We start from the raw sequence: 71,316 nt of genomic DNA on the forward strand, positions 1-71,316 counted from the left end.
CTACCTGTGCCTGCATCTTCCAGGTCAAGCCTTGTTCATCCCTCCTATCTTAGCTCAGAGGCTTTCTGATGGCCCAGGCAGAGCCACCCTTCTTGGCACTCATCTCACCCTGGGCACCTCTGTTCCACATCTTGCATCTGCAAATGTGTGTGATCTACTGTCTATGTTCATTGTCCATGTCACATCAATGTCTCCTGCACACAGAGGGGGCTCAGTCATGTTTATTCAACAGAAGGCTGGAAGGATGCTGTGTTTCCTTGGTCCCTACTTCTTAGACCATGAGATGGAAGCATTACGCCCCAAAGCAGCAGGTGCCTTTCTGCCTTGAAGTCCTGAGCTCCAAGTCCCCAGCATTCTTCTGGGACCCCTTGGGCTCCCTGCCATTCTGACTACCTGCCACTCTGGACTCAGGCATCACTTTTTTTTTCCTCTGACACATCCAACTGTTTGCATTTTCTAAAGAACCTAAACAAAGAAATGGAGGTAAAATAGACACCTTAATAAGTCCAAAGACAAAGGCTCAGGTGGGATGTAGTATGGGGCTGAGGATTCAGCCAGAGGCCTGCAGGCCCCATGGGACATCAGGTGGTACCTTCTCTCACATAGAGCTAAGAGCACAAAGGGCTGGCATCCAACACTTGGAGCCCCCTGTACATTCTCATAGGTCTGTGACTTCCAGCCTAGAGGGCTGCTCAGGACACCTCCAGGGCTTTGTGAATTGAGCTCCAGAACATACCCTTGAGATTTTGATTGAAGAGGTCTGGAATGGGACCCTGTATCTGGACTTCCCAAATCCTTCAGGTGATTCTGATGAGAACCCCTCACAGCCCACTTGACATGAGGCTTCCCAAATTCTACTCTGGTGGAGGACAAGGGCACCTTCTTCACACTGCCTAAATCATATGTGTCCCCCTCTATCTTGGTTCCCACAACTCATGCTGCCTTTTTCCTCAGGGAGATTCTGGGGGCCCCCTGGTCTGCAAGCTGAACAGTAGTACTTGGTTTCTGATGGGGCTGTCTAGCTGGAGTCTGGCCTGCCACTACCCCATAAGCCCCAGCGTCTTCACCAGGCTCACCTACTTCTCCAACTGGATTAGTGAGAAGCGGAGCACCTCGCCCAATCCCGATCCTTCTTTTGCTCCTCCTCAGGAAAAACCTCCTATTTTGAGTGACTTCACTTCTCTGGGCATGGTCCACAAGCCCAGCACCTGCATAACCCTTGTGTCCTCACAGACCTTCCTCCTGCTGCTGATTTCCCTAAGGACTCTGTGACAGACCCCATGGTGCCCCTCCTGCCCCCCCCCACAAGCTTGTCTGTGTTAGTGCCCACAGGCTCTGCATTCTTCTTAATTGTGTCCATCTCTGAGCTCTCTTGTCCATCTGAGGCCTGCTCCAGGCCTGACCAAATAAAAATAATTAAAGAAGCTTCCTGCTCCTGTTTCGGACCTGCTGAGCTACCTTCCACCCCCACGCTACTGTCCTTCAAGCTCCTCAGCACAGGAAGACCTCCCTCCTCCCTGGCTTAGGGTGGGGAAGGGCCGGGACACTCAGGGGTTTGCTGACCATCCAGAGCTGAGCCACTAGCCTTGGGGAGTCTTCCAGAAGAACTATCATGGCTTAGGGGCCAGGGTCTCACCCCATGTAGGAAGTAGCATGCCCTAGGTCCCACAGAGAACTAATGGCCTGTGCAATGGGGGTGGGTTCTCCTAGAGGTGGATAATTTGCCAGGAGTTGGGCATGAAGGATATTCCAGGCCCACAGGTCACATAGGCTCTGTTGGAAAGACTCTATATGAAGTAGACTGTGAAAGTCTAAATTCTCAAGTAAGCTGCCCTCAGTGCTCCACTCTAACCCTGAGAGGTTAGCTGTCAGTCTAAGTCTCCTTGTACCCACAGCTCTGTCTTTCCCCAGTCTCTCAAGGCCCAGCCCACCATCTCCTAGGGACTTGACATAGCTTGTGCTTTGGCTGATCCTGGACCTGCTGGGCCAGCACTGAGCTCAAAGCCATGTCCTGAGCTGCCCCCTACGAACATGTCTGGGTCACAGAAACTTATTAACTAGTTAGCAGAATGCTCAGAAGGGTCTCACAACCACAGGCCCCCAACCTGAATACTTGCTGATCAGGGAGTAGCCCCTAACCATTGCATGCCCGCTGCATCCAAAGTGCCAGCAGGTGTTCTGTGCAAAATCTTTCCACTCTTGTCCCTCAAACAGCCTAGTCTCTCACCAGCAGGTGGGAACAGGTCAAGTCACATGCACATGGTCACCAGTATCTTGCTGGTTTTAAGCCCTCTGCTACTCATGCAGAGGTTTCCTTCCCAGCTCAGCAGGATCTGAAAGTGAGCACAAACACCATTCCCTCCTGTTAGTAGACTCCACTATGAGGTTCCATGTCTGGGTTGCTGGGCCCTGATGTGGGGGTCAGCACTTGGTTCAGATTTGGAGCACTAGCTACCTGCTTGCTGCCCCTGGAACTGCCACTTTCCTCAACTCATGGTGACTGTATTGGGCTTCTCTCAAACAGAGACTCCTGTTTCATCCGTCAATAGCTATGTTTCTGTGTGAAGCATGGAATGGTGTGACTGCTTGCTCCTCCATGAAGTGTCTTGGCCCCAACTCATAGATGCAAATTCATTTCCAGTCCACTCTGCGGATCTGCTACACCACAGCTCTCCCACAGCCTGCTTCCCTGTTACCCACAGCCAGCTTCAACACTCAGTGTTATTATCCAGGGTTGATCTCTTTTTATAGATCCGGGCCTGAGACTTAGCACAGTCAAGCAACTTGTCTGAGGTCATGTGAACAGTAAAGAGTGGAACAGAAATTCCAACCCAGATCTCTTCAAGGAGCTCAGAGATATTCCCTCTAATGCAGGCCATTCTCAGGCACCTCAAGGCCCTGTGTGACTTCCTTTCTCAGGATCCCTGTGAGAAGTATGATAAGAAGCTTGGGCTGACCGTCCCAAATGTGGCCCTGGTCAATGGCAAGAAAAGATGCCAAGTAACAAGACTGATGTCAGGGTGCAGAGCAGGTTTGCAGGGTCAGTGAGTCTGCAGCTGGGGGACAGGCTGAGAGTGCCACTGCAGTAGGTTTCACCAGGCCTGCCTTTAGGAGCTCTCAAAGGGCTGCTGGCTCACATCCCCAAAGAAACCGTGGGTGAGCAGGGGAGGTAAGAAGAAAATGTGGAATCAATGAGAAAACTTGGAAAAATAAAAGGTGATCCTGAAGTGGCTTGTAGCTGGGGGAAGAGGGTAGGGCGATGAGAGAATGGGCTTGAAGAAGGCTTTTTTCATGTTCTGCTCTTTACCTATCCCATACCCTGTGACAAATGCTGCCTAATATTTCTCAGGTGCCAGTGTGTTGCAGGGTGGCCATGTCAACTAGTGTGTAGGTCCAGACAGCTAGCTTGAGTACACGCCCTCCATGCCTCTACTTCTGTGCCCCCCCCCCAACTTCGCAGGGGGAGCACTACCCGGGGAGACTTAGTCCTTCCATTGTAATTTCTTCTAAGGACTTTAAAATTGAAACCCTGGTTGTAGGAGTTGCCTGGCAGGTGGCAGTACGAAGGAGAGGCTAAGAGTGGCTTTTTGATGTCTGGGGTCACCCTCCCTTCCCCTTGAATTCGTCAGGACTTCTGTCTTTCTCCAGTGCAGAGTACCAAACAGTGACAGAGTTAGCTGCTAACCCATGGGGAATATGAGAACACATGTGAAAATAACTGTACATCTCTGATTTATGGTTGCCACATAAGAAATACAACAGATTGAAGATTACATATTATTTGAAATAGAATTATTGGAAAAGACAGACTCCAGAAAATTAATAAACACAATAAATATCCTTCTGAATTTAGGAAAATATCATTAGCAATAAGACCCAAGACAACCACAGGAAAGAACCTAGTCAAAATATTGCATATGAAAAAATATAATGGTTGAATTAGAGGGCACAGTAGATTGGATAAATAACAGGATAAACACAGATCAAGGAGGCGTGCAATTGCTACTTTCTGTGGATATTTTGAACTATGGACTCTGGAGTTGGCAGACTTATGGTAGGATAATTTGTGGAGATTCTTTACCAAGGAACTAATTGCCAAGGTGTGGTTGGGGTATATGGAGAAGCGGAGGCTGGTGCAGGAGCCTGGCATAAGGAGCAGCAACAGAGCTTTTGTTAGACACACACCCTGCCCTTTTCACCCCCCACCCCCAGCACTGTCCCCACCACTGCCAGCCTTTAGGGACAGGAGAGGGAGAATTAGAGCAGGGACCAGCAGCTGAGGGATACAACTAAGTGTGGAAACCTCACAAATACGGTTTTCATGGAAATAAACCATGTGACCACTTTAGTCCCTTCCTCAGATCTTTAGCTGAGGCTCCCCACTGGCTGAACCCATGCAGCCAGAGAGCACAGGAGCCTGTCAGGCCTTTCTACTTCCCTCTTCCACCCCACAGAAGGGGTGGGATGGGTTTGCCTTGAGGGACCGACAGGAGGTAACTGCTATAGGGGGTCTAGATCACTAGATCCCACTCTAATGCTTAAAAAAAGAAATTAAAAGTTTTCATTAATTAATTAAGAAAATCTTCATGGGACACCTGGCTGGCTCAGTCAGTGGAGTATAAAACACTTTTTTAAACATTTTTTTAACTTAAATTAAATTAATGAACATATAATGTATTATTGGTTTTAGTATTGGTAGAGAACTGTGATTCATCAGTCTTGTATATTACTCACTGCTCATAACATCACATGCACTCCTTAATGTCCATCACCAGTTACTTCATCCCTTCATACCCCTCCCCTCCAGTAACTGTCAGTTAGTTTCCTATGATTAAGAGACTATTATGGTTTGTCTCTCTCTCTGGTTTCATCTTATTTATGTTTTCCTCTTTCCCCATAATCCTCCATTTTGTTTCTTAAATTCCACATATCAGTGAGATCATATGATGCTTGTCTTTCTCTGACTGACTTATTTCACTTAGCATAATACCCTCTAGTTCCATCCATGTCATTGCAAATGGCAAGATTTCAATTTTTTGAAGGCTGCGTAATATTCCATTGTATGTGTATATATAGACACACACACACACACACACACACACACACACACACACACACGTATCTATATACCACAATGTCATTATCCATTCATCTGCTGATGGACATCCAGACTCTTTCCATAGTTTGGCTATCGTGGATATTGTTGTTATAAACAGTGGGGTTCAGGTGCCCCTTCAGATCACTCATTTTTATCTGCTGTAAATATCCAGTAGCGGAATTGCTGGGCTCTATTTTCAACTTTTTGAGGGACCTCCACACTGTTTTCCAGAGTGGCTGCACCAGCTTGCATTCCTACCAACAGTGTAAGAGCATTCCCCTTTCTCCACATCCTCGGCAACATCTGTCATTTCCTGTCTTGTTAATTTTAGCCATTCTGACTGGTGTGAGGTGGTATCTCTCTGTGGTTTTGATTTGTATTTCTCTGATGCCGAGTGATGTTGAGCATTTTTTCATGTGTCTATTGGTCATTTGTATGTCTTCTTGGGAGAAATGTCTGTTCATGTCTTCAGCCCATTTCTTGATTGGATTATTTTTTCTTTGGGTGTTGAGTTTGATAAGTTCTTTATAGATTTTGGATACTAGCCCTTTATCTGATAAGGCATTTGTAAATATCTTCTCCCATTCTGTCAATTGTCTTTTGGTTTTGTCAACTGTTTCCTTTGCTCTGTAAAAGATTTTTATCTTGATGAAGTCCAGTTATTTCATTTTTGCCTTTGTTTCCCTTGCCTTTGGAGATGTGTCTAGCAAGAAGTTGCTGTGGCCAAGGTCAAAGAGGTTGCTGCCTATGTTCTCCTCTATAATTTTGATGGATTCCTGTCTCACATTGAGGTCTTTCATCCATTTGGAGTTTATCTTTGTGTATGGTGTGAGAGAGTGGTCAAGTTTCATTCTTTTGCATATAGCTGTCCAATTTTCCCAGCACCATTTATTGAAGAGACTGTCTTATTTCCATTGGATATTCTTTCCTTCTTTGTCCAAGATTAGTTGACCATAGACTTGAGGGTCCATTTCTGGGTTTTCTATTCTGTTCCATTGGTCTATGTGTCTGTTTTTTGCTAGTACCATAGTGTCTTGATGATTACAGCTTTGTAATAGAGCTTGAAGTCCGGAATTGTGATGCCACCAGTTTCGATTTTCTTTTTCAACATTCCTTTGGCTATTTGGGGTCTTTTCTGGTTCCATACAAATTTTAGGATTATTTGTTCCAGCTCTGTGAAAAAAATTGATGGTGTTTTGATAGGGATTGCATTGAATGTGTAGATTGCTCTGGGTAGCATAGACATTTTAACAGTATTTGTTCTTCCAATCCATGAACATGGAATGTTTTTCAATTTCTTTGTGTCTTCCTCAATTTCTTTCATAGGTGTTCTATAGTTTTCTGAGTACAGATCCTTTGTCTCTCTCATCAGGCTCATTCCTAGGTATCTTATGGTTTTGGGTGTAATTGTAAATGGGATTGATTCCTTCATTTCTCTTTTTTCTGTCACATTGTTAGTGTATAGGAATGCAACTAATTTCTGTGCATTGATTTTATATGCTGCCACTTTGCTGAATTCCTGTTGAGTTCTAGCAATTTTGGGGTGGAGTCTTTTGGGTTTTCCACATAGAGTATCATGTCACCTGCAAAGAGTTAGAGTTTGACTTCTTTGCTGATTCAGGTGCCTTTTATTTCTTTTTGTTGTCTGATTGCAGAGGCTACAACTTCTAGTACTATGTAGAACAACAGTGGTGATAGTGGACATCCCTGCCGTGTTCCTTACCTCAGTGGAAAAGCTCTCAGTTTTTCCCCAATGCGAATGATATTTGCTGTGGACTTCATATATGGCTTTTATGATATTGAGGTATATTCCTTCTATCCCTACACTGTGAAGAGTTTTAATTGAGAAAGAATGCTGTACTTTGTCAAATGTTTTTTCTGCCTTTATTGAGAGGATCTTATTGTTCTTGTCCTTTCTTTTATTTATGTAATGTATCACATTGATTGATCTGCAGATGTTAAAGCACCCTTGCAGCCCAGGAAAAAATCCCATTTGGTTGTGGTGAATAATCCATTTAATGTAGTTTTGGATCCTATTGGCTAGTATTTTGGTTAGAAGTTTTGCATCCATGTTCATCAGGGATGTTAGTCTATAGTTTTCCTTTTTGGTGGGGTCTTTGTCTGGTTTTGGGATCAAGGTAATGCTGGGCACAGGGGTGCCTGGGTGGCTTTGTCAGTTAACCATCTGCCTTTGGCTCAGGTCATGATCCTGGAGTCACAGGATCGAGTCCTGTATCAGGTTCCCTGCTCAGCAGGGAGTTTGCTTCTCCCTCTGACCCTCCCCCATCTTGTGCTCTCTCTCTCTTTCATTCTCTTTCTCTCAAATAAATAAATAAAATCTTTTTTTAAAAAAAGGTAATGCTGGCCACATAGGAAGAGTTTGGAAGTTTTCCTTCCATTTTTATTTTTTGAAACAGCTTCAGAAGATTAGGTATTATTTCTTCTTTAAATGTTAGGTAGAATTCCCCTGGGAAGCCATCAGGCCCTGGACTCTTGTTTGTTGGGAGATTTTTGATTACTGCTTCAATTTCCTTGCTGGTTCTGGGTCTGTTCAGGTTTTCTATTTCTTCCTGGTTCAGTTTTGGTAGCTCATGCATCTCTGGGAATGCATGCATTTCTTCCAGATTGCCTAATTTGTTGGCATATAGTTGCTCATAATATATTCTTATAATTGTTTGTATTTCTTCAGTGTTGGTTATGATCTCTACTTCTTCATTCACGATTTTATTTATTTGGGTCCTTTCTCTTTTCTTTTTGGTGAGTCTGGCCAGGGGTTTATCAGTCTTATTAATTCTTTCAAAGAATGAGCTCTGGTTTCGTTGATCTGTTCTACTGTTCTTTTGGTTTCTATTTCATTGATTTCTACTCTACTCTTTACTATTTCTCTACTTCTCCTGGGTGTAGGCTTTATTTGCTGTTCTTTCTCCAGTTCCTTTAGGTGTAAGACTAGGTTGTGTATTTGAGACTTTTCTTGTTTCTTGAGAAAGGCTTGTATTGTGATATACTTCCTGCTTAGGACCACCTTTGCTGCATCCCAAAGATTTTGAACAGTTGTGTTTTCATTTTCATTTGTTTCCATGAATTTTTTAAATTCTTCTTTAATTTCCCGGTTGACCCATTCATTCATTAGTAGGATGCTCTTTAGCCTCCATGTATTTGTGCTTTTTCCAAATTTCTTTTTGTGATTGAGTTCCAGTTTCAAAGTGTTGTGGTCAAATATACAGGGACTGATCCCAGTCTTTTGGTACCGGTTCAGACCTGATTTGTGACCCAGAATGTGATCTTTTCTGGAGAACGTTCCATGTGCACTCTAGAAGAATGTCTATTCTGTTGCTTTAGGGTGGAATGTTCTGAATATATCCTTGAAGTCCATCTGGTCCATTGTGTCATTCAAAGCCCTTATTTCCTTGTTGATCTTCTGCTTAGATGATTTGTCTATTGCAGTGAGGGGGGTGTTTGTGTCCTTTGATTGGGGCATTTAGCACATTTACATTCAGAGTAACTATTTGAGAGATATGAATTTAGTGCCATTGTATTGCCTGTAAAGTGACTGTTACTCTATATTGTCTCTGTTCCTTTCTGGTCTGTGTTACTTTTGGGCTCTCTCTTTGCTTAGTGGATCCCTTTTAATATTTCTTGTAGGTCTAGTTTGGTGATCACAAATTCTTTAAGTTTCTGTTTGTCCTGGAAGCTTTTTATCACTTCTTCTATTTTGAATGACATACTAGCTGGATAAAGTATTTTTGGCTTCACATTTTTCTCATTTAACACCCTGAATATATCATGCCAGTCCTTTCTGGCCTGCCAGGTCTCTGTTGATAGGTCTGCTGGAATCTAATGTTTCTACCTTTGTAGGCTACCAACCTCTTGTTCCAAGCTGCTTTTATGATTTTCTCTTTGTCTCTGAGATTTTTAAGTTTCACTATCATATGTCGGGGCATTGACCTATTTTTATTGATATTGAGGGGGTTCTCTGTGCTTCGGATTTTGATGCCTGTTTCCTCCCCCAAATTAGGGAAGTTCTCCACTATAATTTTTTCCAATACACCTTCTGCCCCCCCTTTCCTCTTCTTCTGGTATCCCAATTATTCTAATATTGTTTCATTTTACGGTATCACTTATCCCTCAAATTCTCCCCCTCATGATCCAGTAGTTGTTTATTTTTCTTCTTCTCAGCTTCTTTATCTCCATCATTTGGTCTTCCATATCACTAATTCTCTCTTCTGTCTTATTAATCCTAGCAGTTAGAGCCTGCATTTTTTATTGCATCTCATTAATAGCCTTTTTGATTTCTACTTGGTTAGATTTTAGTTCTTTTATTTCTCCAGAAATGGATTTGCTAGTGTCTTCTGTGCTTTTTTCAAGCCCAGCTAGTATCTTTATAATCATTATTCTGAATTCTGGTTCCAACATCTTACTTATGTCTAAACAGATTAGGTCTCTGGCAGTCAGTACTGCCTCTTTTACAGGTGAGCTTTTCCATCCTGTCGTTCTGTCCAGAGAAGAATAGATGAATGAGAACAAAATACTAAAATGGCGACAACGACCCCAGAGAAATATACACTAAACAAATGAGAGGAGACCCAAAACCGGGGAAAAGAAAAAAAAAAGAGAGACTATAATCAGACAAGTGAGCAGAACAGAGCAATACACTGGATTCTGTGTGTATAAAACTAGATCCCAAAATTGTAAAGAAAGAAAAACTTATGTACGTATAAAAATTAAGTTAAATACAATGAAAGGATAGAATATAACTGTAAAAATGGAAATTAATTAAGACAAGAAAAAACAAAAAATAAAACAACAACAACAACAACAAAAGGGATATAAACAGGTGAACAGAACAGAGGAATACACTATCTCCTGAGTGTATTTTGGTCAGTTTGTTAGAAGAAACTATATCTCGAAATTGTAAAGAAAGAAAAACTTATATATACAAAAATAAAATTAAATAATTGAAGGGATAAAATGTAACTGTATAGATGAACATTAAAAAAGACTTTAACAAAACAAACAAAACCCCCCCAAAAAAAGGAAAAAAAAGGGAAGAAGAAAAAGAAAAAAAAGTAAAACAACAACAAAAAAGAAAATATGATCAGACATGTGACTAGAACAGAGCCATACACTAGATCTTGGGTGTATTTTGGTCTGCATCCCAAGATGCAGGATGAAGAAACTACATCCCAAAATTGTAAAGAAAGAAAAACTTTATACACACACACACACACACACACACACACACACACACACAAGATTAAATACAATGAAGGGATAGAGTGTAACTGTAAAAATGAAAATTAAAAAAGATTTTAAGAAGGTGTTAATAAGGGCAACCCTTTCAGGTCCCCACACTTTTTGGGAGTTTTGTACTATCACTTTGCTTTCACTCAATAAAGCTGGCTTTGCTGCCCACCAAAAAAAAAAAAAAGTTGATAAAATGAGAAATTGGTTGAAAAAGGAAAGAAATTAAGAAAAAATTAAAGTTGAAAGACTAAGGAACTATGAGAAAGAAGCCATGAATTCTCTGTGTTGTATTACCCTAGCGCTGGAGTTTTGCAGTTCTCAATCATCAATAAACTTGTTCTTGGGGGGATGTTCTTGCTGATCTTCTGGGAGAGGGGCCTGTTGCATTGATTCTCAAGTGTCTTTGCCCCAGGGGGAATTGTACCACTCTTGCCAGGGGGCCAGGCTAAGTAATCTGCTCCAGTTTGCTCTGTGGGGCTTTTGTTCCTGAAGGCTTTCCACTCAGCTTTATAAAATGAGAATGAAAATGGCGCCCTCCCAATCTCCAGCCCCAGAGCCAAACCTTGGGGCCCCACTCCTCAGTGAGCCTTCAGAGAAAAGCAGTCAGTCACTCCTATCTTCCTGGTCTCCAGCTGGTCTCAGTGCTCACCAGCCTGAGACCAAGTTTCTATCTCAGGCACACGACCGGATTCCAAGTCTCCAAACCCTACAGACTCTTGTGGTGCCCTCCTGCACTGCTCCTCCCAGGGAAGAAAGGGAGGACTTGCCAGTTCTGCTGCTTGTTCGGCACTGGCCCGACTGTGCAGCAGTATGCGATTTATGGCAACCCCAAGGTGAGAGCCCACTCCTGGGTTCACATTTGCAGCCAGGTTTTCCACTCCAATCTTTGGGATCTCTGCCCTACTGAGGCACCCCTGGTCTCCCTGTGACCCCAAGGATACTGAGACCACACTGTCCTAACTAGGGTTCTGCCCCCAATTAGCAGCCTGAGTGAAATCCTTCACCAGGGCAGACTCTTCAAAGTTTGGATTTTGTGCTCCACTGCTATAATTTCTTACTGATAACCATCTGACGGAGGCTTCGTCCTCCCTGTGGTCTATCTTCCCCTATATCGCCTCGGATTTACTCCTCCACACCTCCTACCTTGCAGAAAGTGGTCACTTTTCTATTCATAAAATTGCAGCTATTCATTTCTTAGATCTCTGGTTAAGTTCACAGGTGTTCAAATGATTAGATAGCTATCTAGCTGAATTCCTGGGACCAGAAGAAATTAAGGTCTCCTGCCACTCCCCCATCTCGGACACTCCTTTCAGTATACAACGCTTGATCTTGGGATTGTGAATTTGAGCCCCACATGAGGTGTACAGTTTACTTAAAAAAATAAAATCTTATATAGAGAGGCAATCCTAGAAGCCAATGCTCAATTATAGAGGACAAACAAAATTACAGAGAACAAACCATTATAGATGGTTATCAGAGGGGAGGTGGGTCATGGGTTCAATAGATGATAGGGATTAAAGATGGCACTTATTGTGATAAGCACAGGGTGTGGTATTGAAGTGTTGAATCATTATATTGTACACCTGAAACTAATATTGCACTGTATGTTAACTAACTAGAATTTCAATAAAAACACACAAAAAAGAAAAAATAAAATAAAGTCTTAAAAAAATCTTCATTAAGACATTTTAGAGGTAAAAAGAGAGAGTAGGGATCTGCCAGGCCAAATTCTGAGAGAAAGCATGCAACTGGATTGTAATCAGAATATCTGATTCCCAAAGTTGTTTTTGCTGCAAGGATATTCTTAAAGCTCATTAACTGGGCTTCAGGAGACCACAGAAAAGAAGCCGTATTACTCAGAGTTATCCAGAAAACCAATTGGATATCCATATGTGTATATATAGGATCTATATCTATATAGCTTCAGAGAGAATGAGAGACAGAGAGAGATTGATTTTAGGAATTGGCTGATGATTATGGAAAGTAGCAATCCAAAATCTACAGGGCGGGCTGTCAGACTCAGACCCTGGAAGAGCTGATATTACAATTCAAGGCTATAGTAATCATATTTTTCATTTTCTGTATTTTATGGTGACTAGACATCTTAGTGGAGGTTGGCCAAGGAGAGGCTGTTCTATTTTTGGAGATAATAATCAACGGGTAACATACCTTTCACATGCAAACCAACCAATCCCTAGACCTTGCACCAATACCTCCTTTATCTCACTCTCACACGCTAAACCAATAGTTTTCCAATTCTAAATCACTGCAAAGACAGATAACTAGAAACCACCCTTTATAGCCTAGAGCCAGTTGACATTATTCAAACTGGCCAATCCTAAGCTATTTCCCCCCTCTCTGCCTTACTTCGTTCATGGAAACCGCAGTAAGGGCTCTGGACTATGCTTTTACCTCACTCCTGCTTGTCTCCTGACCAAACTGGTATTTCATCACGTAGCCCTGTGTGTAGTAGTATAACCCCTCTTCTTGGGAAGTGTAAGTAAAAAAATTCCTCAATGCCATTGCATCTTTGTGTCATCACACAGTCACCTCCATAAGTTAAAATCCCACAGGTCTTTTAACACAATGTCCAGAGGTTATTATGCTGGAGACCCAGGAAGAGAGAATATTTCAGTTCAACTTTGGAGTGGTCTGCTGGCATAATAACCTTCTTCCTCTGGGACAGTTAGTCTTTTGTTCTAGTTAGGCCTTTGCCTGTTGAGGTGAGGCCCACCCACATTATGGAAAGACATATGTTTTACTCAAAGTCCACTGATTTAAGTATTAATCACACCCAAAAAACACTCTCTCACAGAAATATCTAGGATAATGCTGGACCAAATGTCTGGACACTGTGAGACAAACCAAGTCGATCCATAAAATTAGCCATCCCAAGAATTTTATGAGAAATTCTCTCTGTATTACACTGGGACCCCAAGGAGCCTAACAAGATAAGACACACTGACTCCTCAAGCCCAGGAACCTGCAGGGAAGGCCCCGTTGGCACTGAGTTGAAAGGAGAAAGCAAAGGAACAGATAGATGTGCCCTTGCAGTTTGACTAGCTAGGGGTCTATCAACCAACACCAAGCTATGAATGTGGTTTGAGGTGGCCTATGACTGATGGGGCTCCAGCCTCCTGGCAGAAGCAAATGCTGAGCTGCTCTAAGGGAGGGACATTCATTCTTGGTATAAGGAAATCACAATAATCAGTTTTTTCCAAGAATAAAAACCAGCATATGGTCAAACAGAACCAACCATGAAAGGAAACAAAGCTCATTAAATAAGAACCAGAAGATATAAGAAAAAGCTGAAAGGGACAAAGATTTCAGGCTTCGCTAATGTCAAACATTACATATACCTCTACTCACTTCCTTGTGGCTGTTAGCTTTTAAATATCTCTACTCATTGCCATTGTACCTATTATCATTTACTGAATAACCAATGACCTCAAAACTACCAAGTTAGGGTGTGATTTTCAGCATGGCTCTCTGGACCAAGACTCCAGTGAAAGTGGTGAAGATTATTTATAAAAATGAACAGGTCCAGAAATGTTCCTATGGACATATAGCCAATGAAGAAAAATTTATTCAAGAAAACCTACAAAAACTTACTAAGAATTGTAAGAGTCTGTGACACTTGAACCATGACCTACTTCCTCCCTTCACCATTCCCAGCTCAGCATGAGACCAAGGCCACTCCAGATGGCTGCGGCCAAGGACACAGGGCTCCTTTCCCCCAGTTCGAAGGTTGCAGCATCCTCTCAGGAGAGTCAGTATGCCAATCTTCCTCATCCTGACCCCAGCTACCTGTTGTCAAGGGGACGTTCCTGGCAAGTGTGGCCAAGAGATTGGGCACTGTCTACCGCCCAGCCCCTACTCTGGAGAAGCTCTCCCTTGCGTGTGGGGCACTGAAAATACTAGAACCCCACCTGTCCTTGCCCTGGCCTGCAATGCAAAGTATCTAATGCTCAGATGGGCAAGACAAGATGGTTGAGACTGCCACCTTCTTTCCCCGTATCATGGGGCATCTACCTCCTAATGCAGGGTGACAGAGGAGTATGCTTCTCCCCGCCCTCAGCTCCAGCTCTGGCTCAGAGATTGTGCCCAGAGAGAGAAGCAGGTCATACAACAAAGAGATCTGAAGCTTTTCCCAAAGGAACTGACTTTATTTGCAATGGAATGTAGGAAAATTCAAACTGAAGGGCTTCATCAAAAGTCATGGATTTTGTGGCAAAAAGCAATTGAAAAGACAGGCAGATTAATTAGAGATAGAAGTTACACTGCAGGCCAGCTGGTTTACTGGAAAGAACCAGGGCAAGAAACAGCTAAGAAAAGCCCTCCTGGAGTCAGATCAAATCACAAACATTGACTTCAAAAACCAATCCCCAAAAGGAGCTTGAATTGAATTGGATCAGGGCAACTGCTATATTGCACACTTCCCATGGCCTGCTGTGCCCACACGTCTGAGCCCCCAGGTGTGTGTGCCCACCTGGAGCACCTCCTCTCCTGTCCTTGTGCACACACTCTGCTATAAAACACAAGTTCAAAGATAAAAAATTCCTCGATGGAAGGAGCCGAGATGCCCTTCAACAGATGACTGGATTAAGAATATGTGGTCCATATATACAATGGAATATTACTCAGCTATCAGAAAGAACGAGTTCTCAACATTTGCTGCAACATGGACGGAGGAGGGTGGGGGAATGGGATAGGCTGGTGATGGGTAGTAAGGAGGGCATGTATTGCATGGTGCACTGGGTGTTATACGCGACTAATGAATCATGGAACTTTACATCAAAAACCAGGGATGTACTGTATGGTGACTAACATAATATAATAAAAAATATTATTATAATAAAAAAAAGAATTCTAGGGGCATCAGGTGGCTCTGTTGGTTAAGCATCCAACTCTTGATTTTGGCTCAGGTCATAATCTCAGGGTTGTGGGACTGAGCCCCACGTGGGGCTCCATGTTCAGCATGGAGTCGGCTTGAGATGCTCTCCCTCCCCCTCTGCCCCTCCTCCTGCTTGCATCTGCACAAGCCCTCTAATAACTAACTAACTAAATAAATAAAATCTTTTAAAAAATAATTCTATATGAAGTTTTAAGCCAATGGTGGCAGCTTTCCCAGTTCCATCTGCACTACCAGCCACGCAGAGGTTGAAATAGTTGAAATATACATACATATATATATATATATATATATATATTTCTATAAATATATAGAAAAAGTCTGACTGATCCCAATCGCTATTGCTAGGCACTTTGATGCCACAAGATACCTAATGATTAGTTGGGTCTGAGGTGGAAAAAAAAGACAATTCTGCTAGAAATTTTTAATAGTAATTTTTTGTTTGCTCTTTTTTTTAAACTACTTTTTCAAAATACAAGAATAATAAATGTTGGCTATAAAAGAAAAAAAAAGCAAAGATAAAAATTCCTGTGCACATGCGCATGAAGCTGGGCCTGCCCACCTGTCTGTCCTACTTGCTGCTTTCCTTGATGATTGGGGAAAGACCCGGATCCCATAGTCAACGGGCTGCGCATTTGATAGCCTTCTGTACCATAGCCCTTCTCTTGCCACTTCACGCGACTCCGCCTGGGTGGAAATGTGGCTGTCATCACTCCTCCCCTGACGCATGCCACCCAATGCCATGGTTACAAATCCCCTCTTATCTCTTCTCCTCCATTCTCTCTACACAGAGAAGTCAAGGATTTGAAATTCTTGTCTCTGGTTCTGCCTACCCATGGGGCAATCAAGGCCTCTGCCCACCCCAGAGGGGCGTGCAGAACACGCCCATTGCTTAATGATGTGAGTTCCCACTAGCCTGGAAGTGACTTAGACCAAAGGTTTTTACCCGTGAGCCCTGCCTAGGCCCAGAGAAGAGAAAAATACACTCACAGTTGCCCATGGGACACAGTCACCCTGACCCAGTGCTCATCCACGTGTCACATACTCTGTCATCCGTGAATCGAGGCAAACTTTACTGGAAGCTTCTGGGGCAGGACTTCTGTGTGATCAAGGTTTGAAGGGGCCTTGGGTGATGAGCTCTCATCCTTTAGTGAAGAGAGATGTCTCGAGAAGGCATTTCAGAGGCAGCTGTGGCCCTGGTTCCAGACTTCCAGCACTGGCAGTGAGCAGCAGAACACCCCGGGGCACGTCAGTCTGTGAGCGTATTTCTGAACTTCAGAAACACGAGCTCATTCATACTTACGGGACCCACATTTTTGTCTGCGGGCCACATAATCCTACTTTGCATGTCTGTTTTCAAGATGCTGAGTATTTAGACTTATGGCACACTGTGGCTGACGTGGTTTTTATGTGCACTTACAGGGTAAAACATAAAAAAACGGAAGAAGTAAAAGGGTTCTTTCTTTTCCGGGATTATTTCCAAAACAATACTTTTTGATGCTGTATGGACTAGTGTTTAAGATAATACTTGTTGGCTCTGTGACATACACAGGATCCGACGGGCTTGCCTAGAGCCTGTGCCGATAGTCGCCAAAGCCATTGCTGATGACGCACTTGATTCTGAACTTACGTGACTAGGAATCTAAGAGCACTAGAATCAAATAACAGCCACTTAAGCACTAAAAACAAATTGCTGTAATAAGAACCATTTCCTTCTGAAAATAGCCAAATCTAAAACAAATAAAATGATAACATTCAGACTTTGCACATGCGTCAAATGTCCTTCCCTTTCTTCTCTTTTGGAGAACCCCTGGCTGCCCCTTACATGAAATCTTCATCAGCTTCCGCAGGAAGTGTCATCTCCAGAGAACTCCATACTTTTTAACAACACTTTTGACATCGTAGCATATAAAGGTTTGCCTAAGACCGTAAGCTTCTTTGAGCTGGGATCGTTATCTGTTTTTTCTTCCCCAAAAACCTAGCAGAGAAGATTTTATTTGTTAAATAATTTAATCTAGTCTACTTTTTAAAATAAAAGAAATGAAATGAAAATTGACAAATCTAAAATCAAAAGACTCAAATATAAGTAACAAAAATCAAAGAAAATCCATGACTAAAATAAATAAAATACTAAAAATTAGTAAGTATAAGAATAAAGTGTTTATTTAAAATAAACCTAAAAGAAACTCCAGAACGAAATAATTTAAAAACACGTATATAATTGAAAATCACTTTAAAGTTAAACGAATCTGAAAATAGATATCCATGTAAAGGAGTGGCTGTAGATTTGGGGAAGATGGAGGCAGCTGTCCCTTCTAAGTGGTATAGGCTTCCCGCTACATTAAAGAACAGAACCGAAATAGAGAAGGACAGTTGCAGTAGAAGTAGCAAGAGAGCAGACCCCTGTGAACGAGGGGTTGGGGGGACACAGCTAGAAAAACTCCAGAAGCAAGCTGCCATGGTTTTGAGCATTTCACAGCAACACTAGAAGAGAGAGCTCTGTGAGGCCAGAATGTCTATTTCTACAGAATGTCTGCTTTCTACAAATGCAGGAAAACAAGTTTAGTGACAGAAAAATAGTGCTGTTGAATCCCAGGCAATAGGGCTGTAGAGGAAAAGGAGAATAACTTGAGACTAACTCCACTGCAGAAAATGAAAGCATTTTTTCTTGACAGACTTCATCTACTTTAATGTGCTGTTTTCAAAAATGAAGTGAAAGGCATTAAGAGAACGATACAGGGTATTAAATGACACCGTAAGTTAGAATTAGACAAGCTCAGCAATGAAAGGACAGGCCTCAGGGAAGAAGCAGCAGCACATTGAAACATCACTGCATAAATGAAATGTCAAGTAGCCAAAGCAAGGCAGCAGACAGTGCTATATGAGAAATGCAAGGTGAGAAGAGGAAAATGCTAAAAAGGAAACCAAGCAAGAGATTACAAGATCTGAGAGAAAAGGTCAAAATGTGAGGATAAGGAGAAAAAAATGAATAATTGGAGTGCCTGGCCGAAAACCAAAGACACAAAAATGCTAAAAGTCATAATTCAGAAATTTTCCTGGAAACAAAAAAATGCTTTCAAACTGTGTATTAACAGAGCACTCTGAGCACTGATTCAGAATGACAAATGGCAGGACATAGTCTAGTAAAATCATTGGGAGAAAAGTCAAATTAAAATGAAAATATGAAATTTACTTAAAATTTAAAGGAAAAGGAAATCCTTGGGCATCTAGGAAAAAAAAAAGCGAATGACATATGAAGGAAAGGAAATTAGAATGTCACCCACATTTCTGAGTGCCATAGTTTGTGTCAGAAGAAACTGGAGTAGTGTACTGAAAGACACGGGAGCGACAAAACTGTGAGCCACCGATCTCACAGCTAGAAAACCTGATTTATAAAGAACAAAAGTCTTGGCATTCAAGTCATCGTGCAAGAACTTGGTCAATATTGTTCCCATGACCCCTTGAAGAGGGATGACCAAACTTAGGACAAGAAATGCCTGGAAAGAATGTAAGGACAGACGGTAAACACTAGATCTGCGATGACTTTGCATGACTCAGAGTCTATGCGAGGGAGAATGACCCTAATGGCAGTCGCTAGCGTGATCGCCTCATACTAATGTAAGAGCTTTCTTGGTTCGGGATGCTTTTTATTTTAGGTAAACGTATTTTTTAAACAACTGGTGGTAAATATTGCTTAATATATCAGTATAATTAATTGATTTTAAATTAAAAAATATAAAATTTCCAACGTTAGATGTAAAGAATATTCACCAACTCATTCTAAGTCCACCCGATTCAGGAAGGAAACAACTGGCACTACATTAGCTGACGTGGGAGAGAGGACTGTTCAGGGAGGAGCCGAGAGACAGCTCTGCTGTTGGCCTCATGGCTGATTGAAGCCCCCAGCAGTGGGCAAGCTCCAGCCCCTCTGAGGCACAGGCTGAGGGCTCCGATGAGCAGGAATCCACAGGGGTCACGGTCATGGATGGAAGAGGGGCTCAGCAGGGTGGGTGTGTGGATGTGTCTCTCGGGCCCTGGGAAGATGACCTTGACCCCTCGAATGCCCATGGGTCGGCTGCACAAGCTACTGAGGCCTGTTTGCTGCTCTGTGCTGAGGGTGTGATCTGTCAGCACACAGAGCCATGTCACCTGCGTGACGGGCAGGGCAGCTTTCAAGGGTCAGGTCCCCTGGACAGGGAGATAATGCAAAGGAAAGGAGGAACCGTCCGAGTCCCACAGACCTGGGCCTAGGGAGGAACCGGTTGTTTCAGGTCTCATGGAGCAGGAGTGGAAAGATGACCCTTTCTTTCCCCCCACCCTTCCACTCAAGACAGTCCTGTCATGAGATCTGCACCCCAAAATTGGGCAGTTTCCTGGAGTGCTCCCCTTTTGCCCAAATAAGGATTTTTCTTTCTAGCACAATCACCAAACCTTGCCTGCCCCTTTTGCGGTGATAATAAAAACATAGGAAAGCAACAAAGTATATGTGAACTTATTTGCCGTCTCTGCTTCATCTATGCACCTGTTCCACAGGCCCAGTTCCTCTACTTTATCATGTCTTTTTACTTCCTCAATCCCTTCTCTTGAGTCCATGGCAAGAGAGTTTCTGGAAGCGGACTTCTGCTGGAATGAAACTGAGAGCTGGGAGGAAGAAAACAATTGTGCATGTCCAGAGCCACCCAAGGCAGGAAACTTCCTGTGTAGGGAGTGCACGGGGAACAGCCAGCACTCCTGCGACCACTCCAGCAGGGTGGGCCCAGCTTTTCTGACTCCCAGCCCCACTATCTTGGCGTTCAGCCTTGCTCAACATGTTAGGGCGCAACTTGGCATTCAGAAACCAGGGCAGTGCCAGGAAAGTGGGTGCGAGGGGCTGCAAAGAGATCTTATGGACACTGAAGATCCAATGGCCTTAGCTGCCTGGATGAGACCAGGTCCTTCAGGGTGAGAGTCGTGAAAGAGGGAATGGGGAAGAGCTACAAAACGAGCTTATAACTAAGAAAAGAGAGAGAATTAAAAAGAGACTGAAAGAGGAAATAAATCCCATGGAGATTGCTACTCTCCATTTCTGAAACGTGGGCTGGACTCAAAGCAGCTGCCCAGGACAATGTCTGTGAGGGTGGAGATATTCTCTCTGTACTGTCCAACATGTGGCCACTGGCACGTAGAGTTGACGGACACTTGAAATAGGGCTTGTTGATCTAGAAGTAGGCTCATCTGGCTAGTGGCTACCATGCTGGATAGTGCAGCTCTATCCAGTGCTGAGGAAGCGCCACTGGTTTTCCTTGCAGAGCGGTTCACTGGCTTGGGCACATACACAGGTGCCCTGGGAACACTGAAAGAGGAAGGTCAGCATTCAGGTCCCAGAAGAGTTCCCAGCAGACAGCCCACTCGAAAATAGGTGAGGAACATGGTCCTGCAGAGCCTGGACTAGACACAATCATGGCGGAAAGACGCTTCACTGTCTTCAGAAGCCCACCCTTGATGAGAGCCTGGGCAGGCACCTGCTCTGCCTGGGGCCCAACAGGCCTGAGCCAGTTACGAACGGATCCTTTTCACACCTGATCCAGATCCCAGTCCAGGAGTGCATTCACCTGACTTTGCCCAGGGCTGAAGACTGGCGATGACGATGGCATGGTTGCTGCCCTTGCAGGGCTTGCCCATAGCCAGGATTCCCGTCCCTGTGAGTGGGAAGACCCACAGGGGAAGAGTCTGGGCCTGAGAATTCCAAAAGCCTTTTAGAGAAACTCCGGCAGATGTCCTCCAGGCCATAAAGGGAGCAACAAGGACCACCTGAGCTAGCTGGGCTCTGCTCCCATCTCTGTGGGCCTATGCCTGCACTGAAGCCCGTGCCCTCCCCACTGCCACTGTACTAGAACATGCTAGGGCAGCTGCCCTAGCCCTTGAAACTGCCCTTCAGTGTGAATGCGTTTCTCGGCCAATCTTTGGAGACCTGACTTCACTTCTCTGCCTCTGGCCAACTTCCGTCAGTGAAACTGCTAAAGTCATGGAAGGAAGGACCTGTCATGTCACACAGGTAGTTGGAGAAGACAAGAGAACAGAAGGAAGCTCTACTGCAGTCTTGTAGGGAGACCCCCATATGGTGCTCATGCCAGCTGCAGGGGCATATCTGGCCTCACCCCCACTCAGAGGAGCACAAATATCGGTGAAGGGACAGCCAGCCATGGCCGGGCTCAGGTGGTGATACTCTACCAAGTCTTCTGATCTTGAAACCTTCGACCCTTCATCTATCCCGTGGTCTGAGGTGCCTAGTGTCTTCCTTCTGCCCTCAGAAATCTGTTTCCTCATAAGGTCCAGCCCTAAGCTCCCAGCGCTGCATTCATCTGTGGAGCCCACCAGGTAGCTGTCTCTTAATCCTTAGAGCCTCCCTGTTGATGGCATGAAAACTGTAATGTAGAGATTATGGATTTCTAGGAGTTTCTGGGGTAAGTAAGTGACATTTTTCAATCCAGCAGTCTCAGATTTTGTTTCATGGAGGAAGATATGGACACTGACAGGGCAAACAAAGTCCATTGAAATGCAACATATTTCATACATATACATGATCTAAAAGGAAAATGCAAACCGTAACTTGTCTCATTTGATGTTTATATTTACTCAAAATGACGACCTAGGTTTGTTTCCCTCCAAAGGTGCCCATAAGACAGCAAGAGCCGTTTTTAACAGATCGGTTCAACAGGAACCTAAGTGGTGCTTTTTCCTCTCCCATTGCTGAGCTTTTCTTCCTCCACCTTACAACAAATGGCCTATTCTTTCATCCTCTTTGGAAGGAAGCCAGGTGCCCACCTTAATGTTCAGTCCTTGAAGAACATTTTTTGCTTCTTTTTTTATATTATAGAGTCTTTTGCTTATCACACAGACACCATGGCTTGCACAGGTACGGAGGACAGAGTTTCCACAGGGGAGCGGCATTTCCACTTTTGGCAACATTATCTGAGGTGAAATATTAGATCCCAATTGCGGAAATGCGGAGTGAATTTCCCCCAACTCTGCCTGAAGGCTCCTCCTTTCTCGGATTCCTACCAGAGCTGGGTGTGGGATGTGGCTGCCCCAGGGCCTGACTGCCACAGGAAGGAGCCCTGTTCCAGAACTCCACACTTGGAAGATTGTGGGAGGATTAACTCTGAAACTGCATGCAATCAAAAGAGTTTGGGAGTGAGGGAAGGGGAAGCAGGGAAGCACCAGTACAGGAAATACCCACTGGAAGCTAAAAGTACTTGAGTGCTGAGCAAGGACTGAGTTACTGAAGGCTTGGGCCTGGCAAGCACCCGCCACAGGAGGCTCTCGAGCAAGGACTAAAGTCACAGTCGATGCCAAACTCATAGTCGAAATTTACAGTCCCTTCCAGGCAGTAGAGATGTGAAAGAAAGTGCCTGGGCTTTGGAATCAAGGCACCAAAACTTCAGCGCCCCGTTTCTCATACGCTGGCCGTGTGCCTACTTAGTCCTCAAGCCTCCGTTCCCTCACATAGCACACAAAGACAGTCATGGTGCCTTTTCTTTTCTCATGCTTGAGCGAATATCATGAGGGAAATCTAAAAGCCTGCTCAGAGGTGAGGTTTATTCTTAGATGAAGTTATTATTGACTCAGTAACAGAGATTCTGAAGTACGGTTTCTGTTCATTTACAACCCTGTGAACATGTCCTTTGGTGGTGATGACATTTCTGCCCAGGCTTATTGAGGTCTCCCTTGGGGTACAATAAACTCCTGAGGCCCAAGCAGCACCAGGCTTCCCTTGAGACAATGCATGGGGTCCAAGTGGATGCTCATTGCTAACAGACCTCTCGGCCTTACCTGTAGGACGGGCCTCTGGGGGAGTTCAGTCAACATAAGTTATAGATTGACCATACCAGCATTTGCAGGAGCTTTCACAGTGATGACCCAGTGCCAATGCTTAAGCGGTTCTTTAGTCCACTACAGTTCTTTTTTTTTTTTTAAAGATTTTATTTATTTATTTGACAGAGATAGAGACAGCCAGTGAGAGAGGGAACACAAGCAGGGGGAGTGGGAGAGGAAGAAGCAGGCTCATAGCGGAGGAGCCTGATGTGGGGCTCGATCCCAGAACGCTGGGATCACGCCCTGAGCCGAAGGCAGGCGCTTAACCGCTGTGCCACCCAGGCGCCCCTAGTCCACTACAGTTCTAATGTAGGCACAGCTCTCCCCCAGTGTCTTCAAACGTAGCCTCTATTTTTCTATAGGTATGACAAGGCCATTGCAAAGATAGTTTGTTATACTCATGGATCTCAAGAGGACAGGGCACGCCACGCCACGTGGGGAAGCACAGGGTCAGTTAGGAGGCAGAGGGAATGTATTAGGAAACTGTTCCAGGACAGCCTCTACACCCCAGAGTCACTGAAATTCTTCAAACTAGCCAATCCTAAGCCTTCTTACCTTGCCTCGCCCATTTCTTCTTGTGGAAACCACATTTAAGGCTTTTGCCTACACTTTCCCTTATCCACCTGCCTCCTGAATGAGCCTGGTGCGTCCCCACGTGGCTCTGTGTGGTGTTCCAGGCCTCCTATTTCTAGGGATCTGTAAGAATTAACTTCCTCCTTCATGACAGTCTTTTCTGTGCCTGTATGTCTTACCATACTTGAGTAAAACAAGTCCCGGCTACGTTTTGAAACGGCAAAGATGTCACTCATGTCAACAAGCAGTGACGTCCTCACACAGGTCGTACCAAAGTTCAAAGAGGTTTCAGTTCATTAACATCATCTGTATGAGCATTAGAAACAGTTTCGCAGTAGATCACATATCAGACGTAATGACAATACATTCATTGGAGAAAGAGTGAGTTAGGATGCGCAGCACCATTTGTCAAATTATGGTTGAATCACAACCATAGGTTGCATTCAGATGCGAAATTTGGTAAAAACTCAACAACAGCTTATTGGCTACGTGGAATTTACAACATAATATTATATATGTTATTATTACGTATAAATTCTGAGCTCTCTATACCTTATATATGACAAACTATTCTACCTTACTTATAATAAACTGATAGATATGACCATTTATAATATACAACATATCTGTAAATGTAGAAAGTAATGTTCTAAGTCACAACATGTATTTTTTATAGATGGAGTTCTTTCTGGAGAGCTGGTTATAGAACATTTACTTGCATGCCAGTGTAGAAACCCCAGTGGAAGCACTGCAGACATTTCCAAGCATCTCCCATTCCGCTTGCCAGGATGCAACTGCTGGGGACTTAGCCATCTCTGTTGACCACAAACTTCCGTAATGTCTAGTTGGGATCCAGTTGCTGGTCAGGAGATCAGTGGAGGGCCCAGCAGTTGTAACTGGAGGAGACACCACTGCTTGTTTTCCTTCCCAGTAGCAGACAGTCCAGGTGAAATGAAAAAAGCCTGTGTATATAAAGCTTACAGAACTTAATTTTAAAGATTCAAAGATAAATTCAATAGAAAGGTCACTCACAGGACCTATTTATTGCCTGTGAGATATAAAGCTACTCGTGCCAGAGGGGCTTTTGCAGACCTCAAACACTGGAAACACATTCAGAGCTCCTTTTCATGCTCCCAGCCAAGAAATCAATTGCTTCCAGGCTGGGGTGGAGGGATTGTGATGTGGCCGAAAGGTACAAGGGTGCTCCTGGCCTGGCAGGCGTTCACTTTGGGTTTGAGGTAAACTCTAATTCAGAAGTGGTTAAAAGCTCTGAAAGGTCAGGAAATTAAAACCCCGTGACTGGCATCAATCCCTGTGGCTTTCCCTGCTCCTTTTCTCAGTGTCCGCAAGTGACTCCCTTAGCAAGAGCCCACATGGCCTTGTGGTAACAGATCCTACTTTCCTAAGCTATGCCAGGCTAGACTGAGTGAGAAGGAAAGCTGGCAAGGAAAGAGTAGCTTCTATAAACAATCCACAGTGGAGAGAGCTTGTAATCGCTGTCTCCAGAGGAGGTCCCCTCACCAGCCGTCAGGGTGAGCAAAACCAGAGGTGTGAAAAGGCTCACCCCTGGGATGGGGCAGCTCTGAGATCCTGGCCTAGGAAGACTGTCTCTCTGTGCTCTCTCCAATGGCAGGATGGACAGAAGACATGTGACACATTTATGTGTAGTTTCTAACCATGAGCCCAGGATCCTCTTTTGTGTCCTGGGAAGTGTCTGCTTTTTAATGATCTCTCTGGACACCTGGGGAGCTATTTACAGGGAAAATACCTTTTATCTTCAAATTCTCCATGCACCACAGAAGAAGATAGTGGCTTACTTTTCACAATTACTGGATGATAATTTATGTTCTTTACTGAGTTAGGTAGGTAAAGGTTTCTTAGGGAGAGAGGAAGGGAGGGAGATAGATGATAGATAGATAGATAGATAGATGATAGATAGATAGATAGATAGATGATAGATAAAAATGGTTAATTTGGGGGCACCTGGGTGGCACAGCGGTTAAGCGTCTGCCTTTGGCTCAGGGCGTGATCCCAGCGTTCTGGGATCAAGCCCCGCATCAGGCTTCTCTGCTATGAGCCTGCTTCTTCCTCTCCCACTCCCCCTGCTTGTGTTCCCTCTCTCGCTGGCTGTCTCTATCTCTGTCAAATAAATAAATAAAATCTTTAAAAAAATGGTTAATTTGGTTTTCTTATTTATAGTCAGGAATTATTCTATAGAAGGATCCAATTTTCTACTTAAAAGGTAAATGAGTGTTTATATCTTACATAATGAACACATTTTTCTTTTCCTTTTGGCCACATTTATAGCCTCTCAAACGAGGGACAGTCCTCTCAGTTCAATTTCCTAAGTGCAGTCATCGACAGTAAGACGATGTGTCTTTTTATCTGCCTATGTTTTTCAGCATATTTCCTATTGGTATAAAAGTGTAAAACGTGTAAAAAGCATTTTGTTAATATTCTACACATAGTATAAATGTATTTATCAAGTTCTGAAGATTAGTTTTCAAAGGTAGTCATTTGTTTGTTTCTAGAATAATTGAGCTGCTATAGAAGGTACTGCTCAGAATGCACTGGAAACCATTTAAATAGACATCTTTACTATCAAAAATCACAATTGCCTAAAAATATTTATGTCTGAAAACGTTAGTAATTACTTTTTCAGGAACCATAGTCCAAATCAACCCTTTACTGACCTGACCTTTTTCCCCAAGAAGACATACAAATGGTCCACAGGTATATGAATAGGGGGACTCAATGTCACTTATCATCAGTGAAATGTAAATCAGAACCACAATGACATATCCAACCTGTTAGGATAGCTATTATGCCAAAGACAAGAGATAATAAGTATTCACGAGGATGTGAAAAAAGGGGAAATCTTATACACTGTTGGTACAACCATCATGGAAAACGGGATGAAGTTCCTCAAAAAATTAAAAACAAAACTACCGTATGATCTAGCAATTCCACTTCTGGGTATATATGTGAAGGAAATAAAAACAGTATCTTGAAGAGATACCTGCAATCCCTCGATCATCATAGCATTATTCACAATACTCAAGAATGGAAGCAACCTAAGTATCTGTCAATGGATGAATGCGTATATATCCTTCCATATGTGTGTATGCTATGGATAGCACTAAAGCAGCAGCCTGGTTAATTCAGCATGACTTCCCATTTCAGTGTTCACAGCAAGAACTCTCTATACACACGGAAGGGTAGTGTTCTATCATCCAGGTGGAGTTAAAACCACCCTCCAGTACAGCATTTGACAGTTGGGCCCTGTGGCAACTGTCTGGGGGGAAGGCGCTTTTCTGTCCCCAAAAGTACTCCAGTACATGCAATGTGGTGTTACGTCATTGCAAGGGCAGTATGAGGTCATGGGATGGCCTTTCCATTGAGTTCCGCTGTGCACATTTTATTTTATTTTTTTTTAAAGATTTTATTTATTTATTCGACAGGATAGAGACAGCCAGCGAGAGAGGGAACACAAGCAGGGGGAGTGGTAGAGGAAGAAGCAGGCTCATAGCGGAGGAGCCTGATGTGGGGCTCGATCCCATAACGCCGGGATCACGCCCTGAGCCGAAGGCAGACGCTTAACCGCTGTGCCACCCAGGGGCCCCCGCTGTGCACATTTTAAATGAAATTCCATAAGCCTTATAAAATATCAATATCTTGGTCAATTAATACAGTAACTCAGGCTGTATTATCTATTCCAGAGTCCTTTTCTGGCTCCCATTTTTATTCTTATTCGTTTACCTGAATAATTTGTAATCTTCTTCTTGTTTTCACTCCTCCGATTTCTAGTTGTGGTAACTGTCCAAACAGGGCTGTGATTAATTATCAGAGAGCTAATACAGTTGGCAGAGCCACCTTGGAAATGCCGGACTCCAACATACTGTGCAATTGATAGAAAGATGGGCCCTTCGGTCCTTTTATTTTTTGCAAATTCAGATTGAGTTCAGATTGGGGTTCAGATTGAGGCTGGATGCTTGCTTCCTGGACCTGTCTTGAAAGCATATGCAGTACTATAGTTGATTGAGTTACATTGTTAACCTAGCTTCGTGTTGTTCTGTTCCTTACTTATGGTTTATGCTCCTCTCAGCCCCATAGTATGATTAATCATTAACCCTGCTTTTTCCACTCTATAGCCCTTGTTTGCACACTGATTATGGAAACCTGATGGAGACCAGATGATACCATCCGTCTTGAAATTATCTGATGCACCAGATCATACCAGATCCTGGACGGCACCTCGTTGTTTGGAAGAATACAGACCTTTGGGTTGTTTCAAGGCTCCTCCCCACCCAAGGCTTCAAGAAACCCATTAGCCTCCTCTCATGTATTCACCTCCTTCCCCAGTCACTATATATATGCTTTGGGAACAAAGAGCAAGGTGCATCACGTGCATGGGCAAGTTTGAGTCTGTAACAAGATTTGATGGCTGGCCTACTGCAAGTAAGCTGTGCTTGTGTGGCTGACTATGAGATGACTGGACTCCAAAAGAGGGGGGCTAGCCTACAGCCTGAGGCTGTAACCTCTTTTTGCTGAATTCTCCCTCTGCCTTGCCTTTAGAATGGGTTCTGCTGTGTAGAATCTTCCCCTTTTAAGGAGATGGTGATAATCCCAGGAAGTGCTAATTGCCCTGAAAAGTGTGTCACAAGGGCCCTGGTTAGGAGAGGAAGCTTCAGAGAAGGTGGGTTGACTGGCTGTCACGCTCAAGTCTTGGCTCCCTCCTTCCTACCCTCCCTCCCCTTTCTTGCTTTCCTCAGCAATGAAGCATGTTTTAGGCTGCAGCTCTTTGCTAGACCCAGAGCACAGCCCATGTGGTGCTATGTCTACGTCCCAAGGACTGAGAGAGTAGTGGGGGAGATGAACAGTGAACAAATGCATGACATCAAGTGTTGCCACATCCATGGTGCACTTAGGTGTGTGGGGGATGAAGAGGTGCTCAAGGAAGAGTTGTCACCTGGGAGGGGCCAGGTGCTTAGTTTACACTGAAATCATCAGAGAGAATTTAGGCTTGAATAGGCCCCAGCACAAGTGTTTACTCATGGTGTCTAAGTCACAGACCTTGAATAAGGCTTAGGGAAGCGAGATAGTCTCTTTCATGAAAACATTTATTAAGCAATGAAAATATTCATCTAATGCTTCAGTTGATAGGAGATGAAACCAATCTATTACGTACAATGTAGAAAATGAGAGGCTGCACAGTCCCGGCTTTCCCACAGAGGACCATGTTGGCTCAAGCCGCGCTGGGGAGGCCAAGGTGCTGCCAATATGGAACTGTGGATTCGGTCCTCTAGCACCTAGTCAGCAGTCTCCGCCTTCCCTGAGGAGGCTTTGTAAGAGCAAGCACGGAAGGAGGACGAGAACCCTCAGCACGCGTTGTGCACTCAGTCCACCAGAGCGGGCGGCAAGAAAATCTTCCAGGTCTGAAAAACAAATCCAGAGGGTGTGAGACACACTGCCCCAGGCCGGCTTTAACAAACTGAAACAGAAATGTCTGCACCTTATTCTGCCCGAGCCTCCTCACTAGCCTTTGCTGCTGGGGCTGGTGCAGGGCTGGATGCTAGACCCCAGGCAACAGCGGGCTCATCTGGCAGAGGAAGGAAGTCCTGCTGGGGGAGCCCCAGTTCAAGGAAGATGTGCCTTCCTGGAGCTTTTCTATTCCTTTCCTTGCAACCAGAAACAACGTGATTTCTGTAGAACTTAGAGAGCTGAAAGAGAATTTATGTTTTTAGGGCTTAACAAGCAACCCTTCAGCCCCTCATTTAGCATGTGAGCTGACCAAAGGTGATCTTTCAGAGAATTCCACACCAGCTCATTTAGCAATCGGGGACAAACAGATCTGATATGAAATACAATAAAATAAAACAACTTGCATCCCTGTGTTGCAAAGAAGGTCCATCTCTTCCCCAAATGAGTCCTAATACCATCTCCCTGACTAGGGACTGCTTATTAAACAGGAGAAAGCACCCATTCCTAAAGCAATGGCTGCTCTTCCCACAGAGGAAGTTACAAAAATGAACAGCTTCACAGCATTCTGGGGGCTGGGCCACACCCCAAGGTGCTCACCTACCCTGCTGCCACAATGTGGTTCCTCTTAGCCCGAAGGGACTGTGAGTCTGGCTTTCTGTATGGTTGGGACCCACCCCAAAGGTGTTGGGTGGGAGTCCCTGGGGTAGTGGGGCCCAGCAGGGGTCTTAGCTAAAGTCCCTGCTGAGTGATTACTACGGGACGCTGACAAGCCCCACAGGCAGGGGTGCCAATGGCACTAAAGCACGCTCACAAGTAAATCTGGAGCTACATGTGGGGTGGGCTGGGCAGGTAAGCATGCAGATGAGGAAGGGCCTAACTACAGGGAACTTCTCCCCGGGACTGCTTGGCAGAGGCCCACCTGGTGTTCTCCCCTGCCACCCACCCCCACAGGCCTGCCTGGTCCTGCCCTCTACAATCCCTCCAGGAGATGCCCTCTGAGTGTGAGAGCCCATGGTGAGCATGCCACAGTGGAAGTTAACAAATAATGATGACAATCAACTGCGACAGGTACGCACTCGGCACCTGTTCACAGGTGGGCTGTGGTGGGACCATCCAGGAGGCTAGATTCAGGATAGCACTGAGGGCTGGCCCACTCTAGACCTGGGTACCACTTCCCCATATCACTCCACGCTGGGAGAGGGTTGTCCACTGTACCAAAATCTCACAAAGCAGGAAACCTACCATCTGGGCCCAGAGAAGGCTCCAGAAAAGCTGACGCTAAGACAGGTGCTCAGCTATTCAGGTGAGAAAGGGGTTGGCCCACACTGAGCTTCAGTGTTGGCCTGGTGGAACGAACAGGCTGCCCGCAGGGAAGGATTAAGGCCCTGTTGGCAGTCATTTCTTGTATATAAACTCAAAGGCAGTTGTTTTAGTCAGCTTCGGGAATTTGGTTAGACCAAGTCAGCCCTGCCAGCAGGGGTCCGCAAACTGGGGCTGTGAGTACCATATGGTGTCCCTCTCAGGAGGACCAACGTCACCCGCTGTGCTTAGGGAGAAAATATTAGAACTTAGGAAAATTTACAACTAAGCCTTACAATATTTACTGTACTTATTAGAAACTACTGAATCAATTGTTCTACTGCCATTAACTCACCTCATACCAAAAAGGAAACTCTGCTGTCAGTGGATGACTTATTATAACCTAGGATTTTTATTATATCCTTATCAAAAGGCCTTTTTTAGACTTGGTCGGACATAGCAGAAATTTTTATCACGTGGATTAGTCCTGTGCATATGTGAAAAAGAAGATATAAGTAAAATCAAGTTTGCACATGCTCTGCATGGCAACTGTCTCACCACCACTGAATGGGGGACATACTCAAGTATTTTTACTGGAGTGCAGTGGGAAATTAAAACAGAAAAATGTTTGAAGACCACCCTGGATGAGGATAACGTCATATTTCAATGTGAGGTCCAGAATTTAGCATTCCTAAAACTCTCCAATTTGCAAATACCTCTGGGAGCCACATGGCTCCTCTCCTCCATGACACCCAGAGAATCTTACCCATTGGAATGGCACCTATCATGGGAGAATGTCCCCAGGGGGCAGGGCAAAGGGTCTCTCTCTCTCCCACACAGCATGTTGCAGCTGGAAGGCCATCTCTCCCACAGGCCTACAGGCTGGTTCTGGCCCTGTGAAGTTTGTTTGCTTGTTTGGGTTGGTTGGTGCCAGAAATACATCCTTTAAAACTCAGTTGGAAGCATGAGGTGAAGCCTCACCTGACCTCAATCTGACATCCACATTCCCTGTTTACCCCCGAGGTACCTGAGTTTGCTACTTCACTGTGTCAGTACTTAGACTCTAAATTTTAGAACAGTAAACTGGTTCTTGAGGCTAATGAAATACCAGTTCTTTGAGGCTACGTGTGGGAAGAACCACCACCTTTGTATAATGAGCTTTTGGCCTGGCTCAACACTAAGCTTCCTGCTAGCTGGAAGCTTCTCTCTTTCTCTCTCTCTCTCTCTTTTTTTTAACCATAATTAACTCAATGCGCCTCAATTAGTGGATATTGTTCACAAACTAAAAAACACATTTCGGTAAACTTGCATTTAAATTTCAGATTATGAAATAATTTTTTAAACCTCATTATATTGACTTGAACACTGTTGATGGGGATGATAATAAAATAATAATTTATCTTGTGCATCATACATAACAGATGAAATCCTTTTCATCTTAACAAATCAATGGGGTAAATATTCAGCCCTAATTCTGCAGTTGCAGAGACTGAAACACAAACAAGACATTCAGCCTTACATAAAGATCATAAACATTATACAGGTATTTCTGGGGATTTCGACAAGTATTTTGGAGGGATTTTCCCATGCTTTGGGAAAATCCGCCTCAAGCATATTGTTTTTAGAATACTAAAAATTGTTTCTTTTGATTGCAACATAATAATAGATAACAGCTTATATGGTGTTTCTTCTATGGAGCTGTATTTGGAACTAACTAGTCAAAGACCATCTATTCAATATTTATTTAGAATATTATTCACAAAATACTTTTTAGATTATGGAAGAGAAAAATGACAAAATACCTCACACCAACAAACAAGATTATTTGGCATAAATTTTATCCTTCAACATCTATGTGAGGGTAGAGGGCAGGTTGAGAAACTAATAATGTTCTTCTGAATTAGAATACAAAAACATGCCCTTGAAAAGACATTCCATTTGGCATTAAGAAAGCCTGTCATTCTTGAACCCACAGAGCATCAGAGTAAGAAGGGCCCTTTGAGGTCTTCGGCCTTCAGGTCCCTGGAGGTGCCAGAGGGTCAAGATTTTGTAGTGTGTTGTTACCTACTGGCAACTCACCCATCCACATGTATCCTTGATTCACATCTTTTTCATTATATTATAAACATAATTTACCGTTCCGCCTTCCATATGTTTTTCGAAATCCTCATAACATCCCATTAAAGGATTTAAAACATTCACTTACCTATTACTCTGCTTTTAGATTTAGAATATGGCAATATTTTCAATATTCTAAATAACACTATCAAAAATATATTTAGTTTGTATTGATAATTATTCTTATAGGAAGAGTACAGAAAAGGCTCAGTAGTTAAGATTCACATCCTGAACCTTTATGCACTGTTGGTGAGAATATAAACTGGTGCAGCCACTATAGGAACGGGTATGGGGGCTCTTCAAAAAATTAACCGTAGAACTCCATATGATCCAGCAATTCCACCTCTGGGCATTTATCCAAAGGAAACAAACATACTAACTCAAAAATATATATGCACCTCCGTGTCCACTGCATAGTATTTACAATAGCCAAAATATGGAAGCAACCTAAGTGAACACTGATGGATGAATGGACAAAGATCACATATGATGTAAAAATGTATAAATACGATATAAATGAAATGAAGATGATATAAATATGGATGAAAGAAAATATATGATAGATAACACAAACACACGCAATGGAATATTTGTCAGCCATATAAAAGAAGGAAATCTTGCCATTTGTGACAACAGGGATGGACCTTGAGGGCATTATGCTCAATTAGATAAATCAAATAGAGAAAGACAAATACCATATGCTCTCATTTATATGTGGAATCTTAAATAAAAAAAACAGAACTCATAGATACAAGAAGTTTGGTGACTGTCAAAGGTGGGGGTTGGTAGGTGGGCAAAGTGGGTGAAGATCAAAGATCAAAAGGTACAAATTTCCAGTTGTAAAATAAATAACTCATGGGGATGCAATGTATAGCATGGTGGCTATAGTTAATAAATCTATATTTGAAAGTTGTTAAGAGGGTAGATCTTAAACATTCTCATCACAAGAAAGAAAACTGTAACTATGTGAGGGGATGGGTGTTAACTACACTTAGTGTGGTGATCATTTCACAATGTACAGAAATATCGAATCTTACGTTGGACACCTGAAACTAATATAATGTTATATGCAAATTGTATCGCAATTAAAAAAAAGTTCTTGACAAAGTTCCGGGATGTCCTCATGGACATAAATGGTAGCAATTTTATTCATAGATTAATATTGTTACTATTCACAGACTAATAGTAATTATATCATATGCTATGGTACGTTTATTTGCAGTATTTTTAAATAATTAAATGCTATAAAATATATTATTTCTAAATTGACAATTAGCCTTTTGTGATAATCTCTTAAGAAAAACATATCAGACCTGTTTATTAGCTGTAGGAGTTAACTCCTCTAAGCCTCGGTTTCCTCAAATATAAAACGTATAATAATACCTATTTCATGGGCTTAACAGAATCAAATGGGATAAAGTGCATAAAGTGCCTGAAATATACTGAGAGCCATCATCATTCTCATCATCATCCCTCATGTCATCATAACCTCTGTCAGAAAGCTGCCACAGTCATCTGCCCTGAGGAAGGATCAATGGGTCAAACAGGACAAGAGTGTTCCTGTCCTTTTGGCACCTGACAAATTACTGTTTTGTTAAATGAGCAGAAGTCACGTGTAGGAGCCATGGTCGCTGTCCTTGGCAGACAGCATTCCCAGCCTTGGATGTTTCCAAGGATAGAAAACAGTAAGCAGATAGTCTGGAATCTAGTCCCTGCCCTGTTGCTTCTGAACCCAAGCTGGCCTTGCACAGGAGACTGGAAATGACCACAGCTAGCCCCTTCCCCACCTTACTGCTGGGAGCACCAATGGCATGTAGGAAATGACTTCACCTGTGGGACTACACAGGTCCCACTTGCAATTCTAATACCTGCTCCCTAATTTGTGTCCCTCTTTCTCTGGGGCACAAACGGGACAGCCAGTGAATCAGCGGCATAAGCCCAGCAAATGGAAGGAGAGGGAGGGCTTTGGGAAACCTGGGGGGCATGAGAGAAAGAGGACAACCTGCAACATTTTGCAATACTGTACTCTAATCACTCTCTCCCTACCGGCACTGCCCACACCATCCACAGCAGGATGAGAAGGGAGGGGCAGAAGGTGGGGTTGATGGGCTGTACCCTCATTAAGCATCTCTTGACAGCTCAGCCTACCCAAGGTTGCACAAGAGGGGGGGAGGAGCGGGAAGGTGGACCGGAAGCTGAGCATTCATTAAGTGTGCTCCTCCACTGGTGGCCCCACCAGTGGTGCTGCCCCCCCACTGCAGCCCTGACAGTGGGCAAAGGGGTGGGAAGTGGCCTTGAAGGGCTGTGATATCAGTGAGTGTACCCTTCAACTGTGGGATTTGGCCAGAGATGAAGAAGGTGCACGGAGGAACAGAAAAGGGGGTTTAGGAGCTGTGCTCACTGCACAGCCAAGGCCCCCAGGGCTAATGACGAGGCTGAAGGGGTGTGCCTTCATTCACTGTGCTTCTCACTGGAGTCCACGCAGAGCACACTCAAGAGGGGAGAGGATGCAGGATGTGGGACTGAAATGCTGTGCCTTCTTTACCTGTGCCCCTTGGGCCCTGCCCAAGGTCAACAGCAGAGTGTTACATCTGTTTTCTGACTCAGTAAGGAAATTCATGTTCCTTACTGAGTTTTACAAGCGAAACATTTGCGTTGAGTTTGCTCACTGCTCACAATTCTCACAAATGATGTTCACCCGCTGTGTTCTCCACACCCTCCTGGCTTTTAATATGCGTGGCAGGCCTGAGTTGACGTTACAATGTACCTTCCTTCTCTGGGAGCCCTCCCTGGCTGGCTCTGAAGGGCGGCCCCTGGCCATCCCTGACTGTTCCTGTCCTGCTCCAGTGCCCTCCTCATTTCGCACCTGAAGAGATGGGATTGCCGTGGTGGAGGGAAATCACTGGAGATTTAGTCGGTAACCTCTCTGCCAGGCTTGGCTCTGCTTACCAGCTTGTGTGCTCCCCAAAGTCGGCTCACCGAAAGGACACTTAAGGACACTGTTTGGAAATCACATTTAAACCCAGCAATGGGGGCACAGGAAACTTAGGAATCATTTTAAATAATAATGATAATATGCTATGTGATTCACAACGAATGTGACTTTCCTAAGTGATGAATCAACCCAGCTTCTCATTTCTGTCTCGCCTGGCACAGCTACATCTCTATGGATTCCTAGGTACAAAGGAGCAATGTCCTGCGAGCGTGGACTGTGTGCGCAGGACGCGGATCCTCTTACCGCAGCGGCCCGGTGTCTGCTGGGGGAGACAGTGCAGGGCTGCGAAGACACACCTGCAAAGACGGCAGCGGTGGAAAGTCCAAGCTCCATGCATTAGTGCGCCGCATTCGCTGAGCGGACAGAGAGACAGCGTCAGCCGGGCCCGCGCGCCTGCGCTACCCACGCCCACGCCCACCCATGCCCCGCCCCGCCTGCCCTCCCCGCCCTCCGTGTCTGCTCCCCTCCACGCCCCGCCCCGCGCGTCCTTCGCCCCCGCTCTCTTCACTCCCCGCTCCCCTCCCCCACGCCCTCCCCGGCGCCCCCTGTCCGGCCCCGCTCCCCTCTGCACTGTCAAGCCCAGCTTCTCCCCGCGCCGGCTCTCATGCCCCCGCCCAACTCGCAGCCCGCTTCTGCACGCGCCCACCTGTGCCTCTGGTCATGCTCGCAGTAGCGGCCGGTGAAGCGGGCGGGGCATACGCAGAAGCTGCCCAGCACGCAGGTGCCGCCATTCCTGCAGCAGCGCAGTCGCGGGGACGCACCTGTTGGGGGGAACCCCTGGATGTTAGCGTATGCCGGCCTCCTGGCCCCAGCGTTAGACTGCCCCGGACAGGGCTTCATGAGATTGCCCAGAGAGGCCATAAAATTTAACTCCCTGCCGAGTGTGTTTGCTCAGGTAAACCCTACTCGTTAATTTAAGGATTAAAAACAAACTGCCAGGGGTACTGGGAGGTCAGCAAGCAGCTCAAGGACCCAAAGAGAAACCCTGGCTCCTGCAAGTAGGATTTTCTCTCTTCCTTCCTTTCATATGTTAAAGTCAGACTGTGACTTCCTGGGACAGTGATTAAAAACAGGCCTTCAGGGCAGGGACCACCCACAGGTAGGATGACTCCAGAAAACCCACTCAACCCCTTGTCGCCGCCAGAGGGACAGCTACCCCCCCCCCCCCCCTCAGCCAGTGACACGGGGTCTGGAGCCTGAGAGTCTGCAATAAACCAAGCAAGGGTCCGCTTTTAACTTGGGTTGGAGTAGTTGCTTTGAATATATTTAAGTCACACGCCTCTAGACCTGAGCTGCATTGTACCAATGAAAGAGTAAAACTTGTTTTCACAGCAAAAGAGCGGCTCAACTAGGACCTATTTTTCACTTTATCACCATGCGAAGATGATAAAATGTGCTCTCTTGGGTTTCTCATTTTATCCTTAATTTATTCCAGGTTGTTCTCAGTTCCTAAACTGGGAGGCCAGTGATGGAGATGACCACAAAGGTATTTGGGGACAAAGCGCCTTGGGACCTTGGAAAGCCCTGAAGTAGGAACTTGAATTCTGGGGCCGCCAGGCATCCATGCTTCCATTCCCCTCCCCAACGTTATTCAGGGTCCAGCTGAGTGTTTTCTGCTGGAGCTTCTGGGCTGTAGCATTGTTGATTTCTTGTCTGTTACCTTTATGTTTCTCTCTTTGATAACCTTTTAAAAACATTGAAAATATGAGACTAATGATGATTAAGAAATAAATATACAATAAAAAGAGACTATAAATAAAATGCTTCTTACTGTTGTTTCCCAAGTGGATGATGTGTAATGCCAAACTGATAAAAAACAGAAGCCTAGAAAGTTTAAAGAAAACTATTGAAGTTTAAAGTATGAAAAGTAGAAATGTACACATGCTTAAGATGTAAAGCAGTATCTATAAACAGAAGTCTATACAATATTTAATGCACAATAAATATTATGCCATCATTTTGTAACTTGTAGATGTCACTTACTGTTGTCATGACTTAGAAATTTTGAGACCACGGAAACGTCCATGTCCGTTAATGAGAAGGAACAACTGTGCATGCACTGCACCGTATTCTGGAGGCTTTTAAATGCCCCTCCTGGCCCTCAGATCTCGATGATGTGCATCCTTACCTAACGGGGTGTCTCCGGGTCATTTCCCACCGACACGCGTCTGGTGTGAGCGTCTCCTTCTCTCACCAATACACTGAGGATCGGTTTCCAAGGAAGTCGAGTCTTACCGGATTTTGTATTTGAAGGTATCTTTACTCCAGGTCCTGGAAGAACTGCATTAGGACATAAGATGGATAAGGAAAAAAGATACAGACGTTTCTTACCCTCCTCTAGGCCGTGAGAAACAGCAATGAGATCTCTGGGTTCTGCTATTGAAGCCCATTAGCCAGTGAGCTGCTGTGACTGGCAGGGCGCATGCTGAGCCTCCAGGACTGTCCCCTCAAAGAGACCCGGTGGGGGCGGGGTGGGGGCTGGAGGCTTGGGCTGATTCTCTCAGTAGTGTTAACAGTGCTGACAGCCCCAGGATAGTCAACCCCTGATGTAAACATTGGTGGCTAAGGCAACAAGCCTTTTACTCACCGAAAAAAAACAAAAGAAAAAACAAAAAAATTTAAAACCTCACCATGAAATGAAGTTTTAACAGGAAAATGGAAATTTTATATTGCATATCCTTGTATGGTGGTGAGGGCCCAGCTAGAGAAGGGAGCCATTGTGTGGGACTTTGCAGCAGGCATGGGTCCCAAAAGTCTTGACTAGGGAACATGAATATAAAGGAAGACATTTCACCACCTGCTTTCTGAGGATGTATCGATCCTTCCACAGACTGAGCATTTTCTCTGTGCCTAGCTCGGTGGTGACTGTGTCACATACGTTAGCCAGTTAAGACAGCATGCCTCGGGGGCAGCATTTTTATTATCCCCCATGTAAAAGGAGAGGCAACAGAGGCTTAGTCCCTGTGGCAGTTAGATCTTTAAACAGTATGTAATGTACAAATTTTATGAGAAGAAGCCTACCATGTGCTCAGTTTGTGAAGACCACGGAGCACAGAGGTGAGTGCCCCAGTCATTGTTTGATGTTAAGCTCTGGATCCAAGAGGGGAGTGATTGCCAAAATAAGGGCTGGGGCCCTTTTATCACCACTGAAGAGGGCACTTTGCAACTCTGGGGCAAATGGTTCTGTGATTTTAACATAAAAACAGCTTTCTAGAAATAGCATGCTTCCTCCAAGGATGAAATAGTCTTTTTGATACTGATTTAATTCTTAAAACCTTTAAATGTGAGGTTTATGAAAGAGGCTGTTACATAAAGCAATAAAGCAAAGGGAATTGGTGAGCCTTGCTGCCATGGGCCTCCCAAGGACTAGTTCTGTGAGCTGCCAGGACCACGTGGGCACCAGCAGACCTGCTTGGGAAAACTCTGTGGAGGAAGACCCCTCACACCTTCAGGGAAACATCTGTAACTGTAGTCATGACAAATATACCTTTATTTATTTTTTTAAAGATTTTTTAATTTATTCATTTGACAGAGAGAGAGACACAGCCAGCTAGAGAGGGAACACAAGCAGGGGGCGTGGGAGAGGAAGAAGTAGGCTCCCAGCGGAGGAGCCTGACGTGGGGCTCGATCGCTGAACTTCAGGATCACGCCCTGGGCCAAAGGCAGATGCTTAACGACTGAGCCACCCAGGCACCCAACTGAACCACCCAGGCGCCCCGACAAATATACCTTTAAACTTAATGGTTATTGCTGGTTAACTACAGAGTTTCGTTAGATATAAAAGTATATGACTCCAAATCAATAGAAACTTTTTGGAGCAAAATGGATTGTACACTAAAATAAAACCATGTATAATCTAAAGGACTCTATTTCTTTGAATAAGAAGTTTTAAACCTTCAGTTTACATGATGATATCAAATCCAAACTGTTCTGATGACATTACCGTTCTGGGAGTAGCATCCAAAATCGAATGTCCCCCCCCAGACTGTCTTTCATTATATTTTGTATTGTGGACACTTTTGAATAGACACAAGAGCCAGGATAATGATTCATTAAACTGGGGTTCATAGATTAAGTATTAACCTTTGTCAATCTTATTTATTCTGCACCCACCCCCCATTTTTTTTCTGGAGTCTTCGAAAGCAAATCTCAGAAATCATTATAATGTCTCTGTCAAAGAAGATTCCAAAAATACACACTTTATAAGGAAACTGTAGGGAAAGCAAAGGAAATGTCTTGCCAGCAAGACAGGATTGAGAGTCCAGAAAGAGGGATGGAATGTCCCATCTCTGGCTATTTGCTTAGACAGCTCCAGGGAGGGAAAGGGCTGATGGCCTAGCGGTGAGAAAGCTGCTGATACCTATTTTTCAGCTTTCTGTCACTTGCTCTCATTTACCCACATGTATTGTAGAAAGGAGGTTTGCATTTCATGGCAGAGGAGCCCAGGTTTGCTTGGTGAACAAGGCCCAGCTGGAGGGGGCTGCCTGAGAATGGCCAGAAGCCTGGTGAGGGGTAGTGGATCCCCGGCTCTGGAGAAGGTTCTTTCTTGTTATCAGTTGTAAACAGATAAGATTGGAGCCAACCAACCCACCAGACCTCCAGTGGAACTTCTGACTCCCTTTGAGCTGACATAAAGTGTGTGGGAGTTGGGACACCGTGTCCCAGCATTGAGGACCACCCCACCTCTGTGTTTTCAGTACTTGAAACGGTCTCTGAGGGAAACGTTCTGCAACAAATCAGGTGTAATGGAATTCTCTGAGAGTGACGAAAGTGGTAGTTTTCCATGTGTGCTGCCTACTGGCGTCTGTGGGGAAGCTCTGAATCCCTCCTAAAGCCACACCTCAAGCCCTCCTGCTCAGAATCCCTGGCATCAGGATTGTGTAACCTGCTCAGGGAACTCCAGTATTTAGCCAGGACTGCAATCCGACTGCCTGTGTTCTAGGGGGCTCAGTGGTCCCAATGCTGGGCGTGCTCCTTTCGTGTCTTTGCATTCCCACCTTGTAGCCCAGTGCCTGATGTATGGTACCACACAATCTGGTGTTGTTCGTAAGAATACAAGAATAAATGGATTATCATACCTACACCCATTTTTTCAGTGAGGAAATTGAGATCTACCAAGTTAAGAAACTAGCTTGGGGATATGTGACGAACTGATGGCCAGCTGTGTGGAGGCTTGAACCTAGGCTCATCTGATCCACACTCTTGTTTGATTCAAGTTGCTCTAAAATTATTGTTTAACGTAGACCAGGCATACTAGTCTCACTGAGTCACAGATCGTTCTACTTTATTGTCATCCATTCTTACAACATAGACATTAATTTCTCCATCTTCTAGGTGAGAAAAGTGAGGTTTCAAGAGTTGAGGACTTGTACAGTGTGTGCCTCACAGCAGTGGCCCAGGCGGTGAAAGCTGAGCTGCCCCTTGCAACCATGACAGCGTGCTGCCGTCCCCTGAAGGGGGCTGAGGGCTTCTGCGTGGACACAGTGGGAAAGACTAGATGGAGAGTCACTGCCCCAGTTGTGCAGGTAAGGGAGGGGTTTAGAGAGCAGAAGTATTTACCCACACAGGGCAATTCCAGGACGCAAGCTCTGGGGGGCAGTGTTGAGAGCACTGCCTGCTGGAGGGAGGGAAGTCTTATGCGAATGACAAGGAGGACCACCGGGGTCATTAGGAGGGGTGGAAGGGAGGAAGGAGGAGCTGTGGGTGGAGCCACGTGATGCAGGAGGAACTAGAGCATAGAGAGGCCAAACTATGGGGAACCTCTTGGATGCTTGGGCAGGAAGTCATAAAGACCTGAAGAGGGATCAGGTGGGAATTAAGAGGAAAGAACAAACTCTAAACAGATTTAACAACCAATATCATTTTTCTCCAATTTTGAAAGATGTAATATATTCTGATGTTAGGGTGAGGGTGGCCGGTGACGCGGGTGGCAAAGAATTGCACAAAGCGTAGAGCCACAAACAGGGCAGAATTGATTCACTCTCCAAGGGAAGAGAGGGCCAAACACCAAGAGGAAGGTCAGCCCCGAGTTTCTGTCAGGCTGGGCCTTTCAAGGAGTTTTTAAGGATGTGAGAGGGTTGCAGCTGTGCCCATTGAGGGGTGAGGGGAGGGGGTTGAGTCTTGGCCAGGTAGAGCAGGAGGTGGCAGGTTATTTGAGGTGCTCTGTCCCAGATGTAGGTTATGGTCAGGCCAGAGAAGAATATGTTTTGTGGTTGGGGTCTACTTTCTCAGAATGTAGGGCACTGTGATCTAGAAAAACAAACAGGTAGGGCCAAGTGCAGACACTTGTGAGTGTCACCGATTATCAGCACAGTGAAAAGACAACATACTTAACGGAAGGAAATATTTGCGAACTACCTAACTGATGAAGGGTTAACATCCAAACTATTGAAGAACTCATACAACTCAATAACACAAAACAAATAGCAGTTATAAAATCAGCAGACTTCAGAATAGACATTTTTTCCAAGAAAACAAATTCACACACCACGGATCATCAGGGAAATACAGCTCAAAACCCAAAGAGGTGGCACCTGACACCTGTCAGAATGGCTAGTACCCAAAAGAGCAGAAATAACAAGCGTTGGCCAAAATGTGGAGGAAAGGGAACCCTGCGCTCTGTTGGCGGGACTGTAAATGGGTGCAGCCACAATGGAAAACAGTATCAAGTTTTCTCAAAAAATTCAACTTAGGGGCACCTGGCTGGCTCAATCAGAAGAGTGTGTGACTCTTGATCTCAGGGTCATGGGTTCGAGATTCATATTGGGGGTACGGATTGCTTCAGTAGAAATACTTCCAAAGTAGATAACCGCATCCTCTGACAATCCCCCTCCTACGCGTTAGAATCAAAGAGACTGAAATCGCTAACTCCTAAAGATACCTGCGCACCTGTATTCATTGCCACATTATGCATAATAGCCAAGGGGGCATGCTAAGTGAAATACATCAGAAAGAGAAAGACAAATACCACATGAGTTCACATATATGTGGAATCTAAAACAAACAAAACCCAGGAAACAAAACATAAGAAAAGAAAAAACACAATAGCTCAAACTCATAGATACAGGGAACATATATATGATTTGCCAAGGTGAGGGGGGAGAAGTGGATAAAGTAGGTAAGAAGATAGAAACTAACAAAAAAAGAGAATATCGGGGCACCTGTTTGGCTCAGTCAGTTGGGCAGCTGCCTTCAGTTCAGGTCATGATCTCAGGGTCCTGGGATGGAGCCTCCATCGGGCTCCCTGCTCAGCGGGGAGTCTGCTTCTGCCTCTCCCTCTGCCCATCTCGCCCCTGCCTCTGCGAGTGCGCCCTCTCTCTTACTCTCAAATAAATAAATAAAATCTTTAAGAAAAAAAGAGTATATCAAGAGGGAAATTGGAGAGTAAATAGGACTTCAATATATTAACTTCTAGCTTCCTATATTTCAAGTACCTCAGTGAGTTCATTCTATTACATTCAATTCTTCTGACCTATCAGAATTTCTCATTATGATGAGGTCCTATTTTTTGAGATGAGGTGTCCATTTAGTAAGTATTTCAGATCAATAAGTACAGAGTGCTTACCTTCCTAGGTGTGTGAGTCTTTGAATATTTTTATAGCTTTTTGAAGTATAATTATGTAACCAAAACTTCCCATAGATCTAAGTGTACAATTTCATGACTCTTGATATACGTACACACCAGTAAAGCAATCGCTGTAATTAAGGTAATGTACGTGTATCCATCACCCCCTGTTTTGTACTCCATGGTTAGCTTGATGTATAACTTCTGTTGCTCCCTGCAGAGTCACTCTTGCTCAGGGAGAAGTTTTTCTATAGAATGAAAGAATAGCTGGACTTTCTTGCTCTGTATTGATAGGAGGTTGTAATAGAGGTTGATCTAAAGATAAATTTTATGGGCGACTGAGGGGCTCAGTTGGTAGAGTGTCCAACTCTTGATTTTGGCTCATGTCACAAATTTAGGCTTGTGAGGTTGAGCTCTGCATTAGGTGCCATGCGGAGCAGGCAGCCTCCTTGGGGGTTCTCGCCACCCCCCCGCCCTTCCCCTATGACCCCGCTCATAGTCACACTCTGTCTCTCTCAAAAAGAAAAAAAAGAAGAAAAGAAAAGAAAAAAAAAAGAAGAAAAGAAAAGAAAAAAGAAGGAAATTTTTGAAAATTAGCCAATTAAAAAGTTCCAAGGCCTTTCCTGAAGGAGAGGCCATACACTGACAGCTTAGAGAACCTAGCCCATTTGTGTTGGCAAAAGCCTGAGTGGCGGGGGTGGAGTAAGTTGTGAGAGTGGTAGACCAAAGGGACAAAATAAAGATATGGGTTGGACTGAATTCATTGATAGGAATATGCTCAGTCAAGAGTTGGGATTTAAAGGACTGCCCTGACCACTTGCACGTGGTATTGATATTCTGGACCCTATATTGAGTCGATAAGGGCCAAATGCTGGGATTTCCTTGGTATACTGTTGAGGAAGGCAGGAAGAAGTCAGGAAGCATAAGAATCAGGAATGTTGGAATGGACCTGTGATGTGTAGTCTGCTCAGCCATCCCTAGTCATGCTTGCTAAGAGATACAGCCATCAGTGCACCACCTTCATCAACACACTTAAAGCTGCATTGGTACAGGAACCAGCGTCCTTGAGAGCTCTGTGGGAGCTGTCCTACACTGTAGGAGAAGATAGGAGGAAAGGACGGCAGGAGAGGATGCTTCAGCCAGCAGAGTCAAGGTGTATGCAGTCCATAGTAGCCAGAGACAGAATGGTAACCAGAGGATGGGAACCTCAGGGGTATGTGCTGTTGGGCAGTTGATTAGGTCTGTCCAGATTGAAATTGTTGAGCAGTGTATGAGAAAAATAAATACCTAGATACAGTAGTTACTACAGTGAAGAGTCATGGTCTCTTCCCCAGCTGTGAGCCCTAAACCAGGGTGGGCCTCTGAGCCCCTAGACTGAGGGAGAGACGAGAGCCCCTTGAGGAATGACTCTACAAACTTCTAGATGTGTGCCATGCATCTCTGCTCCCCACTCCCGGCTAGTTTTCCCCAAATGTCTCCAAAGGTACATATGTTTACCAGTGGGACCAACTCAGGACAAAAGGGAAATACTACATTTTCTGGGAAGTTGTATAGAATGATTCTGAACAGATGCTGATGCCCAAAGACCAGGACTGTTACATGGCCTGCCCATCAGTCGGAGTAGGGCTTTGGGAGGTGTGCAAACAGAAGGAGCCTTGGCCCACATTTAACAGTGTGTTTGCTGAGACCACAGATTCATCCTGTGCTCATTTCCACAGTTCCAGAATGTGGAATGGAAATACATGTATTACACCTGGTGGAAGTCCCACTTTGGTTTTCTGAACCTTGGAATGATGGTTATATGGGGAGACAAGAGCAAAGAGAGGCCCTTGGAACCATGCCTTCCCTGAGACTAAAGCACAGGACATGCAGCATCCTTGGAGGGGCTAGGAGAGATTAGTAAGATTATGAAGCTCTGCAGAGAGACAGGGCAGGTTATTCCAACCATTGCTCATTTTACTAGACATCTCTACTGCCAATACCAGATGGGTCATGGAGACTGGCATGACTTTGACAAATTTCATCAGATGAAGATGCAACTACATCTGTGATTCTGTCTCTGGATTGCCCTGTGGAGGAATGCTGCCAGGTGGAACCCTGCAGCCCATGGGAACAAACCTCTTGCCCTGAGGCACTGCTTCTGAAGGAATGTCTATGACCAGCAAAGTCATCAGCACAAGCTCAGAGCCACATTAAAATCGTCACTGCTGAAAGCAGGCTAGACAACTGTCAAGGGGGGCCATCTGTTAAGAATGGAGATTTGGTAAATATACTGAGAAATATCCTAGCCAAAAAGACAGCAGAGACACAGGCATACTGAGCTGGTGAGTGGCTGAGGGGAGAATTGCCTGCATCACCTGTTGGTTTTAAATTATAGAGTGATTGGGCAGACACACACCACAGGAGCTGTTTTGACTATAACCTGCCTCCTAGATTGAAGTGAATTCTCTTCCTTGCACCGACAGAACTGAACTTGATTGGGCATTCGGAAGCAGGCACTGAAAGGAAGTAGAAGACCCATGACAGTGATCTATGAGCAAAACTTCTCTGCGGCCCCTCTGTTACCCCTGTGCTACACCCATTCTCCTGGGGACTGCTAGCTTTCTCCAGCAGAAGTCACTCTGCAGGTGAAAGTGGTCATTGGGAGGGAACACTGGCAGGTCACTTGGCTCAGAAGACTTAGTCTGGTTGCCCAAACCTGCAAAGTCCCCAGGGTGGACAAGGCTCACTCCCCCAAATTCTTTCTGAGGTGGCAGCTTTAAGCTGGCTCAGTCACTCCCCACTTAGACTGGCTGCCTCATGGGGTCCCGGGCTTACCATACTCAGGGTGCTCGGGTGTCTCTTACTGGAGGGAATCTCAATCCATCCTGCACCACCTCTCCTGGCAGGGCCGTCCAGATTCCTCTAGGTGTGTCTTCAGGGGGAAGAATATGCACGTTTGTGCAGATTAGCACTTGGAATTACGTGGTGTCCGGGTACCCCAGTAGCTCACTACTGGAACCCAGCCTCTCCCTACAGATGCCCTGGTTCAGGTCCTAGGCTCCCCTGAGCTGTGTCACCCATGCATGTGCAGTATGTACTCTGTCAGCTGGCCTTTGGCACTTGGGGACCTCCAGGCCTGTTGGGCTCAGGCTGGTCTCCCAAAGCTGCATAGCATGCAGAGGGGACAGTGCCGAATCCCCCCAAATCTTCCTGTGGTGGCAGCTTTAAACTGGGGACTACCAGTCCCCATGTGGACTGGCTGCCTGATAGTGCCCTGGGCATACCAGTAAGCAAGTCTCTTAGTGAAGGATACGCTAGCCAGTGGGCTGGGCTGATGCTGGCAGGGCAGTACAATTTCCTCCATCTCTGCCTTCAGGGGGACTGTGCACATTTGTGCCGAGTGGAGCTTCCAGTTAGGCACAGACTTGGTCCTGCAAGAGCTGAATCCTGTGATCAGGACTCCAGAGACCCTTGCCAGTTCCAGATCCCTCCCAACACTGATCTGCACAGCTGCACATGCCCAGCACATAGTCCTTCAGCAGACCTTGGGCACTGGGGCCCTCCAAGCCTGGGGATTAGTGCCTGTCCCCAAATGACTTCATGGTGTAGGGGATGGTGGAGCCCAGCTCCCCAAAATCATTCTGAGGCAGCAGCTGCCAATTGGTGGCACTCAGGCGTCATTTGAAGCTGTTACCCAATAGTCTGCATTGTGTGAATGGAGGTCTCAGTTCTTGGATTCTCCAGAAGATTTATGTGGGGATCTGATCCGTGCTTGAATCAAGACAGTCAACAGGGATGTAGCAAGCACAAAACACTTAAAGTGAAAGTACACTCTCAAGGTGGGAGGATGGGAAAGTTCCGGGAGGTGGAACTGAGGTAGGAAAGAACATTAGGGTTCGAATCCGATGGCCAAGAAAGAATTCTTGAGACCTCTTTGGTGCAGAAAGGTGGTTTTATGAAAGCACAGGGACAGGACCCCTAGGCGTAAAGAGCTGCACTGGGGTCCTGAGGAGTGGCCAATTATATACTTTCAAGTTGGGAGGAAGTTAGGGATAGGGTAAGTCTCTAAAGAATTTTGGAACAAGGTTTCCAGGCCCTTTAGGGGGCTAGCTATTGTCAGGAAAAGGTCATTTATTACCTTCTTAATAAAACCTTAGTCATGAGAACCTTCAGATGGGCCATATGCTTGGGTGGTGATTACCAACACATATCTTGGGGGGTTTAGAGATAAAGGAAGTTTCCAAAGGAATTTTTATATGTTAAAGTAGACCTACAGGATCCGGGCGGGGGGTGGGGTGGGGTTCGGGCTAGTGTTCCCTTTCACCCTTAGCCAAGTTTTGACATCGAGACAGTTGAGCCCCTAGAGGAATGTCACTCTGCCTGTTTCAAGGACTTATCAGTGGGCCGTAAGTAGTAAGGAAACTAAATAATTTTTCTTTTGCCTTTGTTTCCCACACCAGAACTGGCCCCCTAGGTTGTTTTGGGATTAGATATCATAGGGTATCTTAGGGCTGGGAGGAGCTGTTAAGGACAGTGGTGTGCTCTCTAATGGAGGCTGCTTCCAGTCATGTGGGAGACTCTTCCCACAGGCTGGGAGGTGGAGTTTTTGACCCTACAAGATTTGTATGCCAGTAGAGCTCCTGGTTCCCCCCATCCCAGACTCCCTGGCAGAATCCAACCTTCATGCAGTATTTATAGGTACCTATTTGGTGACAGGCCCTGCTCTAGCTGCATGGTGAGCAAACCCCAGGTCCTTGCACTGTGAAGCCTCCACTGGAGGCCTGAGGACATTGAGCTGGGGGCACAGTGGTTAGTTTCTTGCTACCATGGGGCCCAAGCAACCCAATGGAGAGGGCCTTGCGGTGAACAAGAGTGGATGAAGACCACCAAGAATGGGAAATGTGTGACTTCTGCCTGAGAGGCCGCCAGCTTCACCTGGAGCTCACCTGCTTGCAAGGCAGCACGGAGCAGGTGGGAGGGCCTTGGGCCTGGATTTTGGTAGCACCTCCCAGCTCACTCTCAAGAATCACACTGAGGCAGCAGCTGCAAATCCTTATTTGGACTTGTTGCTGGATCAGGTCAGGGGCTCTTCCAGGACCGGAGAACCCAGAAGACTCTTCTTGGAAGAATCACCTTCCAGCCAACGAGCAAGGCCCTGGGAATATATTCCAGTATCTTCCAGCTGTGCCTTTGGGAAAAGTATGCTCATTTCTGCAGGCTATGCCTTGAAATTAGACATACTCCTTATGCCCCTAGAGACGCACCCTATGACCAGGCCTCTCCGGACACTTGCCTTGTTCCAGATCCCGGGCAACCTTGAACTGCAAGGCCCGCATGCACAGTCCACGCACAGTACATCTGGACCGGTTGCCTGATTGGGGACCAGGTGTCTCCCTTGCCAGACGGTGCAGCTGTCTCTTATTGGAGGAATTGCCAGCCAGTCGCCCTTCCTGGCCCTGGCTGGTTCAGTACCCTTCAGCTGTGCCTAAGGTGAGCCTATGCTCCTTTGGGCATGTAAGGCACGTGATTGCACAAACCCCTTGTACCCTGAGAGCCATCTCCTGTAACCAGCGTCTGCAAACCCTTGCTGTGTTCCAGGTCCCTGGTAGCCTGCACTGAGCAGCCCCGCATGTTCAGTGCGCACTCCTTCAGCAGGTCTTGGGCAGCTGGGGCCCGGCCCCAAGCAACCGCACAGTATGCTTGGTTAGAGGGAGCCCAGCCCTAGATCTTTGTGAGGTAGCAGTTTTATTTTTTATTTTTTCAATTTAATTAATTTTTTAAATTGAAGTATCATTGATATACAATGTCATCCTAGTTTGAGGTATACATCAGAGTGATCCGATATTTTTATACACTACAAAATGATCCTTAGGGTAAGTCTAGTGACCGCCTGTCGTCATACAAAGTGACTACAATTATGTTGACTATATTCCCTACGTGTCTATTACATCCCCATGGCCTATTTATTTTATAACTGGGAGTTTGTACTGCTTAGTCCCCTTCACCTGTATCATCTGCCCCCGACCCCATCTTCCCCCTCTGGTAACCAACAGCTTGCTTCCTGCATCTATGAGTCTGTTTCTGTTTTGTTTTGTTTGTTTGCTTTGTTTTTTAGATTCCACATATAAGTGAAATCATACTAGATTTGTCTTTCTCTGACTTTTTTCACTTAGCATAATACTCCTAGGTCCGTCCAAGTTGTTGCAAATGTGAAGATTGCATTCATTTTCATGGCTGAGTAATATGACTTATGTATACATACTACATCTTCTTTATTTATTTATCGACAAACACATAGGGTTGCATCCAGATCTTGGCCCTGGTAAATAATGCTGCCAGAAACACAAGGATGCATATAACTTTCTGGATTGGTGGTTTTTGTTTTCTTCAGGTATATACCCAGAAGTGGAATTGCTGGGTCATACAGTATTTCTATTTTTAACTTTTTGAGGAACTTCCGTACCGTTTCCTGTAGTGGCTGCACCAATGTGCATTTCCACCAACAGTGCACGAGGGTTCCATTTTCTCCACATCCTCGCCAACACTTGTGATTTTTTGTCTTTTTGGTACTAGTGACTCTGACAGGTAGGAAGCCATATCTCATTGTGGTTTTTATTTGCATTTCCCTGAGGATGATGAAAAATGTTTTCTCCCATTGGCTGGGTTGCCTTTTCATTATGCTAATGGTTTCCTTTGTTGTGCAAAAGCTGTTCAGTTTGATATTAACCCATTTGTTTATTTAAGCTTCTGTGGCCCTTGCCTGAGGGGACTGGTCCAAAAAGTGTATTGCTAAGACCAGGGTCAAAGAGCTTCCAGACTATGTTTTCTTCTAGGAGTTTTATCATTTCAGGTCTTACAGTTAAGTCTGTCATTCATTTTGAATTTATTTTTGTGTATGCTGTAAGAGAGTGGTCCAGTTTCATTCTTATGTGTGTCCAGTCTTTCCAACACCCTCTATTGAAGACACTGTCTTTTCCCCTTGTATGTACTTGCCTCCTTTGTCATCAGTTTATTGACCTTTATAAGCATGGCTTTCCTTGGGCTCTCTATTCCAGTACATTCCTCTATATGTCTGAGTTTTGTAGTAGAGTTTGAAATCAGGGAATGTGATTCCTCCACGGAGGCTGCAGTTTTCAACTGGCCATACTCAGTCCCCATTTGGACTCTGGATGGGGACCTGGGCTAGACCAGCAATAAAGGCTCCCCAGTCGGTCTTACTGGAAGATACCCTGGCCAGCCTGGCCAGCTCTGCCTTGGCAAGATTGGTTTCTCCATCTCTTCCTTCAGTGGAAAACTGTGTTATTAGAGTTTGGAATGAGGCAGGTGGCCTTGTGCCCCCAGAAGCCTGCTCCAGTGACCGGCCTCTCCCGCTTCTTGCCCTGTTGATGCACAGCGCGTGCAGGGGCAGTAAGCACCCTTGGGCAGGCCTGTGTGCTGAGGCTGCTTCCAACCACCTGCATACCTTCCAGGGTAGAGGGAGTCAACCCCCAACTTTTTCCGCAGCAGCTTTTAAATGGTGACAGTCTGCCTGATGGGGTCCAAGTCTTCTCCGGCACTCAGTATTCCCACGTCTCTCATACTGGGCTGGGGCTACTTTGTCAGTCGCCTGGTCCATCCTGGCAACGCAGTGCAGATACTCGTGGTTCTACCTGTAGAAACGATGAGCATTTGTGTAGCTTTAGTGCTTGGAAGTTGGCATATGTTGAGTACCCCCTCGAGCTCAGGATGATTTTTGGTGTGTGGGACCTAGAACTGGGCAGAGGTCAGGAGACGCTGGGACACAGGATCAAGATCTTGGGGGAACAAGGCCTCCGTAGAATCCCAAACCCTAACCTACATAAATGTGCATATTTCTCCTGAAGGCAGAGAAAGAGCACACTGTCCTGACTTGCCAAGGTGGGGCCAGTGGGTTGGCTGCTGTAACCTCCAATAAGAGACACTTAGTGCCCTGGTTGTTGGAGAAGGCCGAGACCCTAGAGGAGGCAAGTCCAAGGGGGACGGACCGTCACCACGTGCATCTACAACCTCAGGGTGAATGTGCAAGTGGTTGGGTCTGGGCTCCGGCTCAACAGGCAAGCAAGGCCCTATAAGGCCCTGGTCGGCCAAATGGGCGCGTCCTGCCCACATGCAGGCCGGGAAGTGCAGTGTAGCCAGTGATCCAGAACAGGCCAAGAGTCCCAGAACTGGGCTCTGGGGGGACAAGCGTTAACCTACCCGATGGGCAGAACTCCCCCTGAAGGTAAGGCTCAAGTTTACTCGTCAGCTCCCTGAACAGGGTACTGAGGGCTGGTCAGGGGGCCATCTAATGAGAAACACCTGGGAGCCCTGGTTGCAAGAGCAGGGACTCACCCTGAATGGTGGAGAAGCAGGTGTTCCGGGGCTTAGAAGAAAATGCCATCAAGCTTCCTCGACACCTCCTACTGGCTGCTCTCAGGAATGAAGGAGTCAACAGAGAATAAGAAAGCATGGGATCCAACTGAACTGGAAGAAGACCCTGTCCCATACATTGGGAGAAATGCTTTTTACAATATCTGGAGAAGTCCAGAAAGCAGAACATTTGAAGGCAGAAGGCTCTAGCAGACCATGACTGAAGAAATGTGAAGGAAGTGTTAGTGTGGGCCAGTCGATCAAGGAGGGCCTCCAGGAGGAAGATTTTAAAGAATTTTGGCGGGTGGAGGGGCATGGAGAAAAAAGAGTTGGAGGGTAGACTCCTGTCCGGGGAAGCTGGCAGCTCACTTGCCCAGGCTGGAGAACCACCCTAAGGGCTCTGACAGTGTGGTGGTGATCCTGCAATTATAGTCGGGCCCTGGCCTGGACACTCAGCTCTCCTGAGAAGACTGATAGAGGAGCCAGCGGTGAGCTAACCCTGAGCTGAGCTGTCACTGACAGGAGGGGCTGGAGTAGGGTAGGAAGTGTTCACAGGGCTCTTTTGTCCTTGAGGGAAATACCCAGCCCTGGGCCTAGAGCTGGTTTGGGAGGAAGCTGTTTGGTTAGCTCCCTTTCCCTCCACCCAACCCCCTGCCCTTCCTCTCCTCCCGCACCCGTGACGCCTTGGGTTTCTTCTGGCCACCCCGGGAGGTTGGGCGTTCCCACCTGGGTCAGCCAGTGGCTGGTGGGGGCTGCGGGCTCCTTGGGCGCCTGTCCCACTCTGCCTCCTCCATGTGCACAGCCCAGCAAGGATGGCTGAGCCTTCCCATGTCTGCCTGGATCTGTCCAAAGTGTTCTTAGGACGATGAGGGGTTGGCGTGGGATCTTAGCTCAATAGGGTGTGTGCTGGGGTTAGAAGGGCCCTCGGAGGTGATCAGCCCCCTTGTATTACAGAGGAAGAAATTGATGCCCCCAGAGAGACCTGAGCAGGACTAGGCAGTGCGTTAGTGATGTAGCAGGAATTGGGCCCAGATATCCTTGTTTCTGGTTAAGGGCAGTTCCCACGGCATCTCCCAGAGTCTGAGGAGAAATCCTCAGGGTGAATGGCTTTCTGCAAGTCCTCAGCATTACTCTTCCTAACCCTGTTCCCAGAATGACAGCCGTGCCCTGAAGGCACTTACAGCTTAAAAGACAACTAATTTTTTAAAAGATTTATTTATTTGAGAGAGATAGAGATTGACGTATTTATTTGGGAGAGAGAGCCTGAGAGAGAGAGAGAGAGAGAGAGTGTGAGCCCGGGGTGAGGGGGGGCTGGCGGAGGGAGGAATCTTCAAGCTGACTCCCTGCTAGCATGGAGCCCTACAAGGGGCTTGATTTCAGGACCCATGGTCTCTTGACCTGGGCTGAAACGAAGAGTCAGACGCCTACCAGACTGAGCCACCCAGGCGCCCCAGAAGACAAGTATTTTTCTGTTGCCTCTTGGTAAGCAAAACCTGTCCCTGCCCTACAAAACTGCCCTGGCTCCCCATCACCCAGGGGAGAAAGCTGAGCTGTTTAACACAGCACACATAGCCCTCTGGGAGTGGGCCCACCCTGCCCTGCAGCCCCCTCCAGGCCCTCACCTGGGGGCACATGGGGCCCAGCATCCCTGCGCCCCTCTGGGCCTTTGTCTTTGCGGCTCTCATCCCAGGGTGCCCTTCCCCACTAAGGGTGCGGTCCTACCACCGCTCTTGGCTCAGTTCAAATGTCACCTCTTCCAGGAGCCTGCCCTGTTCTTCCCACTGGAACCAATGTCTTCCTCCCAGAAAACTGCTCTCACACCACTCTGGCTCTCAGCACTTGCTCTCCTGGAGCACAGTCCTTTGCATATGTTGCCTTTGCCTTCCTGTCAGTCCTGGAGGGGAGATCTTACTCATGTTCACGTCTTCCCGAGCACACAGCCTGGGGCTTGAAATATGGGAGACCTCACATTTGCTCAGGGATGTGTCCTTACTAGCACCCCAGGCCCTTGACCCGGGAAGCCTGTATGGAGGACCTATTTTGGCACCTTCCCTTAACCCCTGGCTTCCTCCAACCTCTCTGCTTCCATCAGGCAAGGTGGTCTCCTCTTCCACCTCTACTGTCCCTTCTCTCCAGTCTTCATACAGCCTTCCCTCTCTGCCCCAGCCCCTCCTGACCACTCTGCCCTCTGAAAGCCCAAAGCTCCCCTGTGTGCTACACCTTGGCCCCGAGTGCATCCTGCTTTGCACTGCTGTAATGGCACAGGGACTAGTGGCTAAGAGTTCAGACTGGCTGTGTGACCTTAGGCAATTTCCTTAACCACTCTGTGCCTCACTTTACCAATAAAATAGGATAGTAACAGACCTACCTTGAGCATTAAGACACTATACATAGAAAGTTGAAAGAGCTCAATAAAGAAGAGGTATTACAATTAGTTATCTTTTTATTCATGCATACAAGTATCAGTTGAGCACCTACTATGTGCCAGACAGCAATGCCACATGCGGGGGGAAATTGGTGAGTGAGTGAGAATACATGGACAGGGGCGCCTGGGTGGCACAGTCGTTAAGCGTCTGCCTAGGGCTCAGGGCATGATCCCAGCGTTCTGGGATTGAGCCCCACATCAGGCTCCTCCGCTGGGAGCCTCTGACGTGTTCAAATAAACCTTCTCCCACTGTGTTCCTCTCCTCGTCCTCTGGGACCTCCATTATCCAGATATTATTTCACTTTGTGGAAGTGCTGAGTTCTCAAAATCTCCCTCCGTGATCCAGTAGTTTTCTTTCTCTCTTCTTCAGCTTCCGTATTTTCCATTATTTTATCTTCTATATCACTGACTTCCTCTTCTGCCTCATTCGCCATCCTTTTAATAGTCTTCATTTGGTACTGAATCTCTGTGATAGCATTTTGAATTGGGGCCTGTCTAGATTTTGGTTCTTTTATTTCTACAGTGAGGGATTCTCCAGTGTCTTCTATGCTTCTTTAGCCCGTCTAGCATCTTTCTAATCATTGCCTGAATTCTAATTCAGATATTTGACTTATATCCATAGTGACTAAATCCCTGGTAGTGAGTACTACCTCCTGTTCTTTTTTTGGGGTGAATTTCCCCATCTCATCACTGTGTCCAGAAAAGAAAATCAGAAAGAAAAAATAAAATACAATGAAAGGAATCAAACAAACTATACACATACATATATATACATACACACACTATAGATATGTACACACACATTTATAAAATGTATATGTATAAACAAAAATAAGAAAGATGAAAAAATAAGAAAAAACTGAAACAACAAATAAAAGGCTAAAAAATAAAAATACATAGAATGCTACTCAGTGTTTTCCCTAAGAGCTGAAGTTTTACAGCCCTCTAGGATCAGTAAACTTGACAGGAGTGAGTTGTTTCTGCTGGCCTCCTGGGGGAGGGGCCTGTTGCACTGACTCTCAGGTGTACCTCAGCTAGTGCAAATGCACGTCTCGTAAGCAGAGGCGAGCCTCAGTGTAAGCAGCTCTGGATTCCAGGATGTGGTGCTGTTTCACTCCCTGAAGGCTTGCAGCACCAATGGGTGGGATGAGTATGGCTGAAGGCTGTTCTTTACCCAGGAGCTGAAAATTTGCCCCCAACTCTTCAGCGAGCCCTCACAGAAAAGCAATCAATCAGTCTTAACCTCCTTGGCTTCTGTCAGAACTCTGTGTTCAGGGGCGCCTGGGTAGCTCAGTTGTTAAGCTTTTGCCTTCAGCTCAGGGAGTAATCCCAGGGTCCTGGGATCGAGCCCCACATCAGGCTCCCTGCTCTGCTAGGAGCCTGCTTCGTCCTCTCCCACTCCCCCTGCTTGTGTTCCCTCTCTCACTGGCTGTCTCTCTCTGTGTCAAATAAATAAAATCTTAGGGAGAAAAAAAAAGAACTCTGTGTTCAGCCTGCCAGTGACAAAGCATTTTGATCTCAGGCATGCGACTGAGTTCCAAGTCCAATTTCTATGGATTCCTGTGGCACAGACCCATGCTGTACCTCCTGGGTGTCGTGGGTCTTGCCATGCTTCTGCCTCTTGCTGGACCCTTCCCAGAGAAGTGATCACCCAACTGTGCTGTGATTCGAAGTTGAGGGCTATATAGAGCAGAAAGCCAGTTCCTAGATTCACGGTTTTCAGCCAGCTTCCCCAAACTGATGTCTGGGAACTCTGACGTATTCAGGCACCACCCGTTCTTCTTGTGACCCCCCCCCCCAGGACCCTGAGATCATGCTGTCACACCTGGGATTCCACCCCGCTTCGCCACTTGAACACCTGTAAGCCAGGGACATCCCCCACAGTAGCAGACTTGCTAAAGATTACAATTTTCACTTTCTTCTTACAAAACTTTGCAGCAGCCTCCTTAAGCCTGCAGCCTCCCCTCTGCTGTATCCTCAGCTATATCACCCTCACAGTTTATTCCCACTCACACCACGTGGGCTCTGAAGCTGCAGCCGGTGCCCCAGTGGGAGCTGGAGGTAGCTCTTGAGGTGGTTCAGGATGTTGCTGTAGCTCCAGGAAGAGAAAGTATCATCAGCATGATTGGCTTTCCATGTCCCTTCTAAATAAAGGAAACTTTTCCCACCACTCAGTGTTGTCTGAGTCCAAGAACCAATCCCTGGGAGGTCTGCCCAGACTACAGGCCTTGGGGACAGGGATCTGAGAGTATTCATTACTTCAGGCCCAACCACAGGCGATGGAGGCTTGCTCTGTGTGACCCAACCTGTTCCCTCCCCAGGCCGATATCAGCCACCCCTGTCCTCCTCACCCCAGCCTCTGTCTGTTTTTCCTTCTCCCTCTGGCCCTCCTCCCCTGCTTGTGCTCTTTTCTCTCTAATGAATAAATAAAATCCTTAAAAAATAAATAAATAAAAGAGTGAGTGTAAAGATGGACCTTTTAGGCCTTCTAGACCTGGCGGGAAACACTCTCCCTGTGTGTATTTCTTTGTCATTTTCCCTTCGCCTGATGGCTCCAGGAGTGCTTGACCTCCTATGGAGTGAGAAGGCCCATTGTGGAGAGGACTCTGGGTTCCTGAATGACCACATGAAGGTGTTCAGCCTCCAATCTGAACAGCCACTCAATACCGTCATTTGGGGAAATCTATGGTGACATGCTACCAAAATTTGGGAGTCATTTGGTAACTCAGCTTAACGTAATATACCTACAAAATGTTGAAATCACCAAGTTAACGTCAATAGTTATCAGCCTAGTACCTTTAAAAATGACCAGAGGGCACCTGGTTCCTCAGTCAGTAGGGCACGTGGCACTTGATCTCGGGGTTGTGACTTTGAGCCCCACATCGAACACAGAGTTTACTTAGAAAAACAAAACAAAAGAAAACAAAAGGACTTACAAATGACCAAAGTCAATTAGGCTCTAACAGTTGAGCTGGGCGGTGGTGGGCTGGATCCTCTTGCCTGATCATTCAGCCACTGCGACCTGAGCACTCAGATGATGCAAGTGCTTATCAGTCAACCAGGTTCTCCCTCTAGGAGCTCAGGTCTACAGGGGAAGATGGACAAACATGAAACAAAAACATGAATGAGAAGAGCAATTGCTCCGTAGGAAAAGAGCAAGGGACTACAACTGGGTCCTGAGCTCCACCAGGTGAGGGGTCTGACAAGGCTGTGCTGACATGACATTGAGATTTCCTGTGTCAGGAAAGAGGGAGACAGCCCTGCACAAATCTGAGTATATTTAGCCTGGCAGGGAGCTCAATGATGCAGAGGATTGGGGGCAGAACTTGTTGTCAGAGTGGAGGTTAGAAAGGAGGCCAGGGTGGCTGGAGGAAGCTGAGGAGGAGAGCAGAGAGGAAGGGAAGGAGGGGCAGGCCTGGGGCAGATCGACAGTTTCAGGGTCCTGCTCCTAGTGCTGTGTGGCCACATTTTCCACACTCAGTGGCTTAACCCAGAAACACTTACTGTCTCACAGTCTCAGCGGTGCTCAGTGGGGGCTCCTGCCAGAGCCTCTCAGTAGGTTGGGGCTGTTGACAACACCAAGGCAGGACCTGCTTCTCTTGGAACCTGAGCTCACTTACGGGTGTTGGCAGGATTCAGTCTATCTCCAAGGCCTGAGGTTCTTCTGTCTGTTGTTGGCCTTCAGTGCTAGGCCATGTGCACGTGACTGTGCCATGGTTGAACATAGAGAGCTCATTCCCAGTGCAGGGATCTGAGAGAGAACAGGGGTCAGAGTCAACACGGGGCTGGGCACTGACTTATAACCAAATCTTAAAGGAGCTTTGGGTCATGGTGCCATGTTCTGTGGAATGGAAGTGAATCACTAAGTACAGACCACACTCCAGGGGGGGTTACACACGGATGTGTACACAGGAGTTGGGCATCCGAGGGAGCCAGTGAGAGAGAAGGTGAAGATCCAGGCTGCACCTAAGCATTCACTGGGGGCTCCGGAAAAGGTTGTGTTGAAGTAAGTGGCTATAGACATGGAGATGGCATGGGGGCGAGGGTGAGCATTGATATCCTAGAGAGGAGGCATTCCAGCACCTTCTTGTCTGAGGAGGAGCCCAGGTCATGGCAACCCACTGAGTGGACCCCTAGCCACATCACACCCATTGGAAAGGAGGTGATGGTTGCAGCACAGGACAGGCAGTCTCTAGGGGTAAGGGTGGATTCTGACCTTCTTGGGCCAAGGCTCCAATCCCTTCTTTAGGGTTTGCTTCGGAAATTAGAAAGCCTAAGATCTTGGGAAGCTATTGCTCATCCCTCTGTAGGTGGGGCTGTCATCTTCTGGGCCTCCAGAACGTGAGCACTGATGAACACATGTGTGCACACAAGAGCGAGTGTGCACGTGCTCACGTGCACACACACACACACACACACACACACACATACCAGTAGGGACTGTGGGGCAGGATCTGACCAGTAGCAGCCTCAGAGAAGGTGAGAAGAGGAGGAAAATGTGGTTGGAGGTATTTCCTACATGTGACACCACTCCTCCAACCTCCTAGATATTATCCCATGTATGCCTGTGGACGTCTGGAGGAAATACATGCTAGAATAATCTGTATTGTACAGACAAGACACAGACCATCCCTGACAGGCACGATGGCATATCCAGGGTCAAAAACAGGTAAGAATGGAGAGTTGTGTCTGAAACCAGGTGTGTTTCCAATTGGTGCCCTGGCTGTACCCAGACCTTCCCTGGGGGCTGTGGAGAGGGGTGTGTTGGTGTTACTGTATACAGATGTGGCCTTGCATGCAGAAAGGGGATGAGCAGCGGGCAGCCCAGAGCATTATTTGGGTAGATGTCAATCCAGGAGTGGACTCAGGGAGGGGATCCCAGGCAGTGAAGTCACTTCCTTGACCACAGACCCCAACAGAATTTGGAACCCCGTAACCAGGCACCCACATTCTAGTGCAGTCCCATATCAGGCTCACTTGGCTGGAGACATTTGATAGTGAAAGATGTTCTCTTGCTGCTTGCCCACTTCCCGGGGCTCTGGCTTCCAGAAACCCCAGGGTAACGGCTTACTCTCATGCTGCAGACATTGGTCAACTCGCCCCGATGCCTGAGGGCATTTGGTAGGAGGGGTCATAAGGTAATACGGGGAAGCCTAGGCCAGGCCAGGTCACCTCTCTGAGCCATCCCAGGGTAACCCCATCCCTTTCTCTTGAGGTTCAGGGAAAAAGGGACATGTGGGGAGGTCCTGCCCTGGGCTGGAGGAGGTTGCGGGGCAGTGGATACCCTGGTGATTCCTTCATGTTCACTCCAATGTCGTGGTGGGCAGGGTGGAAAGAGGATTCCTGAGGTGCCTCTTACCTGTGCCAGAGTGAATCCAAGGGCCTGAAGCTGTGTCACTTTTCTCTCCTTGGTGGAGCTGTGTGCATGCTGGGTGTGGTGTGTCTGAACGCCGTCCCGGGTCTGAGGACCAGCAAAGGTAGCCAGAGAGGGCTCTGAGGCCTCCTGCCTGGCTGACACACACTGTCTTTACAGAGCTCCACACAGGACATGGGGCAGGAGCTGGATGATGAGATCCTCTGCTCTACCTCCTCGAAGGACAGGAAGGCCCCACAGTGCCAACAGAGACCGGCACTGGCTCAGGGTGAGTGCGTGCTGGGGTGACCCAACCCCCAGGCCCCACGCTGTGCAAAGGGCCCCAGGTCCAGAAGCCAGCCTGCTACTCCTGGGCTCCCTCTAGAGTCCTGCCCCATAGGACTCTGCATCCCCATCTCCTCCCCAAACTTGTCCCTCAGGGCCCTGCCCTGCCTTGGCCAGATGCAGAGTCACTCTCCACATATTTGTAGGAATATCAGAAAAGAGCCTTTAAACCACGTTCCATTCATCTAGAATCGCCTTGCGCTGTGCTACATTTTCCTAACTAGTGCTCCTAGGGGTCCCCGTTCTTCTGCAAGTCTTGCACCTGAACATGGTGAGTTGGGAGACTCTTCCCCAAAGGCACATGGGGCTCATGGCACTGTCTCTGGCTCTGCCCTTTGGTTGTGAAAGACCACATCCCTGGGACCCCTCCAGGGTGAGGAGCAGGGGTCTCATTGTGCTGCCCAACATTCCAGAAGGCCAGTCAGTTACCACAGCCATTGAGCCCTTCACTGATGCAGGACTTTGATGTGATTCCCTTCTGTTGCCAACTCACAGTGCTGCACTAAACATCCTACTTGCCCTAATATCCTGAGCCCTCTCACCTAAGAAAACGTCTCTGTGTTCTCATCTGAAGAATGGAATATGTTGTCAGAAATCACAGGATCAACGCCATTCACGCAGGGAGGTGCTATCAATACTCAGCTAACAATCTGATCTGAGATACTAACATATTCAGATATCACCTACTTCAATTCCTTGTGCGGATGCCAAGAAGCTTTTTCCTTTTTCCTTAAAGAAGTATCGATCGATTGGTGGATAGATGATTTGAGAGAGAGGCAGGGCTCGAGAGTGGGGAGAAGCAGAGGGAGAGACAGAATCCTCAAGCAGACTCTGCCCTAAGGACGGAGCCCGACGAGGAGCTCGATCTCAGGACATCGAGATCATGACCTGAGCCGAAACCAGGAGTCTTACGATTAACCCAGCGAACCACCTGGGCACCTTATTCTTTTTTTCTACCGTAGGCCCTCTTGTTCCCCTCTTGCCATAAGTCACCGAGATCTTGGGGTTTGGCCTGGCTCCAACTCCCAACCCTCCTGGTGGCTAGCAGTGCTGACTGCATGTCTCCTCTGTTTCACTTCAGGGTAAAAGCGGCTCAACCATGAAGACGAATGAGCCCTGCGTGCTCTGGACCAACCGGGCTGACCTGCTGAAGAAGCGAGTAGAACACCTGGTGCCCGCCTCCTAGGCGAGAGACTTCAGCTACATCTCCACATTCCTGGGCCCCACACAGGGCATTTGACCACCCAAGAGGTGCTGGACCTCCTGTTTACAAGGTGAACACCCTGCCCTAGCAGTCCAGTGGGATTTGGCCACCTAGTGGTTGTGAGTCTTGGGAATGTCACCAAACTTGTCCGAGCCTCAGTTTGCTCCTCTGACTGGGGCAGAGTTATTATAGGGACTCAGTGGTGTCCTTTAGGAAAGTACACTTGGGTGCCTGGGCCTGAAGGTCTGCTAGAGGGGCTGTGGTTGTGCTCATTTATCATTGTCCGCTCCGTGATGAAGCCTCTGCCTCATCCCTCACTATCACCGAGGTCTTGAGCTGAGCTGTTTTGCCATTTGAAAGGGAGATTTGAGACTCCACCTGGGGTCTGTGTCCTGGGTGAAACCAGAGCAGGGATCCCTGGGGGTGAGCAGGGGGCCCAGACCCACTCAGATATTTGTGGTGGGGCTGGTTGGGCCCCTTTCATTCATCAAGACCAGGAAGCCCCACTCAGTGCAGGCGCTTTCTCTAGGAGCTGACTGTGATCCCTGCATGGAGCAGACAGCACCCCAGGGCTCCAGACTAGTCGGGGGTCAGACAGTGACACTAGACATGTTTAGAGGTAGCAGCCACAGGACACTGCATGTGATGCCCCCCCGGCCTCCTCTAGATATGGGTGCGTTCTCTCTGACTGTGATGATCTCGGCGGAGCCCAGAAGCAGTGTAACACGTGAGTGAGAGCTTTGGCTAATACAGGAGGGCCTTCCCTCTCCATGAGGGCAGCGAGGGGACCGTAAGTTGGAGGGCCTTCTGGACCCCCATCCCACACACCTGCGATTCCTGTTTTAGGGTAAAGGTCTGAAGGCTTCTTCTGGAAAAAGGGAAGGGGTCCTGGGCAGCTGTGGGAGGGGCGTAGGCACCGTGGGAGAGCAGAGGGGGCTGGAGGACCGCTTCAGCCCCTAAGAGAGTCATTCCCCATCCCCGCCCCCTCCCAGCCCTGTCTCTACCCCAATCCTGGGACCCAGAACAAAGGGTGTGGGGACCATCACACGCAGTAATCTGTCGGAACCTGGACACTGGGTGTTCAGAAGGTGCTCAGGAGACCCAGTGAGTGTTCAGGGACCAGACGTCCCCCACTCCGTGGGAGATTAGCGTCAGTGGAAGGAGACCCACTCATGGCACCTAGTGAATGAGGCAGCACGTAGGCACAGGAGGTAAAGTTTGGGGTATTGGGAGGGTCCTGGGAAAGCCTGGCTAGAGACAGAATCCCTTTGTTCTCTCCTTGGTTGGACATTCACAGAGCAGTGCTGTGTGCAGTGAGGGCAATGTACAGGCCAGACACCACCCCTCCCTGGCTGCGTGCAGTTGAATTCAAGTGGCAAGTGGGCAAAGAGACAGACTGAGTGCGTCCAGCTCCCCCAAGAAGGACACCGATGGTCACACCGTTGATCAAGGACTCCCACTCACAAAGGCTTTTTGCCAGCCCCTCCTCTGTGACCAGGCCTATCTCAGGCAGGATTGCCAGATCCCAGGTGGACAAGGAGTAGGACAGGCCTCTGACAGTCAGGAGCTGGAGGCCCAGGGGCCCAGGTTCCCACAGGGGTTCCCTGGGACATCTGTGTGGGACGGTGCCCTGTCCTCTGACTCCTCTGCTTACCTGTCTGTCGCCAGGGCCATCGCCTGCATCCTGGACACCTGGCTGGGCCAATATTCCCGGGACTTTTTCCAGCCCCCAGAGTTTCCTTGCCTGAAGATGCTGCTGGCATATATGGCACTCAATATGCCAGGCTCAGACCTGGAGCGCCATACCCAGCTTCTGCTCTCACAGCTGCAACACCTTGAGCCCACGGAGCCAGAGGCTGGGGGTGAGGAGGATGGGGGATGACAGCTGTGGGCCTGTGGAGGGGACAGGGTGGGCCACACAGAGCTAGCCTCCATCGCCTGTGCTTGGGCCGAGAGCAGTGAGTAGTCTCAGATCCCTGTCCCTGTGGGCTACAGTCCAGGAAGACCTCCCAGGGATTGGTTCTTGGACTCAGACAACATTGGCTGGTGGGAAAATTTCCTCTATTTAGAAGGGACATGGAAAGCCAATCATGCTGATGATACTTTCTCTTCTTGGAGCTACAGCACCAGCCCCACAGCAAGACCCTGAACCACAGCAAGAACTCGCCCCAGCAGCCACTGTGGTGCCCGCTGCAGCTTCAGAGCCCGAGCTGGCTGAACCCATCACTGCTGCCGGAGCTCAGCAGTCAGACAGAGCAGCGATACCACTTGCCATGGCCGGGCCAGTGCAGCTGGTAGTCACAGCTCTAATTCATTCTCCTGAGCTGGGAGAGCCAGCTGAAACTTTGCCTGTCCCGGAGGTCGAGCAGGGTCCTGCCCCTGCTACTGGGGTTGCTGCCGGGCCTGAGCAACCCCCTGCCTCAGTGGAGGAACCAGCCCTGGCCCCAGAGCAGCAGCTCGTGCTGGCTGCAGCCCCAAAGGATGCCTTCGCCTTCCCTGTCGTTGCACTCTTCGTCATTCTTGTGTGTTTAATACCCCTGTATTGTGGCTTAATATATTTTGTTCTTTAAATAAAGTAGAATTTGAGTTTACATAAAATTTCAATTGTATATCGAGATGCCATCAGGTATATTCAGAGTGTTGCACAACTTCTAGAACATTTCCATCACAGAGACACCTGTGCTACTCATCAGGCACTGCTCATTCCCTCACCCCAGTCCCTGCAACCACTGCTCTTCTCTCTGTCTCTGGTACTTTACCTTTTCCGGCATTTTCATGTGCCTGGAATCCTACAATATGGCCTTTCGTGTCTGGCTACAGAACACAAGAGTGTAACACCCAGTGCACCATGCAATACGTGCCCTCCTTAATACCCATCCGCAAGTAATGAATCCTGGAACTTTACATCAGAAACTAGGGATGTCCTGTATGGTGACTAACATAATATAATATAATAAGATAAATAAATAAATAAAATTAAAAAAAAATAAATATATAGATCCTTTCCCAAAGATATTTGAGGATAGAAAAGCCATACTGTAGAGCAGGAGTCAGCAAACTTTTCTGGTAAAAGGCCAGATAGTGAATATTTTAGGCTTTGGGAGCTACACGGTCTCTGTCAGAGCTAGTCAACTCCATTGAGGCAGTGTGAAAGCAGCCTTAAAAATATGTAAACAAATAAATGTGGCTATGTTCCAATAAAACTTTATGGACACTGAAAAAAAAGAACATAGAGTGATTCATAATTTTGTTCAATTTTTTATAAAAATAACATTGGTATTACAAAGGAATGGGAGTGCTTGTTCCTGAGAGAACAAAGATTATGGGAAGCCCCAAAATGAGTTATTTCCATTATCTGGGATAGGGTTCCCGCTTATAAGGATGCCTCGAAAGGCAGAAACCACAAGAGAAATGTCTGGGTCCACGAGACACATTTAAATTCTTTCGTTTTCCTACATGGGCCACATTTAAACTATTCTAACATGCATCTTAAATCTTCCCATTTCTCACTAACGAGTCAGGTAATAAAGTAAATAGTTCTTTAGGTTTTAGCCATATTATGTGTATTTAGTAAAATAATGATTTAAATATGAAGAAAAGAAGACACATTCCTTCTACCAAGAAATAATCGCCCATAACACATGGTGTCTCTTTTCCAGGCCTTCCCCTCCGAGTGGTGTGTGTGTGTGTGTGTGTGTGTGTGTGTGTGTGTGTGTGTGTGTGTGTGTGTGTGTGTAACACGGTGGGGCAGGGAGGGTTCCAGGGCTGGGCTCTGTTCTACCTGATGTCTCCACAGTGGACAGGCACTGTGGCTCCTGTCCCCTTGGGCATTCTCAGTGGTGGCACTCAGCAGCCCCATCCGTTGAACGACTGAGCCATTTCCAATTATTTGACTCTCATAATTTAAGTGATGTGTAGTCTGTGCCATAAATCTCAGTTTCTTTAGGACTGATTTCTACAAGCACAATTTCTGGAACACACCTTACCCACATTTTTGTAGTATTGGCTGCAGGCTCCTCTATCTATGTTCTCTTTATTAAGGGGCAGCCATGCTCGGGAAAGGCGGGACCCCGGAGTCTACAGATGAGACCTGAAATCATGAGATGGACAAGCCAGCAGGGAAAAGCCTGCCCACACCCCCCTCAGGTGTCCTCTCCCACAGGCGTCCTTGCCCCGTGTCCTGGGACACACCTCACCCAGACCCTGGCCCATAACACGCTCCAGCCACTCCAGTCCCTCCTGCTCGATAACTCAGCTTCTAACTAGAGCAACCAGACCCAGTTTCCGGGCAAGTGGAGGGGTGCATGCCAGGCCACTCCTGTCAGCTTGCTCCCTGTCCATCCTGGCTGGACCCATCCTCTCAGGGAGGAACCTCTGAGGACAGCACAGGTCAGTGAGTTACAGACATGTGTTCATCCAGATGTAATTTTAGTGGCAACGGCAAGAACTACTTGAACCTCTATGAGCAGGAGAGACCTTTAGAAAGCACACTGGGTGCTCGTGGAAGCTGCAGGGTGGACAGAGCCTCCACCGGGGCTTTGACACTGGACACAGCCCCTCCACAACCCTCAGGCTCCTTCAGCAGGGGCCCTCTGCCCCTGCCATCCCCAACCTTGGTATCCCTCAAGTTCAACTTGTGTGAGAGAGGGGGCTGTGTTTCCTGCTCAAGACACCATGTGAGGAGAAGGGGGAGATCCCTCTCCTCCCATAAAGTCAGGTATGGGGACTCCACTTGATCTGAGGCAGTTAGAGAGGCCATGGTCAGTAATCCCTGTCTTCTGTGCCACAAGATGGAGCTCCCCAGGCACAGAAGATAGATCCTCAGACAGAGGACATTTGGGGCTCTCCCTGCAGGAAGAGAGAGAAACACCATTGAATGGCACTAGGTGAGAAAGGAGAGCTCTGAGCACTAGGGGAAGGGCTGCCATGGGCTGGGGCTCTGCCATATTGATCAGGGAGTGGCCAAGCTTCGTCCTACCAACATTTCCATCAAAAACCAAATGCACCTCCAGAAAATATTTTCAACTCCAGCCACCAGAAGGCTCTGTGATCCTGGCAGCCAAGGAGGCCTAAGATACTATGTACCAATGATTACATAGTAGGAGGAGAGGGGGACAGGTGTGATGATACTGAGGGCAGCTCATTCTGCTTGCTTTGGAAGGAAAGAGCCCCATCACACTGCACCCCAACATTTGTTCCAAAAACAGGTGACAATTCAGGGAGCTCTAGAGTGCTAGTCTCCACACTGAGGATTGTCCATGTCCAGGACACAAGCTCTGGGTGACGTCCTGTCCCAGGGCTGGCCTGGGTCTGATGGGTGAACACCAACCAGTGTTGTGGGATCCCAGCTGAAGGACATGTCACCCATACTGGAGGAGATGAAGGCTTTCTGGAAGGACAATTGAGTCAGGGGGAGCCAGCCTTGCCAGGCAGAGGGGACAGAGTAAGTCAGAGGCCCAGAGCCCATGGCAGCAGTGGGCTCACAGTGGGCTGACTTAAGCAGATACAGCTAAGGGTTACTGAGTGTGTTTTGGGAACATGAATCATCTCAGTCCCCATAACAATTTCATGAGGAAGGTAGAAACGCTAGCCCTGTTTGACTGATGAGAAAACCGAGTCTTTAAAAAACTGCCCCCTTCCATGCTCCACAATGAGGCAGAGGCAGGATTTGAATCCAGGGCTTGCCGCCTCTGTGGACCTCACCTGACAAGAAGGCTGCCTCCAGATGCTTCAGAAGGGACTTCTCAGCTCTGAGGTTACGTGAACGTTTGTGCCTGGTGCCCAGGAAGAAACCTCCTCCTGCACAGATAAAGGCTGGCTGGTACTGGGAGAGTCCTCAGGGCCACGGCCTGCCATTGTTAGACAACAGACCCAGGCCAAGCCCCAGTCAGAGGTGGCACCACTGCCCCCGAGTTCAGTGAGGTCTCCAGACCTGGGGGTTTGGATGTGGAGCTTTGCACACCTCTGAGTTCCAGGGAGGAACCGTGTCAATGGAGCACAGAGTCCAATGGCAGAGAGACAACAGTCTAGCCCCTTCTCAGCCTCTTTGTAGCCGGGTGACCCCAGGCAGGGCTCTGAAGCTGCGGACACCATCCCTAAACTAGAGAACGTAACGGGTACTGCTAAGTGGGTTGTAGAAAGCAGTGACTGGTACAGCTCCTGCCTGGTGCGTGGAGTACATGGGGAGCCAAGAGGAAAGGCAGTCATGTCGGTGACCAATTTACCCATGTATCTGTTCTTCCTCTTGTAGATTCTGGTGTCATCCTTAAGAAAACATGTCAAATCTAAGGTCAGGAAGGTTTATTCTTAGGCTTTCTTCTCTGAGGTTTATAGTTTTAGCTCTTAAGTTTAGGCCTGTGATCCATTTGGGGTTCATTTTCTCTTTCATTTTAGGTGAGGGTCCACCTTCATTCATTCATGTATAATTTTATGTCTCTCCATGTGTAAGAAGGGACACGTTTTAGTCACTGTAGTACCTTAGGTTGTTACTTGTAGGGAATTGTCCATAGATCCCAAAGAATTTGAAGAATAAATAATCCTTGAAGCAATCCCCTAAGACCATAAAGAAAGTCCTAAAGGAGATTAACTTCTATCTGCCCTGGAGGTGGAGCCATGTCCTTATTAAGAGCATACACCACCTTCTGGTGGCCGCAGGAGACATTGCAGGAGTGCTGCAGGGCTCCCTGATCTGTCTGCAAAACAAGGCACATTCCTCCTTGGACATCTTCAAGGATTCCCAGAGAGATCAAAAACAATTCTGTAAACCTCATCTATCAGTGTCTGAGAGACACCTGGTAATAACTCCTGCTCATTATGGATTTTTCAATTTTTACTTGTAATTCTGTTGAGTTTTATCATATATTTTGTAAGACCATAAGTTATGTGCATACAAGTTTGTAATTACAGTAAGTTACTGATAGATTGTTTCTTTTGTGATCCATTTTATCCATAATTTCCCCTAAAATTGTATTTCATTCCATACTAAAATAGCTGTATTAATTTTTAGTTACTTTTCTGGTATACATTTTTCCATCATATGATATTTAATAAATGTTTTAAGCATGTCTTATTAAAAAATTCTGTAAAATTCAATGTTTTGTCTTCCATGAAATCTAAGAAAAAGTAGGCTTTTTCCCAAGTGCACTATTTCTAGAAGTATTTTCTGAGCAGCTGAGTCAGGCACTGGGTTCCACCACAGAAAGTAGAGAGAATGGTGGATGCCTCCCAAGATGCACAGGATGTAGGGTGGGGAAGTGTTGGGAACAACTGGTCTACGCCACAGCTCTGTATATCCGGTTTAAAGAAAACAGCAAATTAAAACAAGTCATACTTATGGGTTCCTTTGATTATATTAACCACAAAACATTTTAGAGAATTTGAGAACTATTGCTCAGCTAATCCGTATCCTTTCTTCTAAGTTAGATGGCATCAACTTATATTCCCAGTTAATTTTTTACTTATTAGGAGAACATTGTATGATATATTGAACACTTAATGACTCTACAAAAATACTCATTGAACTAATAGATGAATTCAGTAATGCTTAAGGACACAGATTCAATATATAAAAATGAATTTCATCTCTATACATGAATAATAAGCTATCATAGAGAGAAATTAAGAAAATAATTTTTAATTTATAACCACTCAAAAAGAACAAAATACTTAGGAATTATTTTCACCAAGAGGTGAAAGACCTATATACTGAAAACCATAAATCATGAGTACAAGAATTTGAAGAAGACAGAATTCAGTTGGAAGACATGTCATGCTAATGGATCCCAAGAATACATGTAATCAAAAGGTCCACACTACATAAAGCAATCTAAACATTCAGTACAAACCCTATCAACATTTAATGGCACTTCTAGAAACAGAACAAATAATCCTACAAAGTGAATGGTACCATAGAAGGCCCTGAATAGCCAAAGCCATCTGGAGGAAGAACAAAACTGGAAGCGTCATGCTTTCTGATGTCAAAGTGTATTACAAAGCGGGGCGCCTAGGGGGCACAGTGGTTAAACATCTGCCTTTGGCTCAGGGCGTGATCCCGGTGTTCTGGGATCAAGCCCCATGTCAGGCTCCTCCGCTGGGAGCCTGCTTCTTCCTCTCCCACTCCCCCTGCTTGTGTTCCCTCTCTCACTGGCTGTCTCTCTCTCTGTCAAATAAATAAATAAAATCTTTTAAAAAAGTGTATTACAAAGCTGTAGAAATCAAAACAGTATGGTATTGACATACAGACAGACACATAGATCAATGAACAGGATAGAGATTCCAGAATTTCCAGTTGATCAAGATTAGAGCAGAGATCAATGAATTAGAAACCAGGAGCACAGTAGAGCAGATCAACAGAACTAGAAGCTGGTTCTTTGAAAGAATAAATAAAATAGATAGACCACTGGTAAGACTTATCCAAAAGAATAGAGAAAGGACCCAATTTAATAAAATTATGAATGAAAAGGGAGAGGTCACAACCAACACCAATGAAATAGGAAGGATTATTAGAAACTCTTATCAACAGCTTTATGCCAATAAATTAAGCAACCTGGAAGAGATGGAGGCCTTCCTGGAAACCTACAAACTACCAAGACTGAAACAGGAAGAAATTGATTTTTTAAACAGACCAATTAATTATGAAGAGATTGAAACAGTGATTAAAAACCTTCCAAAAAACAAAATGCCAGGGTGTGATGGATTCCCCAGGGAATTCTACCAAGCATTCAAAGAAGAAATAATACCTATTCTCCTAAAGCTATTTCAAAAAATAGAAACAGAAGGAAAGCTACCAAACTCATTCTATGAGGCCAATATTACCTTGATCCCCAAACCAGGCAAAGACCCCCTCAAAAAGGAGAATTACAGACCGATTTCCCTAATGAATATGGACGCCAAAATCCTCAACAAGATACTTGCTAATAGAATCCAACAGTACATTAAAAGGATTATCCATCACGATCAAGTGGGATTCATACCTGGGATGCAAGCGTGGTTCAATATTCGCAAATCAATCAGCGTGATACATCATATCAACAAGAAAAGACTCAGGAACCATATGATCCTCTCAATCGATGCCGAAAAAGCATTTGACAAAATACAGCATCCTTTCCTGATTAAAACCCTTCAGAGTGTAGGAATAGAAGGTACATTTCTCAATCTCATAAAAGCCATCTATGAAAAGCCTACTGCAAATATTATTCTCAATGGGGAAAAGCTGGAAGCCTTTCCCTTAAGATCAGGAACTCGACAAGGATGCCCACTCTCGCCACTATTATTCAACATAGTACTAGAAGTCCTTGCAACAGCAATCAGACGACAAAAAGGGATCAAAGGTATTCAAATTGGCAAAGAAGAAGTCAAAATGTCTCTCTTTGCAGATGACATGATACTCTATATGGAAAACCCAAAAGAATCCACTCCCAAACTATTAGAAGTTATAGAGCAATTCAGTAATGTGGCGGGATACAAAATCAATGCTCAGAAATCAGTTGCATTTCTATACACGAATAACGAGACCGAAGAAAGAGAAATTAGGGAATCCATCCCATTTACAATAGCACCAAAAACCATACGTTACCTTGGAATTAACTTAACCAGAGACGTAAAGGACCTATATTCTAGAAACTATAAATCACTCTTGAAAGACATTGAGGAAGACATAAAAAGATGGAAAGATATTCCATGCTCATGGATCGGAAGAATTAACATAGTTAAAATGTCCATGCTACCCAGAGCAATCTACACTTTCAATGCTATCCCGATCAAAATACTGAGGACATTTTTCAAAGAACTGGAACAAATAGTCCTCAAATTTGTATGGAAACAGAAAAGGCCCCGAATCTCCAAGGAACTGTTGAAAAGGAAAAACAAAGCTGGGGGCATCACAATGCCGGATTTCGAGCTGTACTACAAAGCTGTGATCACAAAGACAGCATGGTACTGGCACAAAAACAGACACATAGACCAATGGAACAGAATAGAGAGCCCAGAAATGGACCCTCGGCTCTTTGGGTAACTAATATTTGATAAAGCAGGAAAAAACATCCGGTGGGAAAAAGACAGTCTCTTCAATAAATGGTGCTGGGAAAATTGGACAGCTACATGCAAAAGAATGAAACTTGACCACTCTCTCACACCATACACAAAAATAAACTCCAAATGGATGAAAGACCTCGATGTGAGACAGGAATCCATCAAAATTCTAGAGGAGAACATAGGCAGCAACCTCTACGACATCGGCCAAAGCAACCTTTTTCATGACACATCCCCAAAGGCAAGAGAAACAAAAGATAAAATGAATTTATGGGACTTCATCAAGATTAAAAGTTTCTGCACAGCCAAGGAAACAGTCAAAAAAACTAACAGGCAGCCCACGGAATGGGAGAATATATTTGCAAATGACACTACAGATAAAAGACTGGTATCCAAGATCTACAAAGAACTTCTCAAACTCAGTACATGAGAAACAAATAAACAAATCAAAAAATGGGCAGAAGATATGAACA

At 46.1% G+C, this 71,316-nt stretch overlaps 3 protein-coding genes across 3 annotated transcripts in view; 2 read left to right on the plus strand and 1 right to left on the minus strand.

Moving 5' to 3' along the window:
- LOC103664257 (serine protease 40-like) overlaps positions 1-1,272 on the plus strand; it is an 8,437-nt gene extending 7,165 nt beyond the window's left edge. Inside the window, exon 5 of the mRNA XM_008692097.2 lies at positions 955-1,272. Within this exon, the coding sequence (XP_008690319.2) occupies positions 955-1,272 (318 nt within the window). The remainder of the gene's footprint in view (positions 1-954) is intronic.
- Positions 1,273-28,807: 27,535 nt separating this feature from the next.
- On the minus strand, positions 28,808-36,435 carry CFC1 (cripto, FRL-1, cryptic family 1). Its single transcript, XM_040620403.1, has 3 exons — positions 36,221-36,435; positions 35,818-35,927; positions 28,808-29,116 (listed from the first exon to the last, which is right to left on the minus strand). Exons 1-3 carry the CDS (start codon positions 36,433-36,435, stop codon positions 28,995-28,997), a joined length of 447 nt encoding a protein of 148 aa, XP_040476337.1. The 3' UTR covers positions 28,808-28,994.
- A 24,405-nt stretch (positions 36,436-60,840) lies between these two features.
- On the plus strand, positions 60,841-63,718 carry LOC103664260 (ral guanine nucleotide dissociation stimulator-like). Its single transcript, XM_040620404.1, has 4 exons — positions 60,841-60,884; positions 61,482-61,541; positions 62,483-62,676; positions 62,939-63,718. The coding sequence occupies exons 3-4, from the start codon at positions 62,565-62,567 to the stop codon at positions 63,382-63,384; spliced, it is 558 nt and encodes a 185-aa protein (XP_040476338.1). The 5' UTR covers positions 60,841-60,884; positions 61,482-61,541; positions 62,483-62,564; the 3' UTR covers positions 63,385-63,718.
- Positions 63,719-71,316: the final 7,598 nt, after the last annotated feature.

Source organism: Ursus maritimus, unplaced genomic scaffold (assembly GCF_017311325.1).
Source record: "Ursus maritimus isolate PB19 unplaced genomic scaffold, ASM1731132v1 scaffold_10, whole genome shotgun sequence".
In the NCBI taxonomy this organism is placed as follows: domain Eukaryota; kingdom Metazoa; phylum Chordata; class Mammalia; order Carnivora; family Ursidae; genus Ursus; species Ursus maritimus.

Bases quoted from the DNA above. Each gene is read 5' to 3' on its own strand.
- CFC1 (XM_040620403.1), bottom strand. From the start codon at position 36,435: ATGGCCTCTCTGGGCAATCTCATGAAGCCCTGTCCGGGGCAGTCTAAC. The intron at 35,928-36,220 runs GTGGGCGCGTGC...CTGTCCGCTCAG, and splicing joins GAGCATGACCAGAGGCACAG to CGAATGCGGCGCACTAATGC. The intron at 29,117-35,817 runs GTAAGAGGATCC...TTTGTTTTTCAG, and splicing joins GCAGACACCGGGCCGCTGCG to ACCTGGAAGATTTTCTTGCC.
- LOC103664260 (XM_040620404.1), top strand. From the start codon at position 62,565: ATGCTGCTGGCATATATGGCACTCAATATGCCAGGCTCAGACCTGGAG. The intron at 62,677-62,938 runs GTGAGGAGGATG...TTGGAGCTACAG, and splicing joins CACGGAGCCAGAGGCTGGGG to CACCAGCCCCACAGCAAGAC.